General features: G+C 35.1%; 2 protein-coding genes across 2 annotated transcripts; both read left to right on the forward strand.

The window, feature by feature from the left end:
• The first annotated feature begins 5,686 nt into the window (after window positions 1-5,686).
• On the forward strand, window positions 5,687-18,827 carry LOC104245488 (putative late blight resistance protein homolog R1A-10). The gene is made up of 3 exons (XM_009801101.2): window positions 5,687-6,289; window positions 15,894-18,129; window positions 18,539-18,827. The coding sequence occupies exons 1-2, from the start codon at window positions 5,810-5,812 to the stop codon at window positions 17,583-17,585; spliced, it is 2,172 nt and encodes a 723-aa protein (XP_009799403.1). The 5' UTR covers window positions 5,687-5,809; the 3' UTR covers window positions 17,586-18,129; window positions 18,539-18,827.
• Window positions 18,828-20,537: 1,710 nt separating this feature from the next.
• On the forward strand, window positions 20,538-39,648 carry LOC104245487 (probable protein arginine N-methyltransferase 6). The gene is made up of 13 exons (XM_009801100.2): window positions 20,538-20,951; window positions 22,253-22,318; window positions 22,495-22,563; window positions 23,617-23,652; window positions 26,237-26,302; window positions 31,957-32,025; window positions 32,232-32,309; window positions 32,786-32,864; window positions 33,748-33,842; window positions 36,219-36,303; window positions 36,535-36,740; window positions 39,005-39,123; window positions 39,227-39,648. The coding sequence occupies exons 1-13, from the start codon at window positions 20,655-20,657 to the stop codon at window positions 39,267-39,269; spliced, it is 1,308 nt and encodes a 435-aa protein (XP_009799402.1). The 5' UTR covers window positions 20,538-20,654; the 3' UTR covers window positions 39,270-39,648.
• Window positions 39,649-72,089: the final 32,441 nt, after the last annotated feature.

Consider the following 72,089-nt stretch of genomic DNA (forward strand, 5'->3'; position numbering starts at 1 on the left):
TTGAAGAATACAATAGGATTGTTAGATAGCCCATGACCCTAGATCATTTTCATTACATTGATATCATAAAAATCTGTTTGTCTTTTGTCAGAGTGCATTATTTATTTTCCTTTATTTTAATTAATTTAAAATCAAATACTTTTAGGTTTAAGTTTTGTTTAGATAATTACGATAGTCTAATTTAGTTAATAATTAATCACAAGTCCTCGTGAGTTCGACATCCGACTTTTAGTTACATAATTACTTGACGACTGCGTATACTTGTGTGTGCCCTTGGCTGCAACAAAATTTAAGAGGATAAATATCTTTGTTGAAAACTTTTATACACACTTTGATTAAATTAAAAGAAGAGTAAACATTTTCTGAAACATCTATCTTTTAAAACTCTTAAATAAAAAATGACCACATATTACTTAATAAGGCACACCAATTACTCCATTAATAATAACTTTCTTGCACTTTAAACATGTAGTTATTTGCAACCTTTTACACTTATAATAATATTTGTAATATAAGAATTTCTCTTTTTTTTTTTTTAGTTTGCTTGAAGAGGAATCTTGAAGCAATGGTAAAGTTGTCTTAGTGTGACCTGTAGGTCATGGTTTCATGCCAAAACTATTTGAAGTTTATGGGTTAGGAGATTTTATTCATTTTAAATTACTGAATTCTAACTGAATAATTTGTACATATTTAATGAATTTTTAAAAATAAATATAGGTTTGAAACAAAGCTACTCGGTTCGGTCGAATCCATAGGGAATATGTTGGCTCCGTCCCTGGTTTGAGCCGTTGAATCAGCCACTAATGCTTGCATTAGAGTAGGCTGCCTACATTACAACCCTTTGGAATGTGGTCCTTTTCTAGACCATGTGTAAATGCGAAATACTTTGTGCACCGGACTGCCATATTTTTAAAAAAATTAGTTCGCTTATTTATTTTTCTAAGTTAGATAGAATCCTTTGAGTGAGATTTCCGTTTATAAGGTGTTTAATTTTTTTAGAGAAATAAGAACAACATCATTATTGTTATGGATGTTCATTTAATACTTCGCTATAGATTATCTTCCTAAAGAAGATTATCCATTTAGTACTCTATTGAAGTTTATCTACAAGCAGCTGATGCAGGCAGGTTGCAAGAAACTCAATGAAATGATTTGCAGCAGCTTCTTATTAAACAAGCATGTTGCAAGCAGCTCATGCAGACAGCTTACAAGCAGCTCAAGAAAATCCTCGCAGCTGCTTCCTGAAAAGCCTTGCAGCTACTTCCTGAAAAGCCTCACAGCTGTTTCCTTTCTTCTATAAATAGAGGAGATTTTAGTTCATTATGTACAGCAGTTTGAAGTTGAATAATATATAAATCTTTCTCTCTATACGTGTATTTGGTTTATTTGCTTTGCAATCTTTAGTTTTATAACATGTTATCAGCACGAGACTCTGCCTTGAGCACTTACTTTGAAAGATGTATTACTATAGTTATCCTCATCCAAAGGCATCAGTTCTCACTGTAATGTTCATCTCTGATGTAAGGCAAAGCTCTTACGTCCGTGGTTAGATCTTGTTCATTCCGAGCATCATAAGGCTGAATATATCCTAGAGGTGGTGAGTTTTTCTTCTTGATAGTAGTGATGTAGATATCACTTACATCTGGAGTGGCAAAATTTTCGTAATTTAATTTGAGTCATTTGCTTATATTTTAATATCTTTATCATCGCCTGCTAGGTTATGTGTTACGTATACAATACCTATTTTGGTATTTGTTTGCATCCTTATTATCTTAATAAAGGATTACAAAGTTGATAACATTGTTAGATCCACTTAAACTCCAGCAGAGTTTACAAGAAATATATAACCACCAGAAGTGATTATGTTTCATATATCTCATTGTAACAAAATTTTTGTAACCACCATAAGTGGTATATGCCTATCACCACCAGAAGTGATAATTTAAGCTTTCTATGGTTACAATTGAAGATAAGCTAGAGAAAATTTCTCAATATTACTTGCATGCCTCGATTTGCTCCCGAAGTAGCATTATCTTAAAAGAGGTTGAACCATCACACGATTTGGTGTGATTAATGCAAGTTCAGATAATTATATTCTGTTCCCTGAAGGATGAGAACTTTTGATAAATATTAATCCATTTCCTGAAGTGAATGTGACAATATTAATAAAGCTCGTAAATATGAACGCACTTTTGATGTAAATATATTATAATTCACCTCGAGAAGAGGTAATATGATTGAGGAAATATATACTTAATATTTCGTGTTTTAAATTTGCTGCTGAAGAAGTAACACAATTGAAATTTTCTCTTGAAGTAGGAAAATATTATGAAATTGTGTCTTTCTGTGCTTAAACAAAATAATAAGCTATTCAAAGTTATTTTTGAAGCATATTTTCATTCCCTGGAGTGAATGAAGAAATACAACAACTCACCTCCTGAAGAGGTAGGATTACAAAGGATATAATCTTATTTTTGTGGCATAAAGATCATTGTCGCACGTACCCGTTGTACGTAAAATATCTTGGATAATTTTATTAAATATCATTCCAAGGCAAAAGTATTCTTGTAGAATGCTTTCTACTACAACCACATTAATATGTCATGGTTAGTTATCGAGTTCCCCGAAGAAAATAACAACTCGTATCTTTCCCTGAATGATGTAATGACTATATGGTTACCGCTTTGATATAAAATATTCAGATGTTAATAGTGTTTCTTCCTGAAGGAGATATTTGTCACAAAAGTTGGTGGTAAAAATACTGAAATTCTTAATTTCTTACATTTATAAATTTAGAATTGTCTTTATATTATTCATTTGATTATAATTTTCTCTTATGATACCAGAAGTGTCTGAGCAATATTTGATAGTACAAAATATATCAAAAACTCCTGAAGAGCTAACTGTTTGTCTAGAAGACACATGACACCAGTAGTGTCCGATAAATATCAGATTGTGGATAATAAATGAAAGCTTTCGAAGGGCTTATATACAAATATATCATTCATATTATATGATTATGGTCAAAACATATGTTGTAGTAAACCCAAAGTTTACTAATACATTATGGTTGTCATATTGAGACTACAAATGATAAGAAGATTAAAAGTCTTCATGTTTCCACAATCATAAGGGGTAAAATAATATGTATGTGATAAGTTACCCGCCTTATTCTTTAATTTGTACTATATAATGTATCATAGTAAACCAGAAGTTTACTAATACAAAAGTAGCCATAGTAAATTAGAAGTTTACTAATGCAGAAGTTTATGTCATAGTAAACCAGAAGTTTACTGAGAGATAGCACATGTCATGATAAACTTGAAGTTTTCATTTGTCATTTTTAAATGAGCTATTTGAGAATTCAGATAAGCATATACCAAATAACTAAAAGATTCTTCAAGAATTCTCTTGTGTTGTTTGTTCTCATAATAAATTGATTATACCAGTTAAAGTTGGGACTAAGATCCCTGGAATATATAAAAGGTGAATATGGGCACATTCACCTATCATGTGAACTACTTATAGATGCATATATAAGATGGTTACATGTGTGTTCATTGTCAACCTGCAGTTTGGCATTTGAAATTGTTCTTCCCAACTAAGAGCATAACTTTCAGATTATGAAATCAAGATAGTTCATCTTGATAATTCTAGTTTATATTCATGCTATTTTAGCATTGAATACCTCCTATTAATGGCTATCATTGCCTATGAGAACAACGCTTCATGTGTCGGTCTAAGATTTTCTAAATTGCATATAGCAGTACTTGTATGCATCAAACCAACAATATATGGTATGTCCTCCCCTAACAATTGGTTTAGGATCAGAAACCAAATATTTTTACTATCTTTTGATGTGTGGTATATGATTAATTTCTCTATCACAATGCACAAAGATATGTTTCCCAAAGAAGATTGGGGATATATGTTACTTTTTCTAACATTTGGGGGATGAAATAAACAGCTGAAAAATATGCTATATGAATCGAATTATCATTAATATGATCCTCACTTAGGAGCCCACGACATAATATTTCATGAAACTGCAGAAGAAGTTCAGGTACCTGAAAATAAAGAATGTGATGAGATCTCAACAAGTTATGTCGATTGCGAACCGATACAAAATAATCGTCGATGATATATTTGATACAACATAGTGCACAATACTGTAAAATGTTGTGAGGATCGGACTAGTAGTCCAGACACCTGAAGATGTCATGCCATTTAAATGCAAGTCATAACCTATATGACTCATTTGATTAAATCTCTATAAAGATCCCTGAAGGATTTAAAATGCCTAAAGCATATAGTTCAAAGTCTCGAGAAATGTACTCGATCAGATTACAAAGGTCTTTGTACGATTTAAAGGAATCTGGGCGCATGTTGTATAATCGCCTTAGTGAATATTTGCTGAAAGAAGGTTACGTAAGTGATGTTATTTGTCCATGTATTTTTTATACTGAAAATATCATCAGAATTTGTTATACTTGCCGTTAATGTTGATGACATAAATTTTGTTGGAACTCCTGAAGAGCTTCAAAAGGCAATTGAATATCTTAAGAAAGAATTTGTGATGAAAGATCTTGGAAAGATACAACTTTATCTTGGTCTGCAAATTAAATATTTAGCAGACGGAATCTTTCTCCATCAATCTGCTTATACAAAAAAAGTCTTAAAATGCTTTTACATAGATAAAGCACACCCATTAAGTACACCAATGATTTTTTGATCACTTAAAGTGAATAAGGATCCGTTCTTACCTCCAGAAGAGGATAATGAACTCCTTGGTCTTGAAATACCATATCATAGTGCAATTAGTACACTTATGTATCTTGCTAATGCTACAAGGCCTGACATAACATTTTCTGTTAATTTACTAGCAAGATATAGCTATTATCCTACACAGAGACTTGGGTATTTGTAACAACGTCTGTATCTGAGGGAGTAAAATATGCATTGTACTCTTTTTCCGTTGCTTAGGTTTTCTCCTACTAGGTTTTTCCTCGTAAGATTTTTAATGAGGCAACTTGCAATGTATATTATTAGTGTACTCTTTTTCCTTGACTAAGATTTTTTCCCACGAGATTTTTCCTAGTAAGGTTTTAACGAGACACAATATCTTTTAATGACCATCCAAGGGGAAGTGTTATGAAAATAATTACATTGTGAATGTTCATTTAATACTCCGCTATAGATAATTTTTTTGAAGAAGATTATCCCTTTAGTACTCCATTGAAGTTTATCTACAAACAGCTGATGCAGGCAGGTTACAAACAACTCAATGAAATGATTTGCAACAACTTTTTATTAAACTGGCAGGTTGCAAGTAGCCCATGCAGACAACTTACAAGCAGCTCAAAAAAAGTCTCGCAGCTGCTTCCTGAAAAGCCTCACAGCTGCTTCCTTTCTTCTATAAATAGAAAAAATTTCAATTCATTATGTACATAGTTTGAAATTGAATAATATATGAATCCCTCTCTTTAGTTTTATAACAATTATTATAATTTGTAGGATTTGAAAATACAGAGGCTATATCTCATATTACCTCGGGTTTAGTGTAATTTACTCTATTTTAATTTTGTGGGTTACCAGCTGTCATTAGAGTTAGTAAAATGTTAGGTGGCGCATGAAGCGTGCTCTAAGAATGTAATATATAGAAAGACTAGGCTAAATAATTCAGAGTAAAGAATTAACTTGAAATAATCTCCTCCATCGCCTCCATTTATATATTTATAATATAACTATTATATAGATAGTTACATATGGCAAAGTGAAGAAATCATGGCTAAGAAATTAAGAGAGATCGATGGCAGCTACAGTGGTGAGTTCTCTGGTGGAGAAATTGCAGCTGTTAATTAACGAAGAGGTAAAGCTAATAACAGGTGCAGTAAAGGAAGAGTTTCAACGTTTGCTGGAACAAGTTGAAAGGCTACAAGACTCCGTCGGGGGTATAATTTCTAAAAAAGAAAGCGACAGCAAGCGGCTTAAAAACTTGGAGAAGGTCATTCGAAGTATAGTATATGAAATTGAGGATGAGATTGATGAATTCCTGCTTCAGGCGAAGCTGCAGCAAGAGAAAAATCTCTTCGGAATAAAATGCTTGGACTTTGACCGCGGCGATAGAGTCCAGGATCTTTCAAGCAAGATCGACAGCATCCTTGATAGGATTAATCGATTTATTCATGGCAAAAATCATCCCGACGCTAAGCGAGTCCTGATTGAAGATATGCGCCGTGAGGCGCGTGACGTTCTGCCTAGAAAAGACGGTCCCTCTGTCGAACCGCAGGTATGCCTTAAACCCTCCGATCCTGCGATCTTCTTCCATGGCATTTTATTTTATCAGGCACAAGCATATACCAAATTTCAACAAAGATAAAAAAATATCGAATTACAATTTACTCGATGAAAAACGGACTTTTTAAAATGTGTGGTTTATAACAAGTCAATATGTATAGTTATAAATATCTTGTTAAGGGTAAATGAAAAGTTTAAAGTTAAATTATTCTAAATATAATATTATTTTTGAAATAAACTAAAAAGAAAAAGTATACATAAGTTGGGACAGATGGTATATAATACTAATGCTAGAATAGTTGTACTTAGGGGGTGTACAAAGGAAACCGACAAACCGTACCAACCCGATAATCCGAGTCAAACTGAGAAAAAAATCCAATTATAGGTTGGTTTGATTTGGTTTGGTGTTGGAAAAAAAACACGACCATAATTGGTTTGGTTTGGTTTTAACTAAAGAAAGTCAAACCGAAACCAAACCAACCCGACATTACATATATAGAAATTTTAGATATATTTAATATATAAATATACTTATTGTGATGTAATTTATAAATATTTCTTAAAAGATTTCATAATTTTATTTTTTGAGGTATTATTTCAAGGTTGGACTTAGAACTTTTGAATGTTCCAATAAGTTTTATAGCCATTAACATTAGTAAATTAAATAGTGCTAACAAAAGCCCAAACCAAAATTAAATGAATACTAATGCTAACAAAAGAAATTTAATTCAATACTACGAACGAGAATGTATTGAATATCTATTTTTTGTTTTGCAATAATTTAGATAAAATGCACAACCTATTTTTATTTTTTCCTTAGCATTTAGTAATGTATTTAATACTCCCTTATTAGTCTACTTATTTTAGCATGACTTAGTACTCTTAGATTATGTTTATTTTTATTATTTATGGCTTTTTAGTTAGCAATATTTATATTACATAATTTTATTGTTGAATATTTTAGGATAATGCCATAACATATCTCATATTTTGTATTATTTTCTTGGAAAATATTTTATATAGTTGTATCTTACTAGGACTAAAGAAATATTTTGAGCATAATTTATATGTTTTGTTCTACGAAGATTTTATCGGAAAAACCCGAAAAAATCCGAAAATCCGAGAAAACCCGAGAGTGAAAAACCCGAGTTTTATTGGTTGGTTTGGTCTTTAGATTTAATAATCCGGCACAATTAGTTTGGTTTGGTAATTGTAAAATCCGAACCAACCCGATATATGTACACCCCTAGTATTCTCCATTACATTTAATATAATGCTCTTTCTTTTTTGGTTTGTTCACAAAAAAAAGACACTTTTTATATTGGAGAATTCTTTTTTTTAATATTTTAGTTTTGCCTATAACAATATGGCTTTTGTTGGGAAAAAAAGCAATCCCTCTTGATGATCACAAGATAGCAAGGCTACTTTTGATATATATTGCCTATATCTAAATTATGTGTCAATCATCTTTTTCTAAATCTCGTGCTCAATTAAATATCATTGTATACGCATCAAAGAGAGAATTCCTTTCGATCCTACAATTAAAAAACTGTAGGAGTGTTTAGAAAGTCATGTGTAATTACCTGACTGTTTAATTACTAGGGTTTGTAATTACAAACCCTGGTAATTATATTGTATAGTAATTACAATATCTTATTTGTTTGCTAGAACGTAATTACAATGTTTGTCATTTTCATGTTTGGTTGGACAAGTGTAATTACATAGTTACATAAACTTTTTTTAGATTAACCTATCGATACATATTAAATAATATATTAAATAGTTATAAATTAATAATAATATCTTAAAAGTAATAAGTATCTTTTTAATAAATAAATAAATAAATAATAGTACTGCTTAAATTAATAAATTAAAATTATAAAATGATTTAATTTTTTACTAACTCATTAATGTGTGATAAATACAAGTATGTATAAGAAACAATAGATATTATCTATAATCAGATATTTAAACTATATTTTTTAAAAAATAAAATATTAAATAACTATAAATTAATAACTAATATCAGGAAGAATTATTGGTATCTTCACCATCTTTCAAATAAGTAATATTTTAAATTTAGATAATTATTAAAAGTTTCAATTATGAATTAACATTTTTACCAACTCATAGGAGTAAAATATGAAATTAATAATTTGCTGAACTTTTTAAATAACAAAAGGATAAATATGAGTTTAGAAGGTATTTTTAATGATTAATTTATACTAATGAATAGAAAATAAAGCTAATAAAGTATAAAATTATGTTTAACAACTAAGAAAATTAAAAAAAATAGAAAAGGAAGAAGCAAAATACGAGAAGTTGTAAACTTATATGGAAGCACACCATAAGCAACACGTTGGAAGGTTAAATATTGAGATAAGAGAAATGAAAAAAAAATTGTAAATAAAATAATAATTAATATATTTGAAAGAAATTTTTTTTAAAAAAAGATTAGAAAGTTACATTATCTTGTAATTACTTACCACAAATTTTCACCTTTCCCTTGAGAATTAGAGAGTGTAATTACACGCTCTCAATTATACCAAATTTCATGTTGGCCAAGTAATTACTTGGCTAGACAAACATGCGAAACTGTGTAATTACACCTAATTACACACAAATCCAATTCCTACGTAGCTTTCCAAACAGGCTCTAAAGCTCAAAAGAAAAAAGGATTGTAGTAAAATTGAACTTATATCGACAGGCTGCAACCGTCCCATCCTCAGCCCCACTCTAATAACCACCCCCTGCCCCTACCCCCAACATCACCACTGTTATTCCGGTCCCTAGACCCGGAGTTACCACCATCCCTCGCCCTTATCCATTTCATCTTATGTAGTATTTTGCCTAAATAATATATATGTTTTAAAAATATTTTCTGCAATCTAACCAAACATCAAAAAAATAAGTAAGAAAATCACTTATTTTTAAGAAAACATTTTCCTTCATACTAGACACACCAAGATGTTTCTCAATTAAGGAGCATTTATCTTCTCTCACTCGTACTAGCATGTTTGGCCAAACTTTTAAAATTAGCTAGCTTATTTTGAGAAGTGCTTTTTCTCAAAAGTACTTTGGTGAGAAGAAGTTTGTGTTTGGCTAATTAATTTGAAAAACACTTCTGAGTAGCAATTGGTGTTTTGCCAAGCTGTAAAAAAGTACTAAATGTATTTTTTCCAAAAGTGCTTCTGGAGAAAAGCTACTTTTTTTTGCTTCTCCAAAACTGCTTCTGATTCTACTCAAAAACACTTTTTTTCTTCTAAAAGCTTGGACAAACACTTCAACATTGAAAAAAAAAATTAAAAAAATGCTTGGAGAAGCTTGACCAAACAGGCCAAGCTTGTGGGAGGCCAAACGTACTTTTTTTATTAGAAAAAGTACTTTTTTAGAAATTTGATGTGTTTGGCCAAGATGGAGAAGTGCTTTTGAGCAGCAGCAGAAGCAGTTTTTCTGCTTCTGGGAAGAAGCTACAAATTTTAGGTTCTTCCAAAAAAGCAGAAGCAGAATAAGAAAATTAAATTTTTTAAGACAAAAGTGTCCTTACTATAAATTTATATTTTTCAAATTATCCTTCAAAAAATTTATTTTTTCTTTTCTCTTTTTTGTTTCTACCGTCCCTTTCTTTTTATTTATTTTATTTCTATTGTATTTTTATTCTCTTCTCCTTTTCTTCTTTAATATAGTCTCTCCACCATAAAGAGATCTCTTTGTTTTATACAGGACTAGTTTTACTTTACGCGCAACGCGCGTGTACTTCATCTTGATGAGTAATTATTTTTAAAAATAATCACATAAATATTATATTATATGTTAGAGTTATAAAATAATGGTTTAAACTCATAAAATTAATGAATATTAATTATATATAGCTAAATCAATAAAGAAAAAAAAATTATCTTATAGAAATCCTTAATCATCATTCCATATTTCCGTTTATGGCACTCAAAAACATTTCTTGAAAAGATTGGCCAAATACAATAACATATTTATCATATACTAAAAAAACACTTCTCAAATGAATTTAACAAATTATAAACAGTCGCTCTCTAAAAGTATGTTCCTATTATTTTGCCAAATGTACTTTTTAAAATTAGCTGTTTTTTAAAGCTTGACCAAACAAAAGATTTGTGCAGGTCTATGCTTTGGAGCAAGACCTTTTTTTTTGTTGCTCTAAGTTGATTATGGAGGAACTAATATATGCGTTGATAGATGAGACATTTGATCCATTCAAACTCATCTCTATGATTTATTTCCTTCGCTTCATATGCATAAATAGAACGTCATTTGTGTTCTTAATTATGACTTGATTATCCGTTCTATAATTCTATAACATTATAAAGTATAATTTTAGATATTAAATTTGAATTTCTAAAATAAAGAAAAAATTAATAAATAAAATTTTATATCATTTCAAAGTTCTAAATATTAGTGACAATATATACATAAAGTAAAAATCATAATTAATTCTAAAGTCGAAAATGTTAGGAATTTCTAATAATTCAAAAAAGGTAAATAAGAAATAAAATTTTAGTTGGTGTCAAACTTGACAATTTTAATCAATTTCTTTGATGCTCGACATTGAAATAAAAGCTTCTTAGTTTTACATACTTATATGATGTTTGTATTAGAAGGATTAAGAAAAAACAACTCAAAAGGTAGTCCAATGTTAATCTAACGAAAGGACTGATAATATTTAATGTTCATAGAATAAAAACAATACTCATGGCTCAAAATAATGAGTTAATAGTACTCCTAAATCTAAATGGAGTCGAAAGTTTGATAAAATTTTATTGACAAAAAAGAAACCCTCCTAAACCTAAAAGGAGTACAACATGGTCAAAACTTTCCTAATAAGTACGTAATTAAAAGGACTCGAATTAAATAATATAATTTTAAATCAAATCCTAAATATTAGGGAAATAGTTAAATGATTATTCCTAAATATTAGGAAAATAATTAAATTACTTGTTTAAATATTAGGAAAACAATCAAATGACTATTTTGTCCAATATTAACTCTATTTTTAAAGGGTAAAAGAGGCAAACGACATTTCGCTAAATGCCTTCGTGCTTTTAATATTGTACTAGTCTCTATAGACGTGTGTTGCCACGTCGTTTATAGAATTATTGTCATTTAATGGAAACTTTGTGTAAGAAATAGTAATATTTTTAACCGCATTAATATTCAGAACATATTTTGTTGAACTATGACATAAAAATTAATGTAGTAGAAGTCCAACTGCATAAATTTTAATTTGTTTTCATTCATCATATTGATGTCAGAAGGCATGTGCTTGCTCCCTTACTTGGTGTAGTTCACCGTGCTTCTATCTATTCTATCTTTGTTTTCGATCGAATATACGGCTGGTTTTAGAAAGACTTATAAAGGTAGGAGTATGTATCTTTAGTTGTTTTTATTATAAACCGCGGAAAAACTTATACATATACTAAATTTCTTGTACATAAAAAAACTCATCTATTACTTATTTGAGAGGGTGATTTAATTTTTTAAAGATATAAAACTCCATCAATTACATGTATAATAAATTTTACTGCATGTAAGAACCTTTGAATTCTAAATAATTGGTTATATGTAAGCTTTTAGGCTTTGAAGATGAATAATTTAATTATGGTTGGTTTAGTCAAATCTTTAAGCTTTTTATTTAGCTTTTTTCCTTCCTAAATTCAGCACATAATGGCTCATTTTTTGTCCGATCACAACAAAATCATACAAAAAAATAAAACAAATCACAAAATACAAAAAAAATGTTAAAGTTCCATGTATGCAATTTCATTATATGCTAGGCATCTTACGTAAATAAAAAAAAAAAAAAAAGAAGAGGAAATTATGGACATGCCTTTCTAATCCAAGTAGGATCAACTTTGTAGGGTCATCGTATATATAGTTTAAATCAAAAAAAGAATTCCATCATTATGTGTAATTACAATTAGATCCTTAAATTATACAAATATTTAAGGGCATAAAAATCGATCAATATTTTTGGGGATATTTTAGTCCTTCAACATTTAGCATAAATTATTCATGTTTTTATAATAATACTAGTCTCTATGCTCGTGCCTTGCACGAGTATTTTGAATTCGAGAGTCAAAATCTCTAAGACTTTAAATCAACCAATTTAGTGCAAGAGGATTATGATCTATGGTTTAGTGCAAGAGGAATATGTTCAGTCGAAATCTCTAAGTTTGATTTCGCTATGGTTTTGCGCTAAATTGTCTGATTTAAGAATATGATCTATGGCTTAAAACTGCTCTAAGACTTTAAATCAGACATCAAAATCTATGAATATTCATATATGCTTGATCTATGGTACGGTGTTGTATTAATTGTATAGAGCACTGCATAAGTTTTTATGGCTTTATGCTAGACCCTAATCAAAGGGTTTTTGTTTTCATCTATCTAAAGCATTATTCCCCACTGGTATATTCTTACTTTTCTCCGGGATATTAAACCAAATCTATATCTATACTATATTAAAAACACGAAAGCCTTTAGCGAAATGTCGTTTGCCTTTTTTCCCTTTAAAATTAGACTTTATATTGGACAAAATTGTAATTGTCATTTAATTATTTACCTAATATTTAGGACTTTAAAGTAAGAAAATTTATTTTAAATCTTTCTTAATTTAAGCTATCTAGAAACTCCTAATATTTAGGAATCTAAATTGAGTAAAATTTTACTTATAAATATTTTTTTCCTTATTTAAATCGTGTAGCTACTGCCCTCAAATTTGATCCTTCCATGTTTACATGTTTTAAACATGTTTGGAATTGTAACGAATTTTGCAAATTTTTGTCTTCTTTTTAATTTTGTAGGATTGAACATCTATGAATCATAAATATATTTTCAAAATCTATTTTTTTTGTTGATTACCTTTTTGGATCATGTTAGTAGTGTTAATCCAAATTTTATATATGCGCACAAAGAGTTTAATCTGAATTACAAATTTGCTATTTTTTAATATAAATTATTTAATCATTCATGATGGATAACACATAAATTATATTTTATGTTAGATAATAATTATTATCATTTAATTATATCTAATATTAAAACTTCAAAATTAACTAAAATTTTGCTCTTAATCTTTAATTATTTGAATTATTCTGAGGAAGTTCTAATATTTAGGAATTCAAAATTGAATAAAATTTTAACTTATATAAATTTTTTCTTATTACTATTGCGTAAATAAATCTTTATTCAAATTCATATCCAAAGAAGAAAATCAAAATTTTAAATTCAGTTTCATTATTTATCATGATCTAATAACAATCGTGAATATTGAGTATCACTGAACTAAGTCGCACACGTTTTAATAATTTTTCTTTGAGTCAAAGAATGATCGAGAATATTAAGATATATTGTCTTCTATTTTGGTTGAAAAATTCAATCAAAATTATTATATCATCAGTTCAAATGAGAGAATGAATTTGAATATAATGACGAACAAGAAAACTAAAAACGACAAAGTCAACAAAGAATAAGTAAGAACCTATTGTTTGGATATATGTCGTTCGCCATTTTACCTTTTAAATACTGATTTTACGCTGGACTAAATTGTATCCTATGTTCATGAATATACAACTCAAACATATTATATAGATATGTAAGATAGATAGAGAGATTTAAAAAAAATGTATATTCATGAATATAGGATACACGCGCGAAGCGCGTACCATAAGACTAGTATTATCAAGAAAAAGAAACAGTTGATTTTCAAAAAATTAAGAATAACAAATATCCGATTGGAACCATACGTAGTCCACTTTTTTAAATCTAAAAACCAATTTTAACAAAAATCTCAACTTCGACAACATAACTGCTACTCCTCAGCAACCAAGTAACTCATCGAAACACGTGCATCAACTTAGAGTAGATTTAGAGAAGTTGTATGCCAAGTTCCCACAAAGAAGTCTGTGAAGTGCTGTCTTGAATTTATGGGTAATGGTAGGGATTGCCTTCTTCTGCGATATGGATATTGTTAATTAAGTGATGTATTTGTGATATAATTCGAAGTACTTATCATACTCAATTTCGATCGGACTAATTTTGAATTTAAGGTGACAGAATTTTAGTTGAATTCAAAGTAGTCTAAATATTACAATTTTATCCAGTATTGAATTATTTTCTTAAGGAAATAGTTTATTTTTAAAGGGCATAAAAGACAATTAATATTTCAAGGATGTTTTTTGTCACTTAACATTTAGCGTGAAACATTCGTGCTTTTATAATAATATAGATAGATATAGATTAATGAAGTAGATTCTAAATTTATACTGAATGACTATATTTTGATATATTTAAATCATCAATGTAAACACTAAGTAATACCGGATACCTAATATTGTTGCTTTGGATAACTATTACATTTATTAAAATCTGTAATACTCCTTCCGTTCCAGTTTATGTGAACCTATTTCTTTTTTTGTCTGTTCCAAAAAGAATGACCCCTTTCTAAATTTGAAAACAATTTAGCTTAAGCTTACAATTCTACCCTTAATGAGAAGCTTTTATAACCACACAAAAACTCTGGGTCCCTTTTTGACTTGTTTAGGACCACACATTTCAAAAGTCTCTATTTTTTCTTAAACTTTGTGCCTAGTCAAACAGGTTCACATAAATTGGAACGGAGGGAGTATATATTATTACTTTATATTTTATACTCCAATTAAATTAAAAGAAAAATTAGTTATTTTTTTATAATAAATATTTAAATTCATTTATCTCTTTTAAATAATATATTATTTCTAAATTGAATATGTATTGTCTTTTTTTGTAACTTGACCCTCAAAAGTACTTTTTGAAAAGATTGTTCAAACACAATTTGCTTATTAAAGTACTTCTCAAATGAACTGGCCAAACACAAACTGTAATTTTTCAAAAATACTTTTTTAAAAAGCATTTTTGAGCAAAAGCACTTCTCAAAATAAGTAATTTTTGGCAGCTTGGCCAAACGGGCTCTAAGTCTGTCAACATAAGTTCACTTTTACCACAAATCCTTTTTTCCTTTTGAGTATGCACTAATCTACGTTCGATAAACTTTTTGCTGCTTTTTACTTGGAAATAATAGGCTATCCACAAATCATCCTGGCATCCCTTGCACATAACCACAAGTTATTCTTTCTTTCATATGGGGTAAACTATCCAGCTTTTTATCTCTGTGATAGCTGACATGATTGTTAAACTTGTTTTACATTTCCCTTTTTGCATTAATTTAATTTCTCGATTTTGGACATTCATGAGAAACATTTTGCCACAAAAGTCAATTACGAAATGAATTCTTTTTTGTTTACCTTTCTGGACATATAATGGACTCATATGACAACTTTTGAATAAGAAAATTGGACACATATATGTGAAAAATTCTTTACATGTCAGTGTATATAAAATTTTAATTCTTTTCTAAAAGACCTGTGAGAAATAGACAGCTAATCTCTGGTATATTATTTGACATTTGCATAGAGTTTTGTCTTAAGGCAGCTTTATACGAAATTAAGACTTTTTGTTTTGTTTTTATTCAAAAAAGTAGGTTCTCAACTCTGTAATTTATATGAAATCTGTTTCATCTTAAAAAGGATGCTTGGCTCGAAAATAACGAAGTGGTCAGAAATAACGAAGTGGTCGGTTTGGATGAGGAAGCAAACATAGTGATCCACCGACTGGTTGAAGGAACAAATGAGCTAGATGTTATCCCAATTGTGGGTATGTTTGGGCTTGGCAAAACCACACTGGCAATGAAAGTCTATCATGATTCCCGAATCCTGTATGAATTTTTCTTTGTCATTTGGATTTATGTTGGCCAATCATACAACTTGAAGGATATCTTTCTGAAAATTCTCCGTTGCTTCATGAGACGCCTCGAAGATTATCATGATAAGGATGTGAATGAATTAGCTCAGATAATACATGATTTTGTTGCAAAAGGAGGTAGATGTCTTATTGTCTTGGACGACGTATGGGACTCACAAGTTGTGAACTCTCTTGTATCAGTTTTTCCGAAAAACAATAAAGGCCACCGTATCATGATGACCACTCGCGATTTATCAGTGGCCAAGTGTTGCAGTCAAAATCCTCATGATATGAAATTTCTGAGTGATTACGAAAGTTTTGAGTTGTTGAATGGAATAATTTTTGGTGAGGAAAGGTGTCCTGTTGAGTTGGAAGGATTTGTAAAAAGCATAGCTCGAAAGTGTAGCGGAGTACCACTTGCAATATTGACAATTGCAGGAACATTATTACGTTGCACAAAAGTAAGTGACTGGCAAAGAGTTGAGAAAAAGGTGGAGCAGCATCTTATGGATAGAGGAGATCCTTCAAGCTGCTTGAAATTTGTAAACACAAGTTACACTCTATTGTCCGAAGAAATGCAAGCGTGCTTCTTGTATTTTGGTGTCTTTCCTCAAGCCTTTAGTATTCCTGCTTGGAAATTGATTCGGCTATGGCTTGCTGAAGGTTTAATCAAGCCCAATGGTTCACAAGCCCTTGAGGAGACAGCAAAGATTTATTTGAACAACCTTGTCAATAGAAATTTAGTGACAGCGTTACAGAAGAGTTGTGATGGTAATGTAAAAACATGTTGTGTTCAGGGCATGTTGCATCAGTTCTGCAAAGAGGAAGCTAGTAGCAAATGGCTTTTTCAAGAAGTACGTCCAACACCAGATCAGGCTATTCTTACAATACAAGACCCAGTTGCTTCTCGTCGATTGTGTATTCAATCCTCTGCTTTGAATGATTTTCTCTCCGCAGAACCGCTCGCAGAGCATGTTAGATCTTTTTACTGTTTTTCCTCAGAAAAAAGGCAAATCGAGTTGTCTGGTAACGACATCCAACTCATCCCCAAAGCTTTTCCATTGATCCGGGTCTTGGACATTCAATCCTTCAACTTTGTTTTTTCCAAAGATGATTTTAATAGGTTATTTCATTTGAGGTATATTGCTATCTCAGCTGACATTAAGTCTCTTCCCAAATCCTTTGGTAAATTTTGGAATTTACAAACTCTTATACTCAATACAAGTACGTCGAAGTCCACCCTTGACATAAAAGCAAACATATGGAATATGTTACGGCTAAGGCATCTGCACACAAACATTCCTGCCAAATTGCCATCTCCTCCTCATAACCCAAAGGGTAAAGCTTCTTGCCTACAAACACTTTCTGTGGTTTCACCGGAAAGTTGCACAAAAGATATACTTGCAAAAGCTTGTAATCTCAAAAAACTGAAAATCCAAGGGCGAATGATTGATTTTCTTGGAACTAGTAAGGGCTGATGGTGCAATCTTGAAGAGTTGAAGTGCCTGGAACATTTGAAAATGTTGAATGATATTCATTCCTGGGGTAAAACACTTCACATTCCTCCATCATTCTTCAAATTTTTACGTACACTGAAGAAGCTAACTTTGTCAAACACAAGGTTTGATTGGAGTGAGGCGGAAAGATTGGGGCAGTTGGAATGCCTTGAGGTCCTTAAGTTGAAAGAAAATGCATTTGCAGGAGAGTCCTGGAGACCGGAGAGAGGAGGTTTTAGTCAACTCCAGGTCTTGTGGATTCAAAGGGCAGAGTTGGAAATTTGGGAGGCTTCAGAACTTCATTTCCCAAGACTTAGGCACCTTGTTCTTATATGTTGTGAAAGGCTTCAGGCTGTGCCATGTGAGCTGGCTGGCGTACCTAGCCTTCAAGAGATGAGTCTGGAGCACACACGTAGAGCAGTCAAATCAGCTAGAGAAATAGAGCGCAAGAAAATGGATAGCACCAAATTCAAGCTCACCATATTCCCTCCTGAAGCTGAGTAGTACGAGCCCACATACTGAAGGGGTCAGTTTTCATTTTTTTCTCTTAATATACATTGTAGTTTCAATGGAATTGAAGTTACACAACTACATTCATGTCCAGCTGCTGTCGTTGTTATTAAAGATTCCATGAAACTGCATCTATCTCTACATAATGTCTTTTGTTTAGTCTAATGTCCGGTAAATCTTACGTACGGCAAAGTTTGTGTATCCTTCAGATCAACAATGCCACCATGATTATTCATTTTGTTGTGTTTGTTACTTCGAAATATTATTCAGACATGATTTGGAATAGAGAATACCTATCTTTTTCTTTTTTCTTTTTTGGTATGTTTAGGCATTTATTGTACTACAGTATATGGAGTATTGTATAATCTTACTAGTAGTCTCTTTCTTTCTCTCTTTCGTCTTACTTATTTTCATGCTTTCTACAGGAGAGATCCAGGCATGACGTTTCTCAGAGCCAGGGATCATGGACAAATAGAACTTCCTCTAATAAGGAGTCGCCGCATTTCATGTTTGTATGCAGTCTGTTCATAACTCATTCCAACAAAGAACCTGTTTGTGTTATATTTATCCAATCATTGTGAAGTTGAAAACTATCTGTCTGTGGTTCTGGAGGTTGATCACTGTTGGCTTGAATCGCCTTTCTACTTGTTACATTTCCAGTTCACCCATAAGTATTTACTTTCTGAGTTGTAATAGAACTTCCATCTTTTTCCATTTTTTGTTGTCTCTGTATTGCTTTACTTCACGATTTCTTCTCTGTTTAAGCATGGGTACAACTACCAATACTTGATGACAAGTGCTTTCTTCAAGATTAGTTCTGGTTATTTTTTGAATCGGTACTGGAGTTCGGAACTTTAACAAATGAAACTCCAGTAAACTATGCTGTAATTTTCAAAAATCAGCAATTTTGAACGTTTACTAGTACAAAATCCTAACTCCATGAACGATTCTTGGTTTTTGAACCTTTACGAGTATAAAATTCAGAAAAAATCCAAGAACGGTTCATGATTTTTGAATTCACATTATACTTCAACAATTTTTAACCTTTAAATATAGAATCCAAGAAAAATTATTGGTTCTTTAACTTTGTGCAAAATCCAGGAACAATTCATGATTTTTGAATTTACATTATACTTTAGTAATTGAAGCTTTTTAGAGCCCGTTTGGATTAACTTATTGTAAATAACTGAAATGTTTGAAGTGCTAAAAAGCTTTTTTAAGTGTTGAAACTGATTTTTAAAATAAGCATTTACATGCGTGGATAGAAGTGATGAAACTGATAATAAGCAGTTGATGTGTTTGATAAAAAATATTAATAATTAAGCTATTCTTTTGTTAAAATAACTAAAATACCCTTGATTTTTTTTTTCAAAAGATTATAAATTAAAAAAATTCTTTGTAAAGAAAAGAATTAACAATGATATGGAATAAAGAGAAAGTCAGAATATTTATTTTGGGAAAAATATTTTGTGAATTAAAAAATATTATTAAGGATAAACTAGTAAAAGTATTAGTCAAATTAAAAGTGCTTATAAGTTGAAAAGCCATAAGTTGGAGGTGACCAACTTATGACGTATGATTGATTTTAGCTTATAAGCACTTGGCTTATAAGTACTTTGACTGTTTACCAAACGCGTAGATAAACCAAAAAGTACTTATAAGTCAATTTGACCAGCTTATGCCTTATAAGTTTAGCCAAACAACCTCTAAATATATATCCAGGAAAACATACTGATTTTTTTAACCTTTACTAGTGCAAAATCCAGAATAATTCAAGAATAATTCATGGTTTTAAAATTCTCATTATACTTCAGCAATTTTTAACCTTTAAATATAAAATCCACGAAAAATTACTGATTTTAAACCTTTATTAGTGCAAAATCCAAGAACGATTCATGATTTTTGAATAAATATTATATTTCAACAATTGAGAGCTACTATTTTGGTCATTCAAACTCCAGGAACAATTAATGAATTTTGAACTTATAAATATTCAAAGTCCAATAATCGTTCCTAGAGTAGGTTACGTATTTTAAATAGGGTACTTGTATTTCATATTAATGAATACTCCATCCGTTCCAATTTATATGAACTTGTTTGAATGGGCACGAACTTTAAGAAAAAATGAATTTTTGGAATTTGTAGTCCTAAACAAGTCAAAAAGGGGCCTAGAGTATTTGTGTGGTTATAGTAGCTTTTCATTAAGGGTAAAGTTATAAGTTTAAGCCAAATTGTTACTAAATTCAAAAAGGGATCATTTTTTTTTAATGGACAAAAAAGGAAATATGTTCACATAAACTGGAACAAAAGTGAGTAGCTACTTTGCCAATACAATTTACAGTATGACTAAATTCTAAAACCGACCTAAAAAGTGGCTATTTATCAAATTTTCACAAAAAAAAAAAAAAAAAAAAAACTGCGTCAGCTGTGTGAGAAACTGAGAATACACTAGTTTGCCCTTCCCTTCTCTCTGTTCACAGTATAGTTTGGGCCGGTGGGAGAGAGAGACTGAGACTCAGAGGAGCGCGTAGGACCAAAAAAATGTTCCAACCAACAGACGGCGGTTACGCAAACGGGTACCACCACGACGGCGCCGCCGTGTCCGGCGGAATCTCAGGCGGTCATCGAGTACGCAGGGGCAGCCGCGGCAGGTCACGTGGCCGTCGAAGTAGTATTGGCAACGACAGTGCTCCTAGGGTTTCTCAATGGCAACAACATCCACAGCAGCATGAAGATGAGGAGGAGGAAAAGGAAAAACCTGCACCTCCTTGTACGGAGTTTGATACGGCATATTTCAACTCATACGCTCATGTTGGCATTCACGAAGAAATGATTAAGGTACCTTAATGTTTAAACAATCTCGTGGTTACATTGTGGATCTAGAAGTTTAATGAGTACGGTTATATACATGTTTCATATTTCGAAAGACTTTAAGTTACACATATTATTATCAAGTCACGCAAAGATATCTGCAAGTGGAATTTGTAATCCTTAAAACAGGGAAGGTTACCCTTACACCTTACAAATAGGTAAATGTGACTTATAGTGTAAAATTTCTTTACACTGACAGTGTATATTACTTAAACTCTTTTCGAATATATATATATATAATTTGAATCCATGGTTTTTGACAGATTTGTCCATTCCTGTGTAGGCGTTTGGAGTAATTTACTTGCAATATTGCGAGTAGATGTAACACAAAGAATTTAAATAGGATGGTTGAAATGGAAGATTGCTATTGGAGGAGTGGCTCCGCATGTTAGACTTGGTTGGCATGTGTACATGTCTACATACATTCGGAAGAATCAGTTTTTAGGTAGTGTAACACTTGAGGAGCTGAAGTTACAGACTTTTAGGATTAATTGGCATACATGTTAGGCTGGGTTGGCATGTATACATGTCTATTTACATTCACAAGAATCAGCTTTTAGGGAGCGAAATGCATTAGGAGCTGAAGTTACAGAATTATAGGATTAATTGGCTATACATGTTAGGCTGAGAGAGAGAGAGAGAGAGAGAGAGTCATAAAATCAGTTCTTTAGGGAGTGTAACTGCGAGAGAGCTGAACTTACAGAGTTATGGAATTATAATGTAATTCAAATTATATTGTCCCTCTATCTCATTTTATATAATGGTAATTGACTTGGAACGGAGTTTAAGATTTTGAATTGTATATTATACTATTGATAGTTGGAGAAAATATCATATAAAAGTTTAAAACTTGAATATCTTAATGAATTTAAATTTTTGATAATTGTGAAAGTTATATCGAAAAGGAATGGTGTTAAATTTTTTGGACATTCCTGAAAGGAAAGAGTTTTATCTAAATTGCAAGAGGGACTAGTACTTATTAAAAAAAACAAGAGGGAGTATTTCTTTGAAGAAGTTTAAGTAATACCTTCAAGATTTATAACATGCCTTTGGAATATCATATACTTCTAGGCTTACCGTCATTGGAAAAATATTCTCTTTTCCAGGCTGGATAACATTATTTAATTTTGTATTTTTCTCGTTGTGTTGTAGGCGAATTTAATTATTCTGCTTGCCATTGAACTTCTATTAATCCTTTTCCCTTGTGTTTCTATTTTCAAATATACCTATATATAAGGGACATGTTAACTTATGGCTGGAATTCGCAGGATCGTGCCCGGACTGAAAGTTATAGGAATGCAATTTTTCAGCATCAAAGCTACATTGCTGGAAAAGTAAGACAACTATCTAAATACTTCCTTGTGCACCAAATGCTAATCCTAAGATTTATTAGATCTCAAATTGTATTGCTATCTAAGTCTTTCACTATTTCTGAATTATTTATATTTTCATTACAGAGATCGATCAGTATCGTCTATGCCTATAGTATAACTAAATTTACATTGATCAGGTTGTTGTTGATGTTGGATGTGGCACTGGCATCCTATCTATATTTTGTGCTCAGGCGGGTGCAAGACGAGTAAGATATCTTTAAGTCCGTTTCAGATGAAATTTCATCAATCTGAGTTCAGTTACCAGATTGGAGTTATTTCCACGCCTCTTTTTAACTTTTGAGGAAATGTTATGGGCTTATGTATGTACACACATAGACAAACTCAGCCAGCTATTGCTGGATTGTAATATGTTCTAAAGAGTAAAAGTGCCGTGAATAGTCAACACGGAAAATTGCAAGACATTCCCTATTTATCACTGGAATATTAACCTGTCATAGATGCCTGCTAGATTGCAGGCAACACTTACCGTATATTCACAATATGCACATTCTTTATCTTGGTACATAACAGTGTCAAATTCCATTTATAGGGCACCAGCGGGGTGCCAAAACATTCTAAAGTTGGTGATGCAAGAACATGCAAAAGCAGGATGGTAAGTGCCATTTTCAAAAACATCCAGCTGTACAAGCTTAGCTCAACCAGAAGGTCAAAACAAGTCAAGAGAAGATGGGATAAACTTGTCATTGCTCCATAGTTTAAAGTTTGACCAATGGTTAATCTATTCTTTGGAAAACCTTCTCCTTGTAAGTTTTTTTGCTGCGTTCCCATCAAATGCTCCAAAATAAGTATCTTGGATGGTCATCCAAGATTTTGGTTTCTACCAAGACAACATGTGATCCTGTATTGTTCAAAGCAATTTTATACACCAATGCAGAAGAATGGGTGCCCAACAATCAGTCATCTGATCATGGTGATGGAACATATGATTGATTGTTTCCTCAGCCTTCTTGCGCAAAAACACATATGGCTCATTTATTCTCTCTCTCTATTGGTTCAGCTACAATGACAGAGTTTTAGGTTGTTCATTGAGCTGCAATTGTCTTTGGGAAGATCCGCGTCCTTTTTCAAAATAAAGTCGCATCATTGATGTGTTTTACTTTCTTTATACCCTGGTTTTTAGTGGACCAGTGAAGTCATGACATCTTGATGCAAAATGAACTTTTTGTTTGTTTCATTTGGTATCTCCTTTAATTTGTTCCAGATATAATACTTATCAGGCAAATGTTCTTTTATCCCAGGTTTATGCTGTCGATGCAAGTGATATAGCTGTCCAGGTACTTGTTTGCTTCTGTTATTGGAGATGTCTATTGAAGCTTGTTGTATTTGGCATTAAGATTCTATGATGCACCTTACAGTAATGTTTCCCTGCACATTTTATATGGTTGATGAGTTATGGGAGAATCGACCGCTTCATTATGGTGCTTATGATGGTAATGCATCATTTTCAAAGGCTTGCACAACCTTCAAATGCTCCTTCTTTAAGTTAACCTTCCATCTGATAAATTTGTAAAGAACTTGTAGTAAGGCAATTCAGGGCAATGATGGTGGTGCATGATGTAGTTCTGCTACATAAAGATTTCAAATGTTCATGATTTAACTCATTGTTTATCAACTTAAAAAGCTGCAAAACTTCATAGTATAACGTAAAATTTACCTTACCAAAAAGAAAAAAAATCAAAAAAGTTCTCTAAAGAACTTCCAGGTGCCGCGCTTAGCTCAATTTGTGCAGTATTTAGTCGTACAGCCAAAAATTAATTTAAGGAAGAAATATTTCTTTTCGGTTTTTGTATGTTTGTTGGATGAAACAAACATAAGTTTCATGGGAGGACCAATGGAAAACTGAAAACAGGCGGATTGATAGGCTTCACTTGTGGGTTTGAAGAGAATGGACTGGCGTTTAGGTGCAAAACAAAATATGTCTGACAGAAGTACAATGGGGTAATTCACTTGTAAAATACACTTGAATATACATAAGTCAGTGAAGTATTCTAACGTATCCTATCTTATATTGTAAATTCAGTCATTTGACAAAGTTTAGATGCGTGATGGAGCAACTTAATCGTGCAAAGGCAGCGTATTTCTTAAAAAACAAGCATAGAAAAAGAAAACCATGCCTTACTTTGGCCGGTCTCAAATACTTCTTCCTCATATTAGCTCAGGAGGGAGCATTGTATTCCATAAGCAAGCAGACGAATTCATAGTTATAAAAAAAAGAAGGAAGCAAACAGATGTTCCCAGGCCAAAATCGTTGATTACCTACATCTTCTTTATTGTCTCAACTGCGGTTTATTACCGGCTTTGTTGATTCTTCGTTTTTTTTCACCGGATCCGTGTCACTCTAACATGATGCTGTTGCTGATACGGTAAAGATCTGATCAAAGTCTGGCGGGTGCTTTGAACGGGAATTGAAACCAAAAAAGTTGGACAAAAGAAGAAGATGGCAAACAAAGACAAAGAGGGAATAGGAAATAAACCTAGTTGGACATAGGGCTGCAATGGTGTGGGATGAGGTCGCTGCTTTCGCTTCCCCTTGCTGGTTTCTCCTAGGCTAAGTTGCCCCGACATGGCAGTTTAGGTGCCGCACCCGTGTCGACACGACACTAGTATGGGTGTGGGTATGGGATCCGTACCGGATCTGGTCAAACAATTTTGGGTACTTTGACCACGATGGACGGAAAAACTAGAGACAAGATACAATTTGATTCCCGAAATCATAACCAAAATTAGGGAAGAAAATAGCATACCTTATCTAAGAAATTAATCCTTTACTTATCTACAACTTGAGAATAAAAAAGAAATCCACACCTTACAAGCTATACGTAAGTATTCCTCTAAATTTCTCATAATTTAGAGTTTTTTTATTTTTTTCAATGATTTTTAGTCGGATCCCTGCACCCGTATCCGTACTAGGATCTGTATCCCCGAATCTTAGAATTTACATCTCGAAGGATCCGACCTCTAGATCCGCACCCGTGTCAGACATCCGCACCCATGTCTGAGCAACTTAGCTCCTAGGGTTTTGAGGAGGATGAGGGAAAAAATTCTCTTGGGCCAAGGATGGCATGCCTTTCCAGTGAAGATAGGGCTATGTATTAAAGTTGGATGTGGTGAAGGAAGAGTTGCTGGAAGCACGAAGGTAGAAGACTGAGTTATGAGGAATAGCAGAGGTTTTTTCTCCTTTGGAACCTTGTGTCTTTTTTGTACTTTTCGCTCTTATAATACCACCACGAAGATAGACTTTTTGTTACCATGTGAAAATAAGAGAAAATATGAGCGGATCTGTCTTGTTATCTTGGTTAATTTTGGTTCTTGGTGATATACAAGAGAAGCTCCTTATATAAGAGTCTTAGCCGTCTTAGTCTGTGTACAAATACAAATAAGTAACTAATCCCTACTTACAATAAGAAAGTATAATTTTTTTCCAATGTTAAGTACAAAATATTTTGGATTATCTTATGAAAAATTTATAAATTACTCTACTCAAGTTCCATAAGTTTTAATCATCCTAAAACTATTATTACGTTAATTTTCTTTGCTTTCAGTGATGTACTTAGGAAGAACCTGTGAGGTTCCTGCAATTGTCTATCCTTTCCTATTTTAGAACATGTGTAAACATTATACAAATCATAATAGATGGAGGAAACACTCTGGTAGCTGGACATTCTAAAGATCTCTTCCACTGTTTTTCTCTACAGGAACTATGTGAATTATTTGATTGTTCTTTTTATAATTCTGTCTTTTATAACCTTGCATCTCCTTGATGCCTTTTTCAATGAAAAACATTACTTCATCCAAAAAGAATATGTGAAATATTTGAACTTGACCTTCATTTCACATCCATTTTTTTATGGTTACCAGGCAAATGAAATTGTGAAGGCAAACAACCTATCTGATAAAGTTATTGTTTTGCATGGGCGGGTCGAGGTATGTTCTAGTCTAAACATTTAATACATCCCTTGTTTTGGCTACTTAGAGTTGATTTTATTCACCCTCTTAGAAGATTGGCTTCTTTTGTTTGCTTAAGTTGAATAATTCTAGCTTATCCTAGAGGGAACATATTCACTATTCTTCCACCTGTTTATGCTGTTGTATCTGTGTGGATCGGAGGAGATAGGCCCTTAGTTCTCTAGGAAAAAATCAAATTCCTTATTGAGAATGCACGTTATTAAGTCCATTTACTTGGTAACTTGTTCAACCAAAGGTACTAGACCAAGTCTATTTGCTTGATGGAATGTGAATGAAGTTTGGCTTTAAATTCATTTTGAACAAGGAAATCCCTCTGTTCTGGTGCTTTTTTACCTAGAATTTTGATTGGAATGGTTTGTAGAAACTCTGGCTAAGTCCTGTAGAAATAGTTTTCTGAAAGCTGCAGCCTGATGCATGTAATCGATGAAGCCCTCCGGTGAATTAAGCTATACAGACTCGTGCTGTTGAAAAATGTTGCCACTTAAAACAGAAATGTTGCTCTTTCAGTGCCAAAACATTAGAAAGTAGGGCATTCATCTAAAAATTTAAAGTTCATCATCTCCAAAAGTTTATGCCGATAGAAACTAATGGATTTTGTGTTTTCACCTTATTGAATTAATGCTTTTTGATTAAATCAGTTTTCTTAATTACAATCGATATTTGGTTAGTAGATGAAAAAGTCAGCTTTTATGAACAATAATCAGTTTATCTCTTTGGCAAAACTTGAATTTGCAATTAGTTTTTTGACGATCAAAAACAAATTGGTCCTAATACTACTTCTTGACATTTTAGTTTTGTTGATATTATTTTTTTTTTGAGAAGGTAACATAATTGTATATTAATATAGAACTTCACTAAAATTGTGAAGTCACCCATAATTACAATGAAAGTGCCCTAGCAAAAAAAGGAAAGACACTTCTAGTCCTTGGTCTTCTTATAAGGACTCTAGTACATGTAAAATGGATTCATGATCCTTCAAAAGCTTTCCTTTACACCAAATATAGAAAAGAGCTAAACATTTCATCTTTATCTTCTGAATATTGCTAGACTTATCTTCAAACATCTTTGATTCCTCTCTTCCCAAACCGTCCACCATATACAGGCTGGGACAATCCTCCATCCTCTCTTTCTCTAGATAGTGTGCCCTCTTTACTCCAGCTGGCTAGAATATCAAGGACTCTTCCTGGCATTGCCCATTGAATTCCCCTCAAATTGATGAAAATTCTCCATATCTGGATAGTGAACTTGCAATGCAGAAAAAGATGGTTAATTGTCTCTGCCTTCTCTCCACATAAGTAGCATTTGGAACATAATTGGAATCCTCCTCTAGTTAAATTGTCCTGTGTTAGAACTGTTCTCTTTCCAGTAACCATGTGAAGCAAGCCACCTTGTATGGGATTTTAACTTTCCAAATCATCTTCTATGGCCAGCAATCCACCTGATTATTGGATACATTAAACTCCTTGTAGGCAGCCTTAACAGAGAACTTCCCTTGACTATTGCCTTGCCACTTGATTAGGTCTTGCTTGGTTTGAGTTGATGCCACTGAACTGCTGCAAAGAACTGTAGAACTCCACAACTCTGTCAATCTCCCAGTCATTTAACATCCTTCTGAATGTGAGGTTCCAGCCTTGGTCTATCCATACCTCTTCAATTGTTGCATTCTGTTGTTGACACAAAGTATAAATGTCAGGAAAGAGCCCCTTTAGAGGTCCTTGTCTTATCTAGTTGTCCTCCCATAGTGAGATCTTCCTACCATTTCAAACTTTGAATTTTGCTTTGTTGATCAATTTTGGCCATAGGTTTCTAATTGATCTCCACAGACTGACTCCATATGGCCTTCTTACAGTTTTAGTTGTCCAGTTTCCTTCTATTTTATATTTTTTCCCTAACCACTTCTGTCCACAGTGTTTGTTCATCTGTTGCAAATTTCCACAGCCACTTCATCTTCAAGCTCCGATTTTGGACTCTTAAATTTTTGATCCCCAAACCACTTGACTTCTTGCTTGTAATTAGATCACCCCACTTGACCAAGTGAAACTTCTTTTTCTCACAGTTACCTTCCCATAGTAAGTTTCTTCTTAGGGCATCAATTTTGTTCACTACATTGGCTGGAATTGGAAATAATGACATCATATATGTAGGCATGGCATCAAGTACAGAGTTAATCAAGATCAACCTTCCCCCCATTTCAGATATTGATTCTTCCAGTTAGCTAGTTTCTTTTCACATTTCTCCCGTACATCATTCCATATTCCTTTTGATTTGTTTTTGGCACCCAATGGCATCCCCAGATATACTGTAGGCAATTCCCCTACCTTCCCCCCCTCCCCCCCAAGAACATTGGCCAGACTCTGTAACTCCATAACCTCATTAACTGGGTAAATGAAGCTTTTTTGCCCGTTAATGTGCAACCCAGATGTGGCGTCAAAGAGAATGAATATCACCCTTAGAACTTTCACTTCCTCTCTTTCTGCTTCACAAATGACTAAAGTGTCATCTGCATATTGTAGATGAGAAATCCTTCTGTTGTTGTCTTTTCTAGTGCTCATTTTGAATCCCCTGATCCAGCTGTTTGCCTGGGCTGTTTTTAGCATGTCATTCAGTCCCTCCATGGCTATGATAAATAGAAAAGGGGGGAGAGGATCCCCTTGCCTTAGCCCCCTCTGCGAAGGAAAAAATCCAGCTGGGGCTCCATTGATTAGAACTGAGAAGCTTATAGTGGATATGCAAAATTTTATCCATCTTATCCACCTCCCTCCAAAGCCCATCCTCCTTAGAATATCAAGAAGGTACTTCTAATTCAAATGATCATATACCTTCTCAATATCCAACTTACATAGGATCCCTGGTTCTTTACTTGTTGTTCTTGTGTCTATGCACTCATTAGCTATTAGAACAACATTCATGATTTGTGTTCCTCTTATGAATGCCATTTGTTGAGAATCCACCAGCTTGTTGGCCACCTTCTTGAGTCTCTCAGTCAATAGCTTGGATATAATCTTATATATGCTGCCAATCAAACTTATGGGTCTGAAGTCTTTTAGTTCTTTTGTCCCCACTTTCTTAGGAATCAATGCCACAAATGTAGCATTCATGCTCTTTTCAAAGACTCCTTGATCATAGAAGTTTTGGATTGCTGCTACAACTTCCTTTTTTACCACATCCCAGCAATTGTTGAAGAAGGCCATTGAGAATCCATCTGGTCCTGGTGCCTTGTCCCCTGCACATGCCTTAACACTGTCCCATATTTCCTGTTCTCCAAATGGACTCTGCAGCATTAAGTTGTCCTTTGCTGTAATCATTTGGTTGATTCTGTTGGGTCCTACTGGTCTCCACTCTTCTTCTTCTTTGTACAGCTTTTTGTAGAATCTGATAACCTCCCTCTTGATGTCTTCTGGATTCTGCATAGTCTCCCCTTCTACCAACAATTGGTCTATGTTATTGTTTCTCCTGTGGGCATTAGCTGTTTTGTGGAAGAACTTGGTGTTCCTATCACCCTCTTTCAACCATAAAGAGTTTTTTGAGAGTATCTCTTCTTCAGTTAGATTCCTTTGTTCATGAATTTCTTCCGGTTCTGCCAGTTGGTTGAGAACACTTGCCTTCTGTAGGGCTAGGTTGCCTTGCAAAGTTTTACTCCATTCCTTGAGCTTGTTCTTCCGTGCTTGGAGTTTAGAGACTAGTATAAAGTCTGGCCTTCCTTCACAGTTGAAGGAGTTCCACCATTCTTCAATTCTACCTTTAAATCCCTCAGTCTGAAGCCACCAGTTTTCAAACTTGAAGTATGATTTAACTGATTCCCAGCTCCCACATTTGAGCATCAATGGAGAGTGGTCTGACTTAACCCTCAACATCATTTGTTGCTTTATGTTCCTAAAGTCTTCATTCCAGTCAGCCGAGATAAAAAATCTATCCAATCTAGCTGTTGTTACATGTCTGTCCCCTTTTCTCCATGTGTAGTCACCCCTGCTAACTGAATATCTACTAGTTCCATATCTTCAATAAAATTTGAAAAGTCCATCATTGCTCTTGTGATTCTAGAGCAATTCTTCTTCTCAGATGGGAATCTCACAGTATTGAAGTCCCCACACACCACCCATGGTCCTGTAAATAGACCTCTTACCCCTGCCAACTCCCACCACACTTCTTCCCTTCTTCTTCTGTCATTCGGAGCATACACAACTGATAAATGCCATGTATAATCCTGAGTCTTACCTGAAAATTTACAAGTGTGTGAGCACCCACACCATATACTTCCCCCTTCCATGCTCTACCATCTCACATTACTACAATTCCCCCTCTAATCCCACTAGCCTCCAATTGAGTATATTTTACCCATTTGTTAACAAATGACATTTCCTTCACACCCTTTAATTACTCTACCACTCAAACTTATTTTATCTCCTTTTTTTTCTTCTTTTGATTATCCATAGATGAATACTAGGAAATGTAATACATATTAAGACTCAAGGCCTTGAACTCGTCAAGGAAAAGAGAAGTACGAAATAATGGTAAGAAATGTATGAAGGATCTATATTTTTGGTGTTATAGTAGCAGTCTAGATAGGATTAATAATATTGGATTTTCTGTATCTCTTGGTGGGGAACATGTAGTATGACTGGTGGGGTGTTGCTGTCTTGTTTTGTACCTGTTATTGTACCATCTTGGTACCAGCTTTAATAAATAACCTTACTTATTTAAAAAGTGGGAAGACATTGGAAGGTTAAAACGGTTTGACTGCATAATCTGATTAGCGTTATTGCAAGTTGGTCTTTGGTCCATTTTGTATTTTCTCTGTGAGTGGTAACTGGTAAGGACTTGGACTTGGCGATATGAGCTGTGTGTGCCAAATTCACGATTCTCTGGGGAAACCTAATCATAGCTGGTATCGTATGAGCTGTAACCTGTCAGCAATCATTTTCTGAATTACTAAACAATAAGAAAGCTTCTGTGTCCTTTTCAAAAAATATGAAAGCCTCTGTGACTGGCTTCCAAAATAAGTAGGTTTAAAATTGAAACAGTATTAGTAACACATTTGATTATTGGGAGAAGACATATGGCTAACACCCTGTAAATTGACTGCAAAATAACAAATCAGTAAAGTACCCTTCACTCTAGGAATTGTGAAATAACCTAAACTAACCGGGAACTTATATCAGTATAAATAAAGTCCATATCTAACCAACAACCATTAAAATATGCTTCAAAATTTGGCTGATAAGACAAGAAAGATTCTTTTGATCAACTAGCATCCCATCGAGTGACATTTTAGCTGTTGCAAGTCCTAGAATCATTTTAGAAATAACCTTCCCTTTTCATGAAATAAGAGAGAAAAAGGAAGAACCTAGGTGAGAAGTGAATAGGTTTCAATATTCAATGGCATTAAGTTACTACCTGATGCCCATGCCCCTCAAACATTAGGAAAGAGAAGAACATATCGTATTGTTCTCACTACACCTGAAATTCCATAGTCGTCATCAATGAAAATGTTGGTATTTCTAACTTTGTCGTAATTGAATCACTTTATTATGGATGAATAAATCCCTTGTTTTGATATAGATTCATTTGACTGTGGTGACTAATGACTATATCATACTTTTTGGTTAGTTCAGGATGTTGAAATTGATGAAGAAGTTGATGTTATAGTTTCAGAATGGATGGGTTACATGCTTCTTTATGAGGTAATAGCGGGGAGACAGGCGCATTCTAATGCTTCTCTTATAGACATTTATTGAAGAAAATGCTTCTCTTCTCTAATTGCTGACCTGGCACCGAGGCACACTTACATCTAGTTTGGCTTGCATGTGGTGTTACCTTTTAAATGTATGTGTGGGAATCCATGACTTCAAAACTTTTTCACATGGAATATGCTTGTCTTACTTTGCAGAGCATGCTGGGGAGTGTTATCACTGCTAGAGACCGCTTTCTGAAACCTGGAGGTCTTATTCTTCCATCACATGCAACGGTAGTCATACTCATTCCCTAATTTATGTGAGCTTGGAAATTTTTTGGGAGTTTTCTGTGTTTGCGTGTATATATATTCCTCCTTTTGCTTCCATTGTTTGACGAATAGTGTATTTGTATTATCAGAAGTTAGATTCAAATACTTTGTTAGTTATGCGATAAAGATCGAGATATTCTGTAGTTATGCGACAAATCCACTTTCCTAGAATCTGCTTCATATTTTACTCATAGAAGAAATCACATGCTGATACTTGCAGTGCGAGTTGTACTATGAATGGTGATCTATTCATTTAGAGGCAAACTAGAGAAGCTCTTGGAACAGATTCATATCCTAATGCTACTGCATTGTTCCCCTAGAACAAAGTCCAAAGGATCTACACCTATAGTCCGATGATTTTATATAGCTTTTGCTTTTACACCACTTAATGATATGAAAGAGCAGAAAGTCATTTTGATCTCTGTTTCTTCTCTCTGCAGCTCTACATGGCGCCTGTGACACATCCAGATCGGTATAGTGAAAGCGTTGATTTCTGGCGTAATGTTTATGGGATTGACAGTGAGTATATGTTGTAAGACTCATTATTATCTCTGTTGTTCTCCCAGCACAATTTATTACCTTGACGAAGTGATTTCTCTTTAGAACGCAAATTAGATCCACTTTCTTGTGTTTTACTGATCGAGGATATCACTATGATATTTCGCCAATTAAGTTTGACATGTGAATTATCATATCATTGTTCATCAAGCTGTATTTAAAGCTTAACTCCTTTGCTGAACCCTCCAGTCATTTTTCTATTCTCCATCATTGCCACCCATCTGGATCCCCTCGTTGATGAGAATATGCTTAGTTTCGACAAAGGGAAAACTTTTTGGATTGAAACAAAAATATGCTAGTTAGTAGCAGTGAGTGGCTAAATATACTAGTCACACTCGCTTGCACTAACATAGGAGTCGAGTCCTTAAATAGAACTATTTTGCTGTGCGCTTTGCCGGTGACCTTTCTTGTACAGTGGTTATACTTGTTTTAAATATTAATGTCTCCAGACGTGCTGGTTTGTATACCATTTTTATTTGTTTGATTGGATCATCTTAGGATTATACGGTCGATTCTCCAGTTACATTGTTTTACCGTCATTGAAGCTGTTGTTTCATCTATTAACCTCCATTATCTCATTAAAATGTGAAAGGGTGTTATCTTGCTGATCACACACACAAATAAAAAGGAAAAAGGAAAGAAAAGAGAAAAAAGAAAAAAGATAGGTGTTATCTATCATTTGCGGAGAGCTGTATAGTAAACATGGACCTTAAACTCTGTATGAGTGAGGCAAACACACTTAAAAGAACAAAGATTAGTTGCTAAATGCAAATATTGCTTTTGATGATCTATATTTTTTTACGTGTTTCCTCTTAGATTTCAGATTGAGTTCCATTTTTTGTAGTGTCTGCTATAATGCCGTTAGCAAAGCAGTGTGCATTTGAAGAGCCATCGGTGGAGACAATCACTGTTGAAAATGTTTTGACATGGCCACAAGTGGTTAGTACCATAAACTTCAGTTCTTTCAGGGTTTCAAATTGGGAACTTTTATCTATTTGACGATGACAAAAACAACTGTCTTAATAACAAGCTTATAAAAACCCTCAGGGGTTGGCCTAGTGGTAATTGACTTGAGCCTTGGGGTTTGCTCCCTTTCAAGGTCTCAAGTTCGAAACCCACTGGGTGCAAACAATTTCTGGGGGCCATCGGACTGGGTAAAACCTGAATTAACCGTGGTGCACTTGCGGGAAACTCCTTGCCGAGGGCCTGTGCACCCCCGGGATTAGTCGGGGCTCTAAGAGACTCGGACACCCGGTGCAAAATCAAAAAAAAAAAATTAACAAGCTTATAAAAAATTTATTATCAGTGTCGGACATTTGCTTATTAATCTTTAGTTGTCAATTTCATGGATTTGAGCCTAGTTTAATGGAGATGTTACATTTTTGTGAATTGTTGTATGAATGATACCTTTGCTTGTGGAAGCATCAGTGTCATCGCTCTTGTGATTGTATCCTCTGTTTTAAAAGGCAGAACTAGGACTCGCTCCAGGGCGGAGCACTCGTAAAACGCTCCTGTGCTTATGTGTGGGGCTTAGTTCCATGAGGCTTACGCCTCGGCCGTCGGGGCTTACGCCCCGGACACGCCCAACGCCCTAATAGAACTTTATGCAATTGAGTGTAACTAACCTTGTAAATGCACAAATTTTCTTAATAAATCGTTGACTATTCAAAAATACTTTTTTCTTAATCATAAATCGTTAAGTTAAGAGTATTTTATGTCATAATTAAAATAAAAATTATTGCACGTTATCCATTAAGACTGCTACGATAGTAAATTTTAAATAAATCTTTCATTTAAAAAATATTTATTTATTAACTTTTGTTATGTCTTTATTATATAATACTCCATAATCGTTTTATAATTATTTTCCTTAATATTATTTTTCTCATGTTTACGTGATACAATACTTATTAATTTAATAGCTTAGTATTAGCTATTAACTATTTACAAATAATTAGTTATCATGGTATTGTATGGTGAATTATGTGTCACTTTATTAACTTGTTGAAACTTAAAAATAAATGATGCTAGAGAATCATATTTAAATTGTGAATAATATTTTTATATAAATTCTCTTTCAAATAGAAAGCATATTAAATAAAAGGAGTATTTTATAAAAAATATCAAATTATAATATCGAAATTCTTTCAAGATTCATTACTCCTTAAGACATACTTATAAAATTTCGTATCAAATACATTACTTTTGATGTTTGAGTTGTAGCGACGTTGCAGCTAATCTGCATCTTATGATATATGTCATACTTTTCATATTATTCATGGTTGAATTATAATTTATAAATATTTTAAATAGATTATTTATTATAATTTTGCGATTTTAATGTAATTTTTATAATTATTTTTTATTTTATACTATCTTAAAATTCTTGAAATTAGTAAAATTTAAAGATCTGTGGGACTTACGCCCCATGTCTCAGGGCTTACGCCTCGCCAGAGGTAAAACGCCTCGCCTCACGCCCCCGCCTTTTAAAACATTGATTGTATCGAGTTGGTACTGGTTAAACTGACCAAACTGTCTGACATCTGACTTCAGTCAGTCATGTTTATTTCAAATTTGGTTTCCCTTTGATTTTTGTTTTTTGGTATTTTTGTTATTCGGCAATTTTTCCAATGATTTGGCCGCTGAATCGGCCAAAACATATTTGCTTAAACAACAGTAGTGAACTAACGGTATGCCGGAGAGTTCGTACTTTATTGGTTGGATGACTGTGTATTGAATAGCTGCTGTGACATGTCTATTATCTTTTGCTATTATTATGATAAACTAAGACCAGATTTCGTTACTTCCCTCTAAATTCCCACACTATCTCATTCTTTGGTCTCTCTTTTCCCCACCGTCATTTTTCTATTTCTTACCTTTTCTCTTGGTCATGCATATCCGCCAAATCGCAAGATCGTCAGCCTCTCAATTTTTTTCTCTCGCTCTCTCTCTCTCTCTCTCTGAAGGTTCTGTTGAGTAAAGGGGATGAACAAGATCAAGGGAGTGGGATGTCTTCCTGGTAAAGGGGAGCTATATGAAAGAAAAATTTGTATAATCTAACCATGTATTAAGGGTCACTTCTGCAGATAATTGGATTCATGGATTCTGCAGATCTAAGATTGTAATCTAAGATCATTGGATTGTTGCCCCAACATATAGAGTCCAGATAAGTAGGACTATATACTCGAGGTCATATTTTCTGGGTTTGTGTGCCTTATGCTTAATTGTTTCATATGACTCTTGTATCTTATGCATTAGTGCAGTACTCATTGGCCATCCTCATTTCGGACTCATTTACCTTCAACTCAATGGCAGGTGAAGCATGTGGACTGTTATACAGTAACAATTCAGGAGCTAGAGTCCATTACAACCAGATTTAAATTTGAGTCAATGATGCGAGGTACAACTGCTATCTCTTTTTCTCCAAATAATGTTGTCTGACTGTGTGTGCAAAATTTTCCGCGGATCTCATGGCTTTCTTTTATAACATCTGTATCAATATTTTTCTTTCTTCTGCCTGTTTGTTAAAATTGTGGGTGGGAGATGATTCTTGCTTTTCGTCTGTTAGTGTTGATACTTTGTTCTTTAATGTTCTCTAGTGGTCATATGACCTGATTCTCTTTTGTTTCAGCACCCTTTCATGGTTTTGCTTTCTGGTTTGACGTGGAGTTTACTAGCCCAGAAGTTTTTCCTTCGAATAATGGTCTTCCACCCTCATTTGTTGAGTCTTCAAACGGTTGCATGACAGAGGGCAATCACAGAAAGAAGCGTCCCAATCCTAACGAAGCCCTTGTCTTGTCAACTGCGCCTGAGGATCCCCCTACACACTGGCAACAGGTTCTATAAATTCCCCCCCCCCCCCCCCCAAATTTTTTTTTTAGTGTTCTATCTCTATTCAACTCTTTGCGTTTTGGTTCATCTGAATGAAAGGTTCGGGTAGAAAAAGAGTGATTTGATGGTCAATCTGCATCTAATTTTGATGTTTAATTTAGTAAATCTACACTTGGAGTTGGACAAAGATATATTTCTCACTGTACTTGTCATAGATGGACCAGCAAATACATACCGAGTCCAATAAGAAATATTTACTATTGTAGTGAGAGGCTCGATGCTTCTATGCTGAGTCCGAAACCTAAATAATGGTATTTTGGACTCAAAATACCTTTATACAGTTAAAAAAAAGTTACATTTCTAACTAAAATGCAGTATTATACTGCGTTTTAGTTCAACGGAAAGTTAGCCGTTAAAGGAAAACGTAGTATAATACTGCGTTTTAATGAATAAATCATTTTTAATGTAAAACGCATTATAATACAACGTTGTATTATAATACGTTTTACTTCAAAGTCATGATGAACTTTTTCAGAACTTAGCGAAATAGTCATTTGATTTTCAGAACTTTCCATGATGGACTCAAAGTATAATTTTGCTAATTTTCTTTTTTGTATTTTATGTAGCACTTTTAAATTGTGTGAATCGATTTGTAATACTTTGAGAAAATCTTTGGCTAAATATACAAAATTTACACAGTATTATTTTGAGAAAATCTTTGGCTAGTTATAATTTTATGAAACGCACAATTGGTCATTGTCAGTAATTACAACATGCCATATTCAACTTATATATCTATCTATATCTATCTATACTATATTAAAAGCACGAAGGCCTTTAGCGAAATATCGTTCGCATTTTTTACTCCTTTAAAATATAATTCACATTAGACAAAATAGTCATTTGATTATCCTAATATTTAGGACCTAAAAATTCATTGAAATTTGTCGCAAAGTATATTAATTTTATAGTAATTACGTGGTAAATAAATCTTTAAACTTTGTCGCAAATACTAATTGAAGTAAATAAATTTCTTCTAAAAAAATACTCATTTTCCAATTGCCATATAGAAATTACTTCAAAAGAACGGCTACAAAATTTGTACGCATGTAATCAAATAATTGACTTCTTAATTATTTATTTAAGGTAAATTTTTTATTGCTTTTAAAGTCCTACATTTTAGGTACCTAGTTTAAATAAGTAAAGATTTAATAACCAAATTTCAATGAATTTTTAGGTCCTAAATATTAGGATAATCAAATGACTATTTTGTCTAATGTGCATTATATTTTAAAGGAGTAAAAAATGCGAACGATATTTCGCTAAAGGCCTTCGTTCTTTTAATATAGTATAGATAGATATATAAGTTGAATATGGCATGTTGTAATTACTGACAATGACCAATTGTGCGTTTCATAAAATGATAACTAGCCAAAGATTTTCTCAAAATAATACTGTGTAAATTTTGTATATTTAGCCAAAGATTTTCTCAAAGTATTACAAATCGATTCACACAATTTAAAAGTGCTACATATAATACAAAAAAGAAAATTAGCAAAATTATACTTTGAGTCCATCATGGAAAGTTCTGGAACTCAAATGACTATTTCGCTAAAGTTCATCATGACTTTGAAGTAAAACGTATTATAATACAACGTTTTACTAAAACGTTGTATTATAATGCGTTTTACATTAAAAAAATAATTTATTCATTAAAACGCAGTATTATACTACGTTTTTCTTTAACGGCTAACTTTCCGTTAAACTAAAACGCAGTATAATACTGCGTTTTAGTTAGAAATGTAACTTTTTTTTTTAATTGTATAAAGGTATTTTGAGTCCAAAATACCATTATTTAGGTTTCTATGCTACCTTCTGTACTAAAAGTGAACAAATGATACTGCAGCCGTAGTTCATTTTGTTAGCTTGTTACCATTATAATGCTCTGTTCAGGATGTAACTTTTGAGCCAATATATCCTTATTGCTGGCTATCTTTTATAAAGTTTCACATTACTTGTCAAAAAAGAAAAATTGCCTTGATAACCAGTTTTGTTGTTGACATTCTTTCATCTAGAAGATTACCTGTTAGTTTAACTAATCCTTGACATTGGTTCTTACATAGAATACCTACGTATTATGATGAAGTAATGGTGATAATCCTGTTTTGAACAAAATTGGTGAATTATGGTCATCTCCTTTTCTATCAGCTCTTCTAGGAGAAATTTGTGCATGCATTCATTGTTCGCATTTTTTGACATGAACTTTGCAGACATTGGTTTACTTCTATGAACCCTTGGAAGTAGAGCAGGATCAGGTTATTGAAGGCTCTCTGACACTGTCGCAAAGCAAAGAAAATGCTCGATTCATGAACATCCATCTTGAATATTCGTACGTTTTGGCTCAAAACTCATTTAAGGCCCACTGTCTAGCTTACTTTCAGCTTTCTGGTATTACCAATAACTTTAACTTTTTTGCATTCTTGATTGTGCAGATCTGGCGGACGTTCATTTGTCAAAGAGTCGGTCATGCGGTAAACGTACATATGACCCTCTCTGGTTTTACCTAGCGAGCCTTCATGAAGTGAAGTCGTTTGTACCTTAATCAGTTCAACCATTATGGTGCTCATACACAATTTCTGAGGATTCTGCTTGTACTTTAGGTAGGGAAACTACGGTAAGATCAGGGCATTTCCAGCCTTAACTTAAAAGCATTGACTCTGAGAATTTCATTGATGCATATAGGTGTATTAAGTTAAAACTTGTAATGTGTCGCTGCGAGAAGCCGGTCTTTCCCTGAGCTGTAATTTGTAGAGTAGATGCAGGATTGGTCTATTGATGTGTTAGAATTTTTGATAAAAGTTAGAACTTCATTTGGATATGAAAAGTAGAAAAGGGATCTAATTATTTCTTTTCAGCCGCTGCGGTAGAGGAAGTTTTTACTTTTTAATCTGTTCTGCTCCTTTCTCTTTTGTTCATTGGAGTTTGATCAGAATGCCATATGCATATTAAAGATGTGCACTTTTAACTCATTCTGGTACTTGGTTAAGGTGCACGTACCATCTCAAGCTTTAGCAAATGCTAACTCTAATGCATAGGGCTTGTGTATTCTTAACTAATTCGTTTAGTTGGATACATTACGGAAAATAATGCATGCATTAGCTTTCGGTATTACTAATCCTTTTTTGGTATACTTTTTTAACCTATATATTATTAATGCAAGTATTAGTTATACAATCTATTTGGTATTATCCTATGTATAACTAAAACATAGTAAACCATGGTATTAGCAATATCAAGGCTATTAACGCATGCATTAACATGGTTAAAGACATTTGTCCTTTTAAGTCTATTACAGCTAAATAATATGGAGGATATTTTTGTAAACAATTAATTTTCTTAAAAATAATGTAATGCATTTTAATTTTTAATACACCACACCAAATAGTGGATAAGAAGTAAGCTTTGTATAATTAATGCTTGCATTACTAATCTATTAATTACTATTGCATCTTATTCAGTATTATTCTTATACACCCTACCAAATGACCATCTAATGACATCTTACTTAATTTCAGATAAAAACTTATCCAAGATATGAAATTAAACCAAAAAGAAGTATAAGAGATCATGCAAGTGGACTTGGCTAAAAATAGCTTATATCCAAGTGGACTTGATTAATTTCTTTTCTGAAGAGACTTCTCGTTCACTTGTAGTTCATCTCTATTTCACTTAAATATGCATGCGCCTCTTCATTTGAATGAATATCTATGGAAACAGCTTTATTTTGTAGTCTTTTGTCAATTGCCACCAATAGCCAATAGGGCCATTTGACCTATGTCCCATGTTCTCTAATTATTATTTTTGCTTTAGGAGGAGATACTTCTTGCTTTCCCATATCTAATAATTTTCACGCCTTTGACTGCCACATTAATCATTGTATGTTTCTCAAACAAGAGAAAGCAAAGGAAAATGATATAACTTCTACTGTCATTTGGTTATATACATTGGCCCGGATGACTAGCAATTCCTAATCATTACAAATTTGAAGTCTACTACAAATGATCATTCTTAGAGTTATGAATTTATTCTCTCTTAACTGACAATAAGAAGTTTCGGAGGTTGAAAGTACATTCATACCTCCTCAATAAAACACTTTACTACAACGGTATAAGTTTCTTGTTATGTTATAATATATGTTCTCTATTACATTACTTTATTATAGTAGCCAAAAAATTAGAAAAAACGAAGCTATTGTAGAGAGACTTGACTATATAGTGGAAATGACACCAGGTAGCCACTTTTAAATATGTTGTTTAAAATATATCAACAATTTACAATGTATTTAAAGATTAGTCAATTTTGCTCAAACTTCAAGACACGACGTCCCAGAGTTTAAACCTCAAAGTTCAAACTTCAGGACATTGTGTCCTAAGGTTCAAAACTTGTATCCAGAAGTTGGAATCTTATGTTCTGAATTTTAAATTAATTAGTAGTTCCGAAATTCAAGACACTTAGTTCTGAATTTCAAATTAGCAACTCAAAAATTCAGGACACTAAGTCTTGAATTTCTAAATTCAGGATACTTAGAGGGCATTTGGACATAAAAATTGTAAAATTCCAAAAAAAAAAAGTGAAATTTTTTCAAGTGAAAATGGTATTTGAAAATTAAAGTTGTGTTTGGACATGAATATAATTTTGGGGTTTTTTTTTTGAAGTTTTGTGAGTGATCTGAGTGAAAATTTTGAAAAACAGTTTTTTAGAGTTTTTCAAATTTTCGAAAAATTCCAAAATTCATCTTCAAGTGAAAATTGAAAATTTTATGGCCAAACACCGATTTCGAAAAAAAGTAAAGAATTTCGAAAAAAAAGTGAATAAATTCTTATGTCAAACGGGCTCTTAGTCTTGAAGTTTAAGTGCATTGGCTAATCTTTAAATATATTGTAAATTGTAAATATATTTTAAATAAGAGAAATTTTCATAAAACACTATCTTTTAGTAGTAATTAGCCATCTATAGATACCATTTGCTATATTGCGGGTTATAGATACTTTTTTTGTGGTTATATGATGTATTTGATATATTTAAGCTATTGTATTCATGAATACAGTAGCAAAAACAGGCGTGAATCAAGGAAGTCCAACTAATCAGTTGTTGTATTCGAGTGTATTCGACTGTATTCATGGCGTGAAACATGGGATTACAGCTGGACAGATTACTGTATTCGACTGTATTCACAGCGTGAAACAGGGGATTACACTATTTTAAAACGGAAAGTGTATCAATTAACATAATAGACTACTAATACAACTCAACAAACTCAATTATAACACACAACATTTGTATTTCCGGTTATAAAAAAGAGTCTCAACTGGAAAATCTCCCCAAAACATAGCAATATTCAGAGAAATTATATAATACATATGAATACATAAATTATATTAATTGAAAAAATATATGAATACATAGAATACAGCGGGATACATTGAAATACAATGAAAAAAAAGACAGTGAATACAATGAAATACATGGAATACAGCAAGATACATTGAATTACAATGAAAAAAAAATAATGAATACAATGAAATACATGAAGCCACTCCGGCGAATTTGTGGCGGCCTAAGAGGAGAATTGGTTCGAAAGCTTTGTAACAGAGGATTCAGGCTGGACTACTCGATCAGAACGTCGTCGATTTTGATGAGGCCTTTCCACTCCTAGGGCTTGATTTCCATGGCCATTGCTTTGATTTCGAACCTCCATATGAAAGAATGAGAGATCTAAACAATACATTCCATAGGGATCAAGAACCCATGATTATACAAACAAGCCCTTGAATGATTTAAAAATTCAAGAAGAGACACTTAAAAAGATACTGAAACAGAATGGAGGGACAGAATATTTGGAGCAATGGGGTTTGAATGGCAGAATTGATTCATAGAAATTCTGGAGGGTAGTAAGATAAAGGGTTATGTTTTACAATGGGATGTATCAAAGTTAAGGTTGTATTGTGGTCCGGGCCCGGGCCAAACGAGCCGGGCCAAACAGGTCTGGGCTTGAGGCGGGCCAGGTTGAGGCGGTCCTAGGCCAAATGGTCCCGGGCCAAACGGTCCCAATGTGTGGAACCGGCCCACGGTGGTCCTAAGCCCACATGGTCCCGGGCTAAATGGGTCGGGCCCGCGGGCCTAACGGCCTTTTTTCGTTCCGAGCTATTTTTTTTAATTTTTTTTATCTAAGGCACTTTCTTGTAAACTATATATGTATATACTAGTATAAATTGCTTATATATAAATATATATAGTATGTATATATAAGGGTGTATTATGTGTATATATAATTATATATTGCCTTATATATGTATATATATATATATATATATATATATAGATACACACATATATATAGGCTATTTTTTTAATTTATTTTATGTAAGGCACTTTCTTGTAAATTATATATGTATATACTAGTATAAATTGCTTATATATAGCTATATAAATATATATAGTATATATAGTATGTATAGTATGTATTGCCTTATATATATATATAGTTTATATGTATTAGATATATAATATATATACTATATCAAGTTTAAACACAAAAGATATATATATATAGTTTATATGTATTAGAGATATATATAGTGCCTTATATATATATATATATATATATATTGTTTATATGTATTAGATATATAATATATATACTATATCAAATTTAAACACAAAATAAATTGCAAAGAAATATTCAATGGAATGTCTTATATATTTTACTATTATGACATTAACAAAGAATGGCAATATCTTTCTTAGTCTTCCTCCCCCCAATGGAATGAGCACAACAAGGTACTAATACCACCATTAAAAGGAAAAAAAACTAAGGAAGATGTGCCAAAATACAAGTTACATGTTAGTCTATGTATTATCTCTAACAAATCTCATAAATCCTTCAAGGTACGGAGGAATTTCCGTTGGTGGTGGTGGAAAAGAAGCTTGTTCATCACCGCTTCCGTGCGAAGCAGCATCCTGCGCAAGTTCCGCTAGCATTTCTTCATAACCTTCATCTATCTCCGGTTGTGATTCTGCAAGTCCAAAATTTCTTCTTTCCGAACGGATCCAATCTCTGAAGAGTACTGATTTTTCCAAGCTCTCCCTCATAGACGCTCTATGATCACCGATTTGAAGTCTCACTTGACTGAATGCGCTCTCTGATGCCACTATTGAAGCTTGAACACTTAAAATATCTCGAGTCATCCTTGAAAGAACCGGATAGTGTTTTTGTTTGTCCTTCCACCATTCCAAAACATCGAAGGAGCCGTCGGGATTCGCTGATTCAAGTCCCTGCGACAAATAATCTTGAAGCTCATTTAGTTGTGAACTATCACCAAAATTATCACCATGAGAACCCCTGAACTCCGTCCAAGAACTAAGGGCTTTTAGGCCCGCAGTTCTTTTAGATGCTTGCGAACTAGACGAAGTAGGAGTTGGAACATTTGGTCTAGCTTGATCTAAGGCAAGTTGATAAGCATTATAAATTGTTTGAGCATTTATTTTAATTGAGGTTTTTGCATCTCCAAGTGTAGCAAATTCCTCAGCTGAAAGTGATAAAGCGTTATAAATATTTGAATACCAAAAGTGAGGATCTCCTAATTTCATTGTAGGATTTAACAATGCAGCAACACCAAAAATAGGGGGGATATGGAAAAAATATTTTTTAAACTTAGCTTTCATAGAATTAATAGCTTCTTGATAAATTACTCCACCCTCTGAAAATTGAGTAAATAAATCTACAAGTTTTGCAATATAAACTAAACAGCTAGAGATAGTAGGATAATATTGGCCAGATAATTCATTTGTAGCAATATGAAATTGTTCTAAAAAGTCTACAAGCATTTAACATTACTCCAATCTTGATTTGTAAGGTGTTCATCATCATCATCACCATCACCTACACGAGCATTATACGTTGCGCTTATTGGGTTCTTATATTCATATGCAACAACTAAACTTTCATACATGTAATTCCATCTAGTTGGACAAGGTTTAGGAACTTTTCTTTCTCTAAGGCCAAATTCATCACATTTTTTAAAATAGTCTCTAAGTCTACTTCTACGGTTTGAATAAAAAAAATCAATTAAGAGCCATTTTAACCTTTTCAATTTCTACATTTAAAACTTTCATACCAGCACCGACGATTAAATGGTAAATATGACAAATACATCTAACATGAAAAATATTACCAAATGCAGGATATAGTGTAGTTGTAAGCAAGCATATAGCGTTAGTTTTACTAGAAGTATTATCCATTGAAACTGACATAATTTTACCTCTAATGCAAAAATATCTACAAATATCTGCAACTGTGTTAGCAATAAACTTATCTGTGTGGCGTGAATTAATTATTCTATAAGCAATAATGCGTTTTTGCATTATCCACTCCTCATCTATCCAATGACTTGTAACAGTTAGATAATCACAGTCATTACCACTTTTACCAATATCAGTAGTAATAGCAATGCGACAATCTATATGAGTAAATAAATAGCGCAAATATTGTTCATATTCATGTTTATATTTATAAATATCGCTCTTTACGGTTGCGCGAGGCCATCCTTTATAAGTAGGATTAAAAACTCTTCTAATATAATGCACAAAATGAGGGTTAGAAGGAAAACTATAGGGTAAACACATAACAGTAACCATTTTCTCCATTTCTTCACGATCTTTATTTGGATCATAAAATGCCACCGTAACAGTGTTAATTTCCGGTTGAACTAGATTTGAACCTGTACTAGGGTTAACCGTAGTATCTACACTTGTCCCCTTTTGCGCAACTTTCATTTGTAAAAATCTAGCTTTATCTCTAGGGTGTTTCAATATGTGTCTAGTCAAACTATCCGTACCGCTACGGTCTCCAGTAAATTTATGAACTAGTTGAGACCCACAAGTTTTACACTTAACCTTATTTTGTTCTCTTAGTTGAGTAAAAATGTGCCAAACAAGAGATGTTTCAGGCCGTTTAGCAGGTTGTCTATTAAAAGTAGAGGGTTACTACAGGAGGGACAGGCGGGGCATCATTTGGGTTATTAACAGGACTAGTAGGTGTATTATCTAAATCCGGTTGCGTTTCATCTAAATCATCATTTTCAAAGATAGTTTTATTAGGATAAAGAGCATTCATAACTTCTTCATTTAATTGTTGACCTGGTGCAACATCATGGCAAAATTGACTATCGGAAAATTGAAAACAAGGGTTATCACTATCAAGAATAACAGGTGGAGGAGGACGGGTAACATGTCTGGGTCGGGGAGCCAGGGGAAGAGTATTAGTTTGGTTACTAGATTCACCAATTTTAGATTTTCCCTTACCGTTACCACCAAAAAAAAATTCAAAGAAAATGCCATATTAATTATAATTATACTAAATAAAACTAACAAAACTATAATATTAAAACTTAAGAGTTGGAACGAGTTTACCGAATTGACGAACAACTTCTTGAAAATTGAATATCGTTGAAGACTTGAATACTTCAATTTCACCAACTTCACAATTTTTTACGAAATTGCAATAATAAAGTAAGCAATTATAGAAGAAAATTAGTGAGAGATTGATGAATTTGTGAGTAAAAATGAAAGAATGGGGGGATATTTATAGTTGAGAATTGGGAAAAAGTGCAATTATAAAAAGTTTGGGGGCCAAATGACTATTTTTTAAACTCCCAAACGGTTGAAAATTGAAGACCAACAGCTAGATTTTAAAAATCTGACCGTTGGTCATTTTTAAAAAAAAAATAGCCGTTGGGGCCCGTTTGGCCCGGTTGAACCGGCCCAGGCTCGCCTGCCGGTCCCGGGCTTAAGGTCCCGGGCTCACGGGCTATTTGGGTTGGACCGACCCGCTACGGGCTTTTGCACCACTAGAGACCGGACCCGCTTGAACCGGCCCGTTTGGCCCGCGGTCCTGGGCCGGGCCCAGACTACAATACAGCATTAATCAAAATAGAGAGAGAAAAAAAATAATGCAACTGATTAGCGTATTTAATGACTTAGGACTAGGAGGTAACCAAAATTAAATATTTTGCTATAAACCTTAAAAAGTATCTATAGAATATAATTTTTTTAAATAATATTTATTTAAAATAAATAAGGTGTTAACCGTTGCTATAGGAGGTAAAAATTTCTTTAAATAACGGGCTTAAAAGTGACTATTGATGCACTTCGCCCTTAGTGTATATCTCTTTTGAGTATTCTTTCTTAGTTGAACGTCTATTTTGGAGAATTAGAAAAAATTTACACGGATCTTTTTAAGCCAAAGAAAGCACTTTAACGTGAGACCTAGAGATCATATAGATAGACGCAACGCGAGGACAAGGAGGTCGACCAATTTGATATTTGATTTGACAAAAGGTTTCTAACTTCTGTAGCTCTCTTTAGATTCTTTTTCGCTTTTTTCTGTATTGACAATTTGCTGTATCAAGTCAAAGTACCCTAATTAGAAGAAATCAATAGTATCTTACAAACAATATATTTGGTGACAAATTTTGAGTTCATTCATCAAAGATAGAGTGAACAAATGAAATGATATGAAACATTAACAAATAAATATAATATACGTAATATAGTGTCTATATTCATATGAAAGTATTTTGCAATAATCTCCAAATTTGCTAGAATGTTGTGTTTTACTTTCTTCATATGATTCGAGTTTTAGAAATGGAGAAACCACCGGTACAAAGCGCTTCACCCTTTCTGGCGCTATTTGGTGTTGGATTAGTCGGGCCAGCGGGATGATTATACCAAAAACAAAGAATATGGTTAAATATATAGAAGTATCATAATATGCTGGCTATAATACTCGTAATCCCTAATTTTTTGTTGTGATAGGTACGTATACCAAAAGAAATATCGGTAAGTTTTACCTATGTACACCACCACCACCATCACCCCTTTTGTCGATTAATATTTTTTTAATTACCCAAAAACAAAATTTAATCGGCAAAAGGAATGGTGGTGGTGGTGGTGTAGTGGGGTGTACATAGGTCGAGTTGGTTCGAATTTTACAATTACAAAATCAAACCAATTATGTCGGGTTATTAAATTTAAAGATCAAACCAAACTAATAAAACTCGGGTTTTTCAATCTCGGGTTTTACGGATTTTTTTCCGATAAAATCTTCGTAGAACAAAACATATAACTTGTGGTCAAAATATTTCTTTAATCCTAGTAAGATATAACTATATAAAGTATTTTCCAAGAAAATAATACAAAATATGAGATGTGTCCATGACATTATCCTAAAATATTCAACAATAAAGACAATAAAATTATGCAATATAAATATTGCTAATTAAAAAGCCATAATAAAAATAAACATAATCTAAAAGTACTAAGTCGTGATAAAATAAGTAGACTAATAACGGAGTATTAATTACATGACTAAACGCTAAAGAAAAAATAAAAATAGGTTATGCATTTTTATCTAAATTATTGCAAAACAAAAAATAGATATTCAATACATTCCCGTTCGTAGTATTGAATTGAATGTCTTTTGTTAGCATTAGTATTGATTTGATTTTGGTTTGGGATTTTTTTAGCATTATTTAATTTACTAATATTAATGGCTATAAACCTTATTAGAACATTCAAAAAGTTCTAAGTCCAACCTTGAAATAATACCTTAAAAGATAAAATTATGAAAAAATTTAAGACATATTTATAAATTACATCACAATAAGTATATTTATATATTAAATATATATAAAATTTCTATATATATGTAATGTCGGGTTGGTTTGGTTTCGGTTTGACTTTCTTTAGTTAAAACCAAACCAAACCAATTATGGTCAGATTTTTTTTTCCAATACCAAACCATAGTCGAGTTTTTTTTTCTCGGTTTGACTCGAATTATCGGGTTGGTGCGGTTTGTCGGTTTCCTTTGTACACCCCTATGGTGTACATAGGTAAAAGTAAAATTTATCGATATTGAATGTTTATGCTAAATTATATATATTTGGTGCAAATAAATTTTTACTGCGTGTATATATATATATATATATATATATATATATATATATATATATATATATATATATATATATATATAAGAGAAATGACAATGTATTGGGAAAAAACTGAATTTACATTGTAGGTGACGTGGCATGACACGTAAACTGGTCAAACGATCAAAACACAGTAAATAGACAAGAGGCACGGGCAACAACAGATAAGGGAAAAAGAACGCAACATAGGTGCAGACCGTTACTAAAATAGGTACGAGTCTCGTACCTATCCAAGACCAAAGATCGGAAGAAGTTGAAGATACGAATCTGATGACGTAAAAGAGTCTAAATACAGCATTGAATATCAAATACGTTAGAATATTTGATTTAAAAAGAAATGATTGTGTAACGTTTCTTTTAATGTCATTTATTGCTCATAATTGCCTCATTAAGACAAAGGCATTACATCTTCTCCTAGAATTAGCTATAAAAGGAGAAGAACTCACCATCTGTAAGGACAGGAAATACTGTTGAGATCTTACTGAAATATAAAACTATTTACTATTTTACCATCATTCTTAAAATTATTTTATTTTCGTCTCCTGATTATCAGCAACCCGAATTTCTTTTTAGTTTTGACCAAAGACTCAGATTTTTGGTTAAACAAATTGGTTCTGTTACTGGGAAACTGATAATCTTTTCTTTTAAGCTATATCTTGTCCATTGTTATCACCATGTCAAACAACAACACCGACAATAACAGTAATAGCACATTGGGAAACCATGAAAATCAAATCCATCAAAATCAAGGCGACGTGGTTCCCTCCCCTCCAGATTCACCACGTCAATCTCGTGAAGGCACTCCTGTTACTGAATCCTGTGCTGATCAACAAGACCAATCTGAACACTTTGAAGGAGGAATAAATGAAGCTTTACAAAAGTTAATTGATGCTCAGGTCGGCAAAGCTCTTCAGGCTCTAGTTAGTCGATTGCCTGCTGCACCACCCACACCAACTCCTAATAATAATACATTGGAGAATCCCCGTTCTGGTCTTGTTAATTCTGGAAATGGAGCAACCACCAGTGAACCACAGGAAGGGGGACCAGGTAATTCAAATAATTCATATTTGCAAAATTTAGCACTAACCTTGCAGAAACAGATTAAGGAACAAAATGAGAGTATTGAGCAAATCCCTGGAGTTCCGCCTGTAATAAAAGGAGTAGACATGGACAAATACTCACAACAACCTTGGAAGCCAAGTGTTGCTCCCCTTCCAATTCCGAAAAAGTTCAAAATGCCTGACATCCCGAAATATGATGGTACTACAGACCCGCGTGACCACGTGACTGCCTTTACAACAGGCGTGAAAGGCAACGACTTGACCAAACAAGAAATTGAATCAGTACTGGTCAAGAAATTTGGAGAAACACTCACCAAGGGTGCATTAACCTGGTATTCTCTTTTATCTGAAAATTCTATAAATTCTTTTGCTGAGCTTGCAGATTCTTTTATTAAAGCACATTCGGGAGCACAAAAGGTTGAAAAAAGAATGGAAGATATTTTCAAAATCAAACAAGGGGATTCGGAGTTGCTTAGAAATTTTGTTGATAGATTCCAGCGTGAAAGAATGACTCTACCCCGTGTGCCTGACAACTGGGCTGCAATAGCCTTTGCAAGTAATTTAAATGACAAAAGTTCTGAAGCCACGATACGACTCAAAGAAAGCCTTCGAGAATTTCCTGCAACCAAGTGGAATGATGTTTACAACAGGTATAGTACGAAGCTGCGAATTGAAGAAGATACCGTACCTAAGTTTCATCATGAAGAAAGGGGTGGTCCCCGAAGATCAGAAACCGAAAAAAGATCAGGTAAAAACAGGTACGATCCATATATGGGACCTGCCAGAAAAGACCCACGGTCAAAACAAGATAGCCAGCAATATGATAAAAAATCGAGGAACAGGGACTCTGGTTCTTCTTCGAAATTCAGGAATGATCGGAACAGACAAGAATCACGAGATGATGACAGAAGTTTAAAGACACGATTCGGTGGATATAATTTTAATGTCTCTACCTCCGAGCTCGTGGCTGTTTTAAGAAGCATGGGAGATAAGGTACGGTGGCCAAAAGAGATGCGGTCAAATCCAAATAGACCCAATCCGGATCATTGGTGCGAATTTCACAACGATCACGGGCACAAAACTTCAGAATGTAGATTCTTGCAGAGTGAAGTGGATCATCTATTGAAGCAAGGGTACCTCACTGAGTTATTTAGTGAAAAAGGAAAACAAACCTATATAAAAAATAGGCAAGAGCCACCAAAGCCTCCTTCACCAAAGAGGACAGTGAATGTGATAAGTGGGGGAGAAGATATTCACGGCATAACCTACACAGCCTCCAACAAGGTTTCTAAGGTAACCATTACACACGGGAAACGGGTGCGGCAGGTCTTAGAAAATAAAAATATTTCGTTCGATAACGCAGATACCGAAGGAGTGATAACTCCACATAATGACGCTCTGGTAATATCTTTACTTGTACACGATACTAATGTAAAACGAGTTTTGATTGATCCAGTGAGTTCCGTAAATATTATACTACTGAGGGTATTACGTGAAATGCAAGCTGAAGACAAAGTGATACCCAAGGCACACACCTTGTCAGGCTTCGACAATTCAGTGTGGTAACAAAAGGAGAGGTAATTCTAACAACTTTTGCTACGGGTGTTGTTAAAGAAACTAAATTTTAGGTAGTTGATATGGAAATGGCCTACAATATGATCATGGGGAGACCATGGATACACGATATGGATGTTGTCCCATCAACTCTACATCAAGTTATTAAATTCCCATCACCATGGGGAATTTGCCAAATTCGTGGGGATCAGCAGACGGCTAGAAGTGTCAACGTTGTAACAGGTACGAACACCGTAAATAAAGAAAAATAGCAATTACAGGAAACAGTTGAAGGTGCAAAAAATCAAACTTCAGCTGAACAAGAAAAGACAGCTTTGGACTCGAGGCCTGATACAATTCAAGAACCTGAAGAAAATGAAAGTATCAAAACAACAATTGAAGAGCTCGAGGCAGTGATATTATTTGAGCAATGGCCTGAACGGAAGGTTTATGTCGGAGCCAATTTAAGCTCAGACATGCGAGGTATGATAATTGAATTTTTAAAAGCAAACATAAACTGCTTTGCTTGGTCCCATGCTGATATGGCAGGGATACCACCGAATGTGATGACTCACAAACTTAATGAGGACCCTTCTTTCACACCAATAAAGCAAAAGAAAAGAAAGCAAGGTGCTTTCAAGAACCAGGTGATTCAAGATGAGGTCCAAAAATTATTAAAAATCGGATCGATCCGTGAGGTAAAGTATCCTAATTGGCTAGCTAACACGGTGGTCGTACCTAAGAAAAATGGTAAGTGGCGCGTTTGTGTGGATTATACCGATCTAAACAAAGCCTGTCCAAAAGATTCTTTTCCTTTACCGCATATAGACCAACTAATTGATGCAACCGCAGATCATGAACTTTTAAGCTTTTTAGATGCATATTCGGGATACAATCAAATTAAAATGGATCCTGGTGATGAAGAAAAAACTTCTTTCATCACAGACAGGGGGACTTACTGTTATAAAGTAATGCCCTTTGGTCTCAAAAATGTTGGGGCAACCTATCAAAGGTTGGTCACCAAAATGTTCCAAGAACATTTAGGGAAAACAATGGAGGTATATATAGACGATATGCTCGTCAAAACCCAGCAGTCTCATGATCATATTTCTCATCTATCTGTTACATTTGAAATTTTGCGAAAATTTAATATGAAACTCAACCCAGAAAAATGTGCATTTGGAGTTGCATCAGGTAAGTTTTTGGGTTTTCTTGTTTCTAACCGTGGTATTGAAGTAAATCCTTCTCAGATCAAAGCAATAGAAGAAATCCTGGATATCCTTACTAATAAAAAGGAAGTCCAAAGATTAACGGGAAGAATTGCAACTTTGGGGAGATTTATTTCCAAATCCTCAGAAAAGTGTTTTAAGTTTTTCTCTGCACTCAAAAAGCAAGATCATTTTGAATGAAATGAAGATTGTCAACAAGCCCTTAGAAATTTGAAAGCTTATTTGTCAAAACCATCGTTATTGGCAAAACCAAAGGTGGGGGAAAAGCTTCTCATCTATCTGGCTGTATCTGAAGTCGCGGTGAGTGATGTTTTAGTCTGTGAGAACCAAGGTAAACAATCTTCTATTTATTATGTAAGTAAGTCCTTATTGGATGCTGAGACACGATACCCACAGCTAGAAAAGTTAGCATTAGCTTTGATCATGGCATCTAGAAAATTAAGACCTTATTTTCAATGTCATCCCATTATTGTAGTTAATGCTTTTCCGCTTCGAAATATTTTGCATAAACACGAACTTTCAGGAAGATTAGCAAAATGGGCTATAGAACTAAGTGAATACGAAATCATTTATCAACCCAGGACCGCTATAAAATCTCAAGTACTAGCTGATTTCGTGGCTGATTTTAGTCAGGGGATGCATTTAGAAGCAGAAAAAGAATTACTAGTTTTTAATGGTGCAAACCCGGAGACTTGGGTTTTATTCACTGATGGTTCATCTAATGTAAAAGAGGCAGGCCTAGGGATAGTCCTTGTACCACCTACGGGTGAGACTATTAGACAGGCTATAAAATGTCACTCTATAACTAACAATGAAGCAGAGTATGAGACTGTAATTGCAGGTCTAGAATTGGCACGAGAACTCGGCATAACACAGATTATAATCAAGAGTGATTCTCAACTCGTTGTCAATCAAATGCTGGGGACTTATACAGCCAGGGAGACGCGAATGCAAGAATACCTCGCAAAGATACGGGAGTTAACAAAGCAATTTCAAACTTGGAAAGTATTACAGATACCAAGAGATGAGAATGTAGAGGCATATGCTTTAGCTAATCCCGCATCTGCAGCAGACGTAGCAAACGATACAAATGCTTCAGTCATACATTTATTTTATTCCGTTCTCGAAACTGATAAAAACGAGGTAAATTTTAATCATTTAACATGAGATTGGAGAAACGAAATTGTTGACTTTTTTACAGCACGGTACCATGCCTAATGACAAAGGAAAGGCTCACGCGCTTCGCAAAAAAGATGCTCGATATTGTTTATATCAAGGAAATCTTTATCGAAAGATGTTCGGTGGACCACTAGCAAGGTGTCTCGGACCCTCTTAAACAGAATATGTGATGAGAGAAGTGCACGAAGGACATTGTGGAAATCACGCAAGGGGAGGTCACCGGTAAGAATGTTAATTCGCACAGGATATTATTGGCCTAAGATGGAAGAAGAGGCAACCAGTTTCGTGTCCAAATGTGATAAATGTCAAAGATACGGCAATAATATGCAAGACCAGCTGAGTTACTACATCCTGTTATAGCCCCGTGGCCCTTTATGAAATGGGGAATGGATATCGTAGGTCCACTTCCACAAGCAAAAGGTTAGGTAAAGTTTCTACTTGTACTTACAGATTATTTCACTAAATGGGTAGAAGCAGGGGCATCTAAACATGTACGAGAGAAGGAAGTTAAAGACTTCATATGGCGAAATATAATATGCCGCTTTGGAGCACCTAAGGAGATCGTGTGTGACAATGGACCACAATTCATTGGAGCTCAAATCACAGAATTTCTTCGAAGTTGGCAGATTAAAAGGATAACGTCTACGCCATACCATCCAGTGGGTAATGGACAAGCGGAATCCACTAACAAAGTCATTATCAACAACTTGTAGAAGAGGTTATAGGATTCAAAAGGTAATTGGCCTGAGGTGTTACCTGGAGTATTATGGGCTTATCGTACAACGACGAAAACAAGCACTGGAGAAACACCATTTTCAATGGTTTATGGTGCGGAAGCCTTAATTCCAGTTGAAATAGAAGAGCCAAGCACACTGTACGATCGAGCAACGGAGGAATCTAATGATGAAGAGATGCGGGTCAACCTTGATTTGCTTGAAGGAAGAAGAGAAGCTGCATTGATAAGAATGGCAGCACAAAAGCAAGTAATTGAACGATATTACAATAGGAAAGCACGCCTCAGATTTTTCAAAATTGGGGACTTCGTGCTTAAAAAGGTGTTCCAATCTGCAAAGGCTGCTAATTCAGGAAAGCTAAGTCCAACGTGGGAAGGACCATACAAAGTCTGTGACATTGCGGGAAAAGGAGCATACGAGTTGGAGACAATGGACGGCAAAGTTTTACCCTCACATTGGAATGTCGTCCATTTAAAAAGATATTACTTCTGAGAAAGTACCCACGGTCAGGTATCACCATGTTAAAATTTCTCTCTTGAATTATTAATGTTTTACTAACGATTTTAGATGCTAGGCAAACACCCTAACTCGTGCCAAATGATGAGTCACAACCTGCAAGGCAAAATGGAGTATTCTTAATTTCCTAGCCCAGGGTTACAATTAATCTGATGGAAATACACACGAGTTAGGCAGTCTTCATCTATAATCGCACCTCCGAGTCACGTATATCTTTCTGTTTCAGGAAAAGGGCCAAAGTAAAAGAAATAAACAAGTGCTCGAGGCTTCATACTTCACCGGTCAAACACTTGTGGGACTACATATTATACACAGATATGTGTAGAGAAACAGATACGAGTATCAAACAAAAGTCGGCCACAAAGAGGCAAGTGTTAAGAAAAAGTTACGAAGTCTTCAGCATCCATGAGAACAACAGAGTCATCTCTCAAACTCATAAACAAAGTCACCTCTCAAACCCTTCTTAATACATAAAGATAGGGTCATGACTATGTACTGAAACAGGTTATGAAGAAAAACCTTGTTTATTCTATGTTATGTACAAATCTGTTACAAGAAAAACAGTTACGAGAAAGTTGTAGATGTATTGTAATACATGTAATAGTCAAACACTTGTTAAAGTTCATGAATAAAAACTTTCCAAAGTTGTTTCATACAAAACGTGTGTATTCCTATTTCTTTCATCGTATTATAACACCATTATGAAGTTGAGACGTCTTCTTCATTAAGTGTTGATAAAATAAAAGGGCCTCTTTTATAAGCCTTATGTTGATAATCCATGAGAAGAATCATAAAGCATTTTAAAAGGATAAAAATGCTAAGCTATTCTATAAGCCCTAGATAAATGGGCAAGAATAAAATATACAGAAGTACCAATAAAAACTTCTTAGTATAAAAGGCTAAGTACAAACTTAGTCAGCAAAATATTTATTTTTACAAATTCCCCATTATGATAACTGGGGACTTCGTCAAAAGATCCCTTAAAGTTGCCAAGGGATAACACCACCAATTATTAAAAACAAAAACAGCAATTTCATTTTCAGCTAGTCATTGAAGGGGTTGGAACATCAGAAGTTGCAATTTCATTTTCAGGAGCAATTTTAATTGGGCTTGGAATGTTGAAATCACCAAGGGAAGCAAGAGTCACAGGAGCTTCAGCTTCTATGGACTGTGTCATAGAAGTTTCACCCTCGGGAGCAGGAATTGCAACTCCAATTGCTGCAGTAGCCACTTCTTCATTTAAAAGCTCTTCCGTTCCAGGAGCTTTAAGTGCAGGAGAAGGAGTATCAACATGTTGTTGACTTTTCTCGATAGTGTCTAAGACTTTGGCTAATTCAGATTGCAAATCGAAGCTTTCCTGAGCAGCTTCCATCAAAGCATCACGGCGAGATTTCAGGAAATCCCAACTTACCTCTATGTTGAAGTTCTCCTCCAGAAGTCCATACTCCCTTTCCCACATAGCAATATCATTCTTCAATATTTGATGTTCAGCTAAATGGAATCAAGGGAAGCTTCGAGGGAGGCATGAGAACTCTTCAAAGCTCGAATCTCTTCAGTGGAGGTCTGTAAGTCAGCTTGAGCTTGAGTCAAGCTTTGCACTAATTCTCCTGCATACTCTTCTTTTTTGGCTAAAAGTGCCTTAAGCTCCCTGACTTCTTCACTAGCCTTTGATAATTGTTCTGACATTGAGCACTCCAAAAGCTCTTTATCTCTTTTAAATTGGCTTGAAGAAGCCTTGGCAGTCGCTAGTTCATAAGTCAAACCACGCTTTTGCTGCTCCAGGAGATTTCTACTTTCTTGCAACTCCTCTATGGTCCCCTGAGCATTCTTAAACTGTTCTTTCCAATTAGCTGCTTCAAGCTGGGCTCCCCTGGCTATTTCCTCGGCCTCATGGATGGATTTTTCAGACTCACGGATTTTTCTTTCCAGAAGGGAAATTCTTCCCATCAATTCGGTACCAATAAGGTTAGCCTACAGAGACAACTTATAGAAATGAGGATTTGTAGATCAAAAACAAAAAACTTGTTAGTAAAGGAAAAATACCTTCAAAGTAGAATGAACTATGTCATTCATCAGAGTCAGGCAGCTGTGGCTCTCCATCTTCTTCTTCTCAATATCACTGATTAGAGGCTTGAGCCAAACATCAGCTCTACCAGTCTTTCTCAAAAGGCTATGGTTGGCAAGAACTTCAAGAGTAACACTTCTTATAGCAATGGTTCTACTGCTAGAACCCGCCTCTGTATGCTGAACGAAGGGAGGAGGAGCCATGGAAGGAGGAGTAGTAGAAAAGGAAAACACAGCAGTAGGAGCCATAGGAGTCAAAGAAGGGATGGAAGGAGAAGATGAAGAAATCGACACAAGAACGGAAGCAGGTGCAGTTGAAACTGGCAAAGGAATGGAGGAAATAGGAACGAATGAGGAGAGAGGAGCTTCATCAAAAACAGGGCCGAGCTCGCCACTCTCAAAACCACTATCAAAAAGATGCTAAGTTAATTCATTAGTATTTTTTGGCACAGTTTCCTCGTCAGAATGAATCAAAACAGGCTCGGTGGACGAAGTTTGAGCAGGGGTATCCTCAATTTCATCACTATTAATGACTCGTCTCTTAACTCTTGGCCTGGCAATTAAAGAGGTATCTTCCTCTTCCTCATTCTCAGAACTTTCTCCTATAGTTTTCCTTTTGGGAAGCGAAGCTCGAGCCTTGTTCAAATCAAGTGCAGCATTAGCAGACATGCGAATGGCCATAGCTACTTCAGCTACCATTCCTCTAACACCAAATCCTGATCAAAAGAAGGATACATAATCAACGTTGAGAAAAAGGTGCTTGGCATGCAAAAAAACGTGTAAAAAGGGACATACCATGTGTTTTTACCTTCCAGCCATGTAAAGAAGAAATCGATTTCCAAGTTCTTTGATCCTTATGAGCAATCTTCAAAATTGAATCTACCCAACCACGGAAGTCAGGAATAAGTTCCACATCTCCCATGGTTGCTACAAAAAACCAAAAAGAGACGAAGTGAGAAAAAGAATCAGAATTCTCAAAAATAGGTGCGGTAAATAAAAGGAAACTTACGTGCAAAATTCCACTTCTCAGGGAAGGGAATATTTGTTTCGCCAAGCAAGTCCACCGTACGTACAACAACGTAACGGGTGTACCATCCACGATCCCTGTCATCTTCAGGGTTTACCAATACCTTTTTGCTTCTTGCAGTTAAGGTAAAAACCCCATGTCGCATTAAATTGGGATGGTATAAATGAATAAGGTGAGAAAGGGTGAAGTCGACATTGACTTTGGCAGATAAGTATCTCAGACAAGCCACAGCTCTCCACACTAGGGGACCGACTTGGGCCAAACAGATTTTAAAGAAACGGAAAAAGTTAATAATGACTGGGTCAACCGAGGATTAAAACCCAAAGTAAATGGGTAAGTATAAACGAAAGAATAACCATTTCTAAAGGAAGAAATTCTTTGATTTGGGGAAGGAATTGACATTCGTAGACTATTGGTCCAGTTACAATCCCTTCTGATGGTAGGGATTGTAAGCTCGGTTACTAATGAAGGATAAGTGTCAGCTTTTTCTAAATTTGCAATTTGCCTTTGAAGAGACGTTCTATCATTCCCAAAAGACAAATCACTGGGAACAATTTCATCGACTAAAGGTTCTTGAAAAGAATCAAGGATTTCTTTACCTTTAGAAGAAGGGGACTTCGGAATAGAACTCCCGATACTATGAGAAGAAGAAGCAGGACTAGATAAACCATCACGAGCGGACCCTAGGCCCAAGCTTCGAAGCCTACCTCCTCTGCCTCTCCTATGTCTTGTAAGGGCATTGGGGAAATGATCAAGAATTGGAACTTTTCTAGGGTTAGGGTTTGGAGATGACATTGTTGAAGAAGGATGTACTAAAAGGGAGAGAAAATACAAGTAAGTAAGAAATTGCTTGTTGAAGATCTATAAAGAAGAAGGTAAACGAAAGAGGGTTAAAAATGCTTATAATGACAACCGTCAAACTTAGAAGTGCAATGAAGGAAAGCTTATAATAAAGGCAACTATCATTTCGTGAATAGTGTGAATGAAGAAGTCTCGAAAAAAGGGGGTAAAATTGCAGAATCAATCATAAGGTGACACGTATGTCAAGCATTAAATGGAAGGGACAATTGAAGCGTCAGTATTTGTCATAATATTAATTACGGCAAAAATTCCCTTTTTATGAAAATCCACTTCCCAATTATTTACTTGATAAATAAATGGAAAGTGGGGGGACTATCTGTATTGGGAAAAAACTAAATTTACATTGTAGGTGACGTGGCATGACACGTAGACTGGTCAAACGATCAAAACACAGTAAATAGCCAAGAGGCACGGGCAACAACAGATAAGGGAAAAAGAACGCAACATAGGTGCGGACCGTTACTAAAATAGGTACGAGTCTCGTACCTATCCAAGACCAAAGATCGGAAGAAGTTGAAGATACGAATCTGATGACGTAAAAGAGTCTAAATACAGCATTGAATATCAAATACGTTAGAATATTTGATTTAAAAAGAAATGATTGTGTAACGTTTCTTTTAATGTCATTTATTGCTCATAATTGCCTCATTAAAACAAAGACATTACATCTTCTCCTAGAATTAGCTATAAAAGGAGAAGAACTCACCATCTGTAAGGACAAGAAATACTGTTGAGATCTTACTGAAATACATAACTATTTACTGCTTTACCATCATTCTCAAAATTATTTTATTTTCGTCTCCTGATTATCAGTAATCCGAATTTCTTTTTAATTTTGACCAAAGACTCAGATTTTTGGTTAAACAGACAACTCCATCAATTATCCTCAAAGAAGATATATGACCAAGTCGCGGGGGACCTAAAACTCTTATATCATGAGTTCAATATATTGGAAATTAAAATTGTTAAGAGGCAAAATAATGCACCTTTATAAAAGAAGCTGAGCCCCGATGTGATCATCATCTCTTTTATGCCTAATTGGTCCCTCCACTTCCAAAATAATGCAAAGAATGAAGTTATATTTCTGTATAACTTTTAACATAGTCTTCAACTCTATATCTTGTGGTATGTAGAACTTAATTATTCTGTGCATGTAAAGTTGAAAATTAAAATATCTTAAAGTAAGTTAATATTTTGGTAATACCTGATTTCTCATGGACGATGAAACATATTATTTTATGTGCTATCTATGAAGCTTTAAAAGATGTTACCCTGAAAAGGGTATAGTAAAGTTTCCTACTATAATTTCATTCTCTTATATTCCATGCACCACTCAAAAGTTTTTCAAGCTTAAAATTTGCACCAAAATAATGGAGAAAAGAATTAAAGAAATATGATCATTTGCTTGTAATATATACAAGGGAGTAATGTAATTTGATACAAGCCTTTCATTAAAATACATTGTAGAGCATAGGGCTGCTTCAGGATTTGAAGTTTATAGGTTTCTACCGTAATTTCAAATTAATATATAATAATAATTGGACACACATACACACACATATATATATAGTGGACTTCCTAATAGAAATACAACGTCTATGTAAAAGTTATTGGGTTCCCGAGAATCCAGTAACAACACTCTAGATCCACCAGATGACGAGCAGAAAGTTTACTAGGCAACTAGCAGGAATTATATCTCTTGTTTAAAACTAATTTCGTTATTTACTCTATTTTCTCTCTTTTTACAAGGGAGCTAGAAATAGCATAGTTTCTACTTTCTTGATGCAAAATTGGAGAAGAATTAAATATTTTTCAAATTCATATTATAGTACTCTAACTAGGCAATACTTAGTGTAGTTTATTTAACCTTAAGCTGATTGGTGTTTTGTCGTGTGCTTAATTTTTTCACTTGCGCATTGATGTGATTAGAGAGAGAAAATACGTAAACATGTGTGGAGAATCTCTATATAGTCAAACGACCCATCATACTGAGGTAATCATTTTGTCACATTCTTCAACAAAATATTTTTTTATCTAAAGAAATGCTCCAAACTCCAAAGGATTGTTTACTGGCCAAATGATCACATCAATGGTTAAATAATGATGCTTTTAGCAAACAAGGGGCGATTATTAAGAAAATAGTGATCAATTATCAATTTCAGTTGGGTTTAAGTTCTATGTGTTGATAGCATAGAAGATTTACATACAGCCAAATCACTTATAAAGTAATTGGTAGGGCCGAAAAAAATCAGGTGTCATGCGGAAGCTAGTAAATAAATCTTGAACAACGATAAATCAAATAATAAAAGAGAAATATACTAAAAAGAGACACAAAACAATTAACGTGGTTCAGTCAATTTGACCTACATCTACGAATAGAGATGGACAATCTACTATTTAAAAGAGAGTACAAAATATTGAGAGAACAACCTTACAAGTGACATACTAACACTTGTCCCATAAAGTTCTCCCACTAAACACGACTCTCAAACCCTATATGGCTACATTGTTGATGCTACTGAATGAGAAGAAAGGATCCTAAAAAAACAGAAGTCCAAACTTTTTCTTCCCAGAAAAGGGACTAGCCAAATATGGAAGATTTATAATTTTCTTTTACAAGAAGGAAAACCTAATTGTGGTAAATATGTTGTCTTTTCCTTCAAGAGATTGAAAAATCAAATATGGTAAAATTTTTTAGGACAAACACCTAATAATTATGGATACATCTTTTCTTGGTGTGACATGTGAAGTAGCTCCAGAATCTATTATCCAGCTCGTCTCATGGGATGCACCAAATTGATGACGTTTTCATCATAAGCAAAAAGAAGGTCATCTCGAACAATAGTTTGATTCTGGAGTATTAAAGATGGGCAATGCCAGTGAAGTTAAGGTATTTGGTAATGACACAGTTTGTTTGAAAACTAATAATAATTCAACGTTAGTTCTTTAAAAGTCAAGCATGCTCTAGTCTTTCCTTTCAATTTGATCTCCGCAGATAGATCAGAAGATGAAGTTTACCATAATGTCCTCTTTAATGGCCAATGGAAGCTCACCAAGGGTTCATTAGTAGTAGCTTGAGGAGTCAAGTTTTCTCATTTATATGTGACACGGGGCTCTACTCTTAATGACTCCATAAATCTGGTGGAAAGTGACACTTTACCAGAATTATAGCATTAAAGACTGAGTTATATGAGCGACAGGGGGATTACGTGTTTGGCTAAGAAAAGTTTACTTTCTGGAGTGAAACAAGCAAAGTTGAAATGGTGTATCTATTATTTAGCTGGCAAACAGAAAATGGTTTCCTTTCATAGCTATCCTCCTTGAAGAAAATCTGAATTATTGGGGCTCGTACACTCTGATTTGTGTGGTCCTTTTAGAGTAAAGTCAAAAGGTGGTGCACTTTACTTTGTGACTTTCATTGACGATCATTCTTGTAAGCTCTAGGTGTATCCTTTGAAATCTAAATATCAAGTACTTGGTGCGTTTAAGGAACTTCAAGCCTTAGTTGAGTGACAGGCAGTAAAGAAATTAAAATGTATTCGCACTGACAATGATGGTGAATATTGATAATAGGCTAGATTCATGTAGTTTGGCGACTATTTATACCCCAACTTGACTATGCTTCACCGTTCTAGGAAGGTTAAATGATGATAAATTGACTCTAATTGTGAATTTCATGTTTTGCAGGAGCAAGTTGTGCTTATGAGGACTTAGGACAGTGTCTGGAGCTAAATTAAAGCAAGGGAAGCTCCTCGGAGCTAAGTACGTGTGAAAGAAGAAAGAAAAGAAGAGAGAAAATGCTGATCCACTCTAGCGCGGGCTAAGCGCGGACTTAGCGCGGACTTAGCGCGGACCAAGCGTAGACTTAGCGCGACCGCGCTAGAGTAGAAAAATGGGATAGTGCACTCAGCCATATGTGCGGCCACTAGCGCGGTTCGAGTGCGGCCGCGCTAATCTACTTTGGAGCGCAGATATTTCAGGGGTAAACTTGGAAGTTGGGGGTAATTCCACTTAACCTATATGAGGTCCAGCTCGCCCAAAAAGAGATTATCAAGGTTTTCATAGCCTTGTTGAAGGCAAGAAGAGGCAAGGGGAAAGGGAGAAAATTCGGCATCGAGTTCTACCTTTTGTTTTTATCATTCATGATAAATTTTGCTGTTGTTATTATGAACACGATTATGAGTAGCTAATTATTTAGTCTAAGGTTTTGATGGAACCTGTTGAGGTATGATCTTCTTATTGTGTTAATATAGTTTGCCCAGTTTAATCTCTATTTATTCAACTATGTTCTTGTTATAGTTAATTGATAGGATCCTCAATTAGCTGTACCTATTTAATATGTATTACTCGGGAGAGAGTGCATATTTAGGTAGTTGTTGAACAACATCACTCCCGAAGTATATGCGGGATCAATAATCGAGGGTTTAAAGGTGGGATTAGGGATAACGAAACCTTGGGTGGGATCTAAGTGAGCTGCAATAAACGCCAGCTAGCATAACTTAGGAGAGAGTGTCTAGTAAATTATCGTAATTACTTGGGAGAGAGTTAAGGTAGGAAGAGTGCTCATGATCGATAGAGACGATTAGGCAAATCTATACGAAACGTAGCAGGAAGGGACTTTATCAATAGGGGAAATCACAACCTTAGATCCTTCTCTTATTTGTTTACAACTCAATCATAGTTAGCTTTCAGTTTACTCAATTTTATTCAGTTATAGTTAGTACAAATATCACCAAGTGTTATTCAAAATATCTGGAAAGTTGATTACGGAGAATTCAGTGAGTCTGACAATAGTAGTTGGTAGGTTTATTCCCTGTGGGATTCGACTATGGGCTAAATACCCAGATTATATTTGCAACGACCGCTTGTCCTTTTTATAAGGCATAGTTGGGCGTGATAAAATTTTGGCGTCGTTGCCGAGAAGTTAACGGTGTTATCAATTACAGTTGAAAGAAATATAAAAATTCTTAGTTTAGTCAGTTTTCTCTATTTTCAATCCATACATTGAAATTTTAATGTTTGTTAACTTGGTTATACAGGTGCATGCCTAGAAACTCATCGAGAACTAGTGAAGTGTTTGAAGCATTATCAGATCCCAAGAAAGTTTTCAAGGAGTTGAATCGGGCCAACCGGAAAAACAAACAACAACAATCAACTGAACAACCTGAACCAGACATGGCAGACCAGTTAAACAACAGAGAAAACAACTAGGATAACGTGGTAGACCCAGTTGCGCAGGTAGTGGCGCCTCTAGAGATAGAGGCTCCTCTATATGACTGGGCGCAACCCACAGTGGAGAATTTGGCCACAACGATATTAGTCCCGCAGATACAGGCTGAATCTTTTCATATCACAAATAACATGTTGCATTTGTTGAAAAACAAGGGACTATTTTCCGAGTCATACATTGAAGATCCTCAAGAACACTTGAAGAATTTCCTGTCAATCTACAAAACTCAAAGGCAGCCCAACGTAACTCAGGAAGCAATAAAGTTGTTGTTATTTCCATTCTCAATGACAAGAGCTGCCAAAACTTGGCTAAATTCACTCCCTATTAATTCCATCACGACTTGGGAGGAATTAGTCAAGCAATTTATGAATAAGTTTCATTTACCCAACAAGACTGCTCAGCAAATTGATGAAATTTTGAGCTTCAGACAGAAACCAATGGAAACACTGCAATAAACATGGGATCGATTCAAAGGGATGTTGGTTATATGTCCGCACCACGGTATTCCAGACCAGATTTGGGGCATTGGTTTTACATGGGTCTAACAGATAGCGTGAAGGCTAATGTTGATGCTTCAGCTGGTGGAGCATTCTTGAGCAAATCATGGAGAGAAAGCCAGATCCTACTTGACAAGATGGCACTGAATTCGGGGTGGACAACCAGGAATGCACCGATCACTCTAGTAGTTCACTCAGTGCCCTTAGATCCAGCCAACACTCTTGCTGAAAATATGGTCACCTTAATGACACAAATGAGCATACTCACCAAAAAGGTGGAAGAGTCAGGGCAAAAGCAGCAGCTGCACATTGTAGATACAACCAATGGGGGCTTATGCACATCTTGCATTAGTCAGCCAATGGGTAGCCAGTGGAATACAGAAAGTGATCTTCATCATTACCCTGAGGACATGAATTATGTGTCTAATTATGGGAGCCAGAGACAGGGTGGTCAGAGTTGGGGCCAACAGAATCAACTATACAGGCCAGTCCAGCCACAACTCAACAATAGAAATATGGGAGCCATATGACCTCACAATAATGTGATGCCCTACCAAAGGCCACATGGATACAACAACCAAAATCAGCAGCAGGGTTATCATCCTCCTCAGCAGCAACATGGTGGGAGACAGGAAGATGGGTTTGCTAGACTCGAGGCAATGATGCAGCAGGTTATTGGGTCAAATGCGAAAATGAGTGAAAGAGTAGATGCACATGAGTCATCCATAAAGAATATTGAAGTGCAAATCGGCCAGATCTCGATGTCTTTAAATAATCATCCTCATGAGATATTGCCTGCACACACTCAGGTAAATCCAAAAGATCAAGGCTCGAAGCAACTGATGGTAGTGAGTCTACGTAATGGCAAAGACTTAAACTTGGATCAAGAGAGGGCTCGAGAAAGCAGATAAGCTGAGACACTTGTACCAGTGCCCATTGACCTAGATGATTCAGCAAAACTGACAGAGGTGACAGTACAACCTGCCTAGGAAGAAACCAACATACATATTGAGGTTGAGAAAGAAGCTGAGACAGCTCAGGAACTTGTAGTTGAGGTGGTGGCTGACAAAGAGAAAACCCAAATCATTGGGAAGAAGAGACCTTCAGCACCATTCCCACAGAGGCTGGCCAAATACCAGAAAGAGGAACAATACAACAAATTCTTGGAGATGTTGAAACAAATCCAGGTAAATATTTCATTGATTTATTCTTCAAAGGAGATGCCTGGTTATGCAAAAATGATGAAGGACTTGATGTCCCGAAAATTTGACTTCCAAGATTTGGCTATAGTGACTCTAACTTAGACCTGCAGTGCTGTGGTGACTAGACCAATTGCTGAGACGTTGTCTCATCTAGGGAGTTTCAATTCCCTGCACCATTGGTAACTTTGTCTTTGCCAAGGCACTCTGTGATTTGGGGGCTAGCATAAATCTTATGCCCTTGGCGATCTATAAGAGGTTGGGGATTGGAAGAGCTAGACCCACATCTATGTTGTTATAGCTGGCTGACAAAACTATGAAAAGACCCTCAGGTATTTTGGATGACGTGTTAGTACAGGTAGGGAAATTTGTGTTCCCTGCAGATTTTGTGATTCTGGATTGTAGAGTGGATGAAGAAATTGCCATAATTTTGGGAAGGTTGTTCTTGGCCACAGGGCGAGCCCTCATTGATTGCGAAACTAGGGAGCTCAAGATGAGGTTGAACGATAGGGAGATAATATTCAATGTGCAGAAATCTATGAGGCGACCATGTGAATTATTGTTCTCTTATTGATGTCGTGGATGTAATTGTAGAAGAGGATGATGAGACATTGACTATTGAGGATCCTCTTTCTACATGTCTTGTGAATTTAGATGAGGTGAATGGGGAAGAATTGGCAGACTGGGTGTTGGCTCTAGAGGGTAGAGAGTTTTGGGAGAGAACACTTGAATTCGAGCCCCTGAACTTAGAAAAAAGAGAAACTCCTCCAGCCAAGCCATCCATAAAAGAACCACCAAAGCTGGAGTTGAAGCCACTGCCCGCCCATCTCAGGTATGCGTTCATAGGACCTAACTCCACATTACCTGTTATTATCTCATCTAGTTTGTTAGATGTGCAGGCACAATAGTTTTTGCAGGTACTCTCGGAGTGCAAGACTGCCATTGGGTGGATTATGGAAGACATTAAGGGGATCAACCCGACATACTATATGCATAAAATTCTGCTGGAAGAGGGGCACAAACCTTCCAGGGAACACCAAAGAAGGCTGAACTCCAACATGAAGGAAGTGGTGAATAAGGAGGTCATTAAGTGGTTGGATGCGGGAATCATTTTCCCTATCTCTAACAGCAACTGGGTTAGCCTGGTGCAATGTGTTCCTAAGAAGGGTGGTATGACGATGGTAAGAAATGATAACAATAAGCTGATCTCTACGAGAACCGTCACAGGCTGGAGAATTTGTATGGACTATGGGAAATTGAATCTGGCCACTAGGAAAGACCACTTCCCACTTCCCTTCATTGATCAGATTCTTGACAACTGGCAAGGAGGTCCCACTTCTGTTTTTTGGATGGGTACTCATGGTACAACTAAATCTCCATTGCACCAGAGGACAGAGAGAAGACCTCATTCACATGTCTATATGGGATTTATGCCTTCCGGAGGATGCCTTTTGGCATATGCAATGCACCCACCACATTCCAAAGGTGCATGATGGCCATATTCACCGATATGGTTGAAGACATAATGGAGGTGTTCATGGACGATTTCTCAGTGGTAGGAAACTCATTCGATGAGTGCCTTACAAACCTGACCCGAGTGTTGAAAAGATGTATCGAGACTAACCTTATACTTAATTGGGAAAAGTGCCATTTCATTGTACAAGAGGGTATAGTCTTGGGACATCAGGTATCAAGCAAGGGAATCGAGGTGGATCATGCTAAAGTTGATAAGATAGCAAAGCTGCCACCTCTAACATCAGTCAAGAAAATCATGAGCTTCCTCGGGCATGTCGGTTTCTACCGGAGATTCATCAAAGACTTCTAAAAAAATGCCAACCCTCTCTGTAAGTTGTTAGAAAAAGATCACTCTTTCATGTTTTTTTATGATTGCAGGTTAGCATTCGAGGAGTTGAAAAAGAGGCTAGTCACAACACCCATCATTGTTTCCCCTGACTGGGAGCAACCATTCGAAATCATGTGTGACGCCAGTGACTATGCAGTAGGGGTAGTGCTAGGACAATGGATAGACAATATAATGCACCCAATTTACTACGTCAGTAGAACATTGAGTGGAGCCCAGCTGAAATACACTGTGACTGAAAAGGAGATGTTGGCTATGGTGTTCGCATTCAACAAGTTCATATCATACCTGATTGGCTCTAAGGTAATTGTATATACTGATCATGTTGCTCTCAGGTACTTGATTGAAAAGAATGAGTCTAAACTGCGCCTGATTCGTTGGGTGCTATTACTGCAAGAGTTCGACCTGGAGATTCGTGACTATAAGGGCACGAAAAACTAGGTCGCAGATCATCTATCGCGACTTGAAGGAGCTGAAAACTTAGTTGAGGCAGAGGATATTCTCGAAACTTTTCCAAAAGAGCAACTACTCGCCACAAGCCTTGAGGAAGTGCCATGGTATACAGACCTTGCAAATTACCCGACAAGCGACATAGTTCCCTATGACCTTTTCTCTGTGAAAAAGAAAAAGTTTTACCGTGAATGTCGCATGTATTACTGGGATGAACCTTATCTGTTTAGAATTTGTGTTGACAATATGATCCAGAGGTGTGTCCCCGAGATAGAATAATCTTTTGTTTTGCAGGCATGTCACATATCGGCATATGGCGGACATTTTGGAGGGGTCATGACGGCAACAAAAGTTCTAGAAGCCAGGTTCTATTAGCCAATCGTGTTTAAGGATGAACATTAATGAGTAAAGGTTTATGATGAATGCCAGCGAACCAAAACATCTTCTGTCACCATGAGATGCCCATGAACCCAATTCAAGAGGTTGAAGTGTTTGATGTATGGGGGATAGACTTCATGGGCCCCTTCGTCAGCTCCTTTGGCAATAAGTACATACTTGTTGCTGTAGATTACGTGTCCAAATAGGTGGAAGCTGCAACATTCCTGATAGGTTACAAGTACCTTGGGCATAAGTACTTGACTTTGTGTTTTGACGATCTAACAAACTTACCATCTAGAAACAGGTAAGGAACCTGTTACACATTTGCAAGTCCTTGAGATCACAAAGTTCCAGGTTGGGATCCAGCCATTAGGAAAGCAAGGTGACTGTTATTTGCTAGATCAAAGGACTTGCAGGAGCTAACCATAGAAGAGCTAGTTGGAAATCTGAAGACCTACGAGATGAAGAGGAAGATAGATAGTGAAAGAAGAGAACCAAAGAAAGAAAAGAACCTGGTACTCAAAGCCGATAGTAATGACTCAAGTGAGGAAGAGTGGAAGGAACAGCTGAGGGAACAGGTCCATACCAATTCCCGAGGAGACTGTATGAAGTCAACTCTCCAACAGGAAAGTTGTTGCCTGCACATGCTATTGTATAGGAACAGTGCAGCAGTCAACCTTTCTGTGGAAGGCTTTTTACCCATCTTGATTACATCATTGTAAGTAATGTCACACAGGTATAAATACAATCAAGGAAGGTAAAATAACTCACTTAATGAGAGAACCAGATAAATGACCTGAAATATGCTTAGTACAATCATTCAAGTTAATCGCCTCAAGATAATCTGGGCCGTGTGCCTTTAGACTCACAAGAACCAGATTAGGGACCTGATCCCTTGGTGTTCCCCTGACAAAAGTATAGGTCAATTGTACAACTGGAAAGCAACTGTAGAAAGTGACTGCTTGCAACAATGCAGCAGTCACTTCCCATTGAGAAGAGGCATGTACTAACCAAGATTTGACACTACTAAGGTGTTGTCTTTTGTAGTATAAAACTTATGCAAGGCACAAGATTAAGGTTCAAGACTTGAAAAATCATAAACGAAAAATCCTCTCTCAAGTCCTAAGAACAACCTCTCTCAAGAACAAAGCTGCTGCAATTTCAAGGACTAGATCCAAGATTGAAGATATCTTAAGTCCTTAAGTTTGTTGAATCTTTGTTATTTGTTCTTCATTGTAACTCGTATCTTGCTTTCTTAGAAGTTGTGTTTTAGGAAACCCAAAATCACAGACCCTCTAAGTTTGTGTCTTGGCTAGAGTTAGTCGAGTTGTAAAGTCTTTGTAATAGAGTTATTACAAAGTGGCTTGTAATAATATTATTACAAGTTAGAGTTATTGAAGTCTTTGTAATAGAATTATTACAAAGTGGCTTGTGGTGAGAGTATCACAAGTTAGTCAAAGTCTTTGTAACTAGAGAGTCACAAAGTGGCTTGTGGTGAGTGTACCACAAGTTAGTTGAGTTGAATCCTTTGTAATAGAGTTATTACAAAGTGGCTTGTAATAGGGGTTTACAAGTTAGTAAAGTTGAATGCCTACAAGTATATGTCGTGGTTTTTGTTCTCTTGAGTTGGGATTTTTTCACGTAAAAATCCTCTGTGTTCTTTACTTTCTGCCGAGCTACTATGGGAACAATTAGAGAACCTGATTCCCTATACTGGCTGGTTTTACAGTCTGTTGCTTACAGTGAGAACTTATAGAGAATCTGGTTATCTATACAGTGGGAACTTATCCTGTGTCTCATTTACATACTTGTTCAGTAGTTAGCACTGTAACAAACTGATATAGGACCAGATTGCTATACAGTTTGGTTCATTAGTATCTCCAGAGGAAACTCATAGAGAACCCAATTCTCTATACAGTCTGGTGGTCGCTTAGTTTCTAACAATTCCCCACCAATGATGCAAGGGTGGTGGTGGGTTTTTGAAGAAGAATATATTCACCCATTTCGGGATCCCAAGAGCTATTATCAGTGACGGAGGCACTCATTTATACAATTGAGCCTTCGAGAAACTGCTAGCAAAGTACGATGTGCGCCACAAGGTGGAAACTCCATATCATCCTCAAATCAGTGGACAGGTCAAAGTATCGAATGGAGAAATAAAGAGTGTACTGACCAATACTATGAACGCCACAAGAACTGATTGGGCGAAAAAGCTAAATGATGCACACTGGGCCTACAAAACCGTTTTCAAAACACCAATTGGTATATTACCATACAAGTTGGTGTTCGGGAAGGCCTGTCACTTGCCATTGGAACTAGAACATAAAGCTTGGTAGGCAATGAAATAGCTAAATCTGGACATTGAGGCTGCGGGAACAAATAGAGTCACAGAATTGCATGAGCTAGACGAGTTCCGATATCTTGCTTTCGAGATCACGAGGCTATACAAGGAGAGAATGAAGAGGTTGCACGACAAGAACATTGTTGAGTAAAATTTCAATCCCGGTGACATGGTGTTGCTTTATAACTCAAGGTTAAGGCTATTTCCGGGTAAACTCAAATCATGATGGCCTGGACCATTTTGGGTGGTCGAAGTGATCCCTTTAGGTGCCATATAGATTGCCTCAGAGAAAGATTCCCAGATATTTACAGTCAATGGGCAAAGATTAAAAATATATGTGGGCATGTATAAAACCAAGGAAGTGTCAATGATTTATCTGACTGAACCTCAGAGGTCGAGCGAGCCTTAAATGTGCTCATCTGCGTCGTGATCTTGGGCAAGTAATAAGTCCATCAGACACTGAAGGAAAAGGTAAAAAAATGGAAAACTTTTGAGGCCCAGGAGCGCGCTCGCGCTAGTGGCCGCGCAAATGGCCAAATATTCTACCTCAGCTTTCTTCCTAGGAGCGCGCCCACGCTAGTGACCGCGCATATGGGAAAACATTCTGCCTCAGCTTTTTGCCCAGGAGCGCGCCTTCACTAGTGGCCGCGCTAGTGGTAGCGCATATGGCCATCCATTCTATTTATCTAGCGCAGCCGCACTCGTACCACGCTACGACTGCGCTAGTTCCGTTCAAGCTGCCAATTTGTTTAACTTAATATTTTTTTTATTTTCTTATTTTGTATTTTAATTGTGTATTTCGTTTACCCCTCACCCTAACTATTCCCATCTTCTCCTATCAACACCCAACGCCCCAAATACCAGCCCTAGCTCCCATCTTCTCCAAATTCTCCCCACTTCATTCCCAAATAATCCCCGCCCTAATTCACCAATGTTTAAGCCAATACCTCCACTACTCTTCTTCACTTCTCACAATCTCCTCCCACCTCAGGTAAGGTTTTCTTTTTATCAATTTTTGTGTAGTAGTTTTTCTTCTCTTTTCTTAGAAGTAATTTGTAGTGTATACGTAGTGCTTGTGGGTGGTGGTATTTGTGGAGTTGTATCTCTTATCTTAGTTGTGTGAA

The sequence above is a fragment of the Nicotiana sylvestris genome, chromosome 4 (genome assembly GCF_000393655.2).
Source record: "Nicotiana sylvestris chromosome 4, ASM39365v2, whole genome shotgun sequence".
Classification (NCBI taxonomy): Eukaryota; Viridiplantae; Streptophyta; class Magnoliopsida; order Solanales; family Solanaceae; genus Nicotiana; species Nicotiana sylvestris.

What these genes read in the sequence shown, in the direction of transcription:
- LOC104245488 (XM_009801101.2), top strand. Translation starts at nt 5,810, where the DNA reads ATGGCAGCTACAGTGGTGAGTTCTCTGGTGGAGAAATTGCAGCTGTTA. An exon ending in GTCCCTCTGTCGAACCGCAG is followed by an intron (nt 6,290 to 15,893) that starts GTATGCCTTAAA and finishes CATCTTAAAAAG; the next exon opens with GATGCTTGGCTCGAAAATAA.
- LOC104245487 (XM_009801100.2), top strand. Translation starts at nt 20,655, where the DNA reads ATGTTCCAACCAACAGACGGCGGTTACGCAAACGGGTACCACCACGAC. An exon ending in CAAGTGATATAGCTGTCCAG is followed by an intron (nt 23,653 to 26,236) that starts GTACTTGTTTGC and finishes TATGGTTACCAG; the next exon opens with GCAAATGAAATTGTGAAGGC. An exon ending in TTTTGACATGGCCACAAGTG is followed by an intron (nt 33,843 to 36,218) that starts GTTAGTACCATA and finishes ACTCAATGGCAG; the next exon opens with GTGAAGCATGTGGACTGTTA.